The 62,290-nt window shown below is 42.0% G+C and overlaps 1 protein-coding gene and 1 long non-coding RNA gene across 2 annotated transcripts; both read left to right on the top strand.

Moving 5' to 3' along the window:
• Positions 1-9,863: 9,863 nt before the first annotated feature.
• Positions 9,864-20,072, top strand: lrrn3b (leucine rich repeat neuronal 3b). Its single transcript, XM_027015864.3, has 2 exons — positions 9,864-10,167; positions 16,501-20,072. Exon 2 carries the CDS (start codon positions 16,863-16,865, stop codon positions 18,981-18,983), a length of 2,121 nt encoding a protein of 706 aa, XP_026871665.2. The 5' UTR covers positions 9,864-10,167; positions 16,501-16,862; the 3' UTR covers positions 18,984-20,072.
• A 144-nt stretch (positions 20,073-20,216) lies between these two features.
• On the top strand, positions 20,217-36,962 carry LOC145659752 (uncharacterized). Its single transcript, XR_014125878.1, has 5 exons — positions 20,217-20,730; positions 21,121-21,237; positions 29,074-29,951; positions 34,972-35,294; positions 36,429-36,962. It is a non-coding gene; the product is annotated as an uncharacterized LOC145659752 (long non-coding RNA).
• The last annotated feature ends 25,328 nt before the right edge of the window (positions 36,963-62,290 follow it).

The raw sequence follows: 62,290 nt of genomic DNA, 5'->3' as shown, positions 1-62,290 counted from the left end.
TATCACACGTATTCAGTGTGTGGTCTGCAGATGTGTGCCTGGCATTAATTTGGGGTTAGGAATGGATGGTGGAAGAAATAAATCAAATGACTTCCTCCGACATAAAGTCCTCTGTATATCAGAAGTGCCTGTTTGGGCTCTAGGGCATGTTATCTCAAAATGACATTCATGTCTCAGAGCCATTAACTAAATCTGTTTGCAAGTGATGAGACGTGCTGGCTATAAAACAATATGCTTCTTCTGCTTTCATAAAGTCCTCACTAATGCTGGGGCTCTTTCTTGAACTGGAACTGAACGAATGTCTTCTTGTAATGACATTTCATTATCGGTGTAAAGGAGCACTGACATTTCAGACAGAACATGCTTCTGGGGGCTTACAGGGTTCCTGGGGGAGGACAGGAACATTATCTGGCACCATGCATTAATTTCAGGAGGGGAAACGGGACTCCCAGGTTATGGATGTTAATAAAAGCAAATCTCTAACTGCATGAATGTTCTACAAACTGCAAACCTTTTGGAACCACTATCTGGCACGGACCTCTTTTGACTTTTCCAAATGTGCAAATAATCCACCTATATAACTTTAATAGCCTAAACCTGAACTTCCTTGTAGTATTTGCTTTGTACGCACCATTCAGGCATGCAAACCTGTTTATGAGGCTACATCACACTTACAAAACCCAGATAGTAACTTACACAGGCATTTACACAGACTAACATAAACATATATTTATAAAGACTACTTTCCAACAACCGACAGGTGTTTTAAGAATGCTTAAACTCAAAGGCAAAACATAGAGATGACATGTCATTCTGTTCTAAAGTATGTATACAGTATGTTGGCCTTCATAACATTTTAGTTGTCCATGCATTCTCTTGGTGTCACGATCAGTCCCTCCCGGGTTCCATGTTCCGTGTTTTCCCAGTCTTGTGTTTTTTTGTTCCATGCCATGATATTGCATTTCTCGTGTGTCAGTAACATAATGTACTTGATGTGACATAGGTAAATTGACTGAATAAAAAAAAAGTTCTGTAGTATTTACTGTCTTAGAATGTGGTGGTAAAATTTATATAAAAAACATGTAGTTTTATGCAATAAAAAAAGTAACTCAAACTGTACACTTCAACTATAGTTATGTACACTTTAACTATGAGTGTAATGGTATTGGTTACCCATGCCAACTGCAACTCACTTTGTAAGAGCTCCACAGAAAATATGTAGAGCTCTGTCATTACAATGTCATTGGATTGTTATGTGTTCATAATGCTATCATAAATAAAATGAAACTCACTTTACTTTAGACACAGAGAAACATGTATAAATCTGTCATTTCATTGTAGTCACAGTCTGCATAATAAAATTCACTATATATCTGTAAAATACAGTAAGATGACAAGCACCGGAGATACTGCAGAACATTTCTGATGCTCACACTTGATCGGTTTTCTTATGATCCACTATCTTAAGAATTATGTCACTCTGCCAAAAATACAATGAGTCAGCTGTCATATGCATCATATGCATTGGGATTTCACCTGGGAACATAATCTTATGATGCTTAACATCAAAATTGCCAGAAGCACCTCTTTTATCAGAGGACACCTGTTGGAATCAGCCTTTAAAAGTGTTTGTTTAGTCTAATATCAGTTGCGGCAAAGGGTGTAAATGACCGATGGAACCTTGTGAAGAGCACCTTTAAGAAAAATGTTTGACAGAACATTCTTTTCTTTCCCTCTTTAGCCTGCTTGCATTTCAGCTCTGACTCACCACCCACACCGAGCATAAGCGCCACCTTCAAAGAACAGCAGCACCTCATAGTGCACATCAGGCCACCCTAATCCATGGGATTCCTCCATGTTGTGTGCTCATTAAAATGTGCTATAGTCTCACACTGTGCAAGCTAAACAGAGGCAGTAGACACGTCATGCCAGGCTCCTATCTCCAGAACAAAAAGAGCCCAACACACAGGATTTTGTAATAGGTGGTGGCTGATATATTTTTGTGTGCCTGCTCTCCTGCAGAAAACTTGATCCTTCAGACCATGTGTAGGCAGTCAGTCGGGGATCATAAGATGGCCCACGCTTACTAAACTATCAGTAATCAGAGCCTGTTTCCTCTTCGTGTGTGTATGTGTGTGTATGCAAGGGGCTTGCACCGAGCAGTATTTGGTACATGTAATCATTATATCTTATCATTACTGTGATTAAATGAGACTGATTGATTTCAAATGTGAACATAACCTTTGTGTGCCATGCCGCCCGACACCCAAACTACCCATCATGCAGTTAGTCTCCAGGAGAGCGACTCGTACAATCATCGACAGTTCACCAGATCCTCATATCCTGCATATTGAGTTCATCTGTTTTTTTTTAATGTATATAAGCCATCCTAAGACTGTTTGTCATTGCAAAGTATTGCCTCCAGTTCAACTGAGCATACAGAGTGGTCTGTTCACGTTTCTGATCTCCTGACTTTGCTTACAATGTTACATTGTGAAAGTCTTGAAATCTAGATAGTCTATTATTTTATAAAACCCAGTGCAGTGGACTTGTTTGGAAACGAATGGCCACACAGAGAAGTGCTGCTATGTTGTATTTTGCTACTGTGCTGAAGTAAAATAACATATGTAATCACTGTTAAGGTTAAATAGGATCATTTAAACATATTTTGCAAAGATGAATAATTAACATAGTGTTTTATAAGCCAATTTATTTGTCAAGAAATGAAATGTGATATCAGATTCACCTTTATATGTCAGACCAACAAGTGCATTCTCAGTGCCTTTGTTTCTGAGCTGTGAGGCAAGGGAGAATATTCCCAGGGAGAATAGCCCAGCACTTCCTGTATGACATGCCATGCCTCAACACAGCAAGCCTTCAGCAGGGGTGGTGGGATGCGTAGCCTAGCTCAGAACGTAGTGGAGAGCGCGTTTAACAAACCCGGCGCAGCCTCGTGACTGGACAAGGACACCGCCGCCTCACAGACGCTTATATGTGAATAAGAACGAGTTTAGGCACTGGCTCAGGCCATGAGATAACACAGGAAATGACACCAGCTAAAGTGACGTTTCCTGGGATGGTTTTTCTGTTGTCTTTCCTCTCTCCCCTTGTGGTTGTGTGGTTCCGAGTGTGTCTGGTGGGAGGATTGCGGAGGAGATGGCTGTGGGGGGAAGCAGGAGGATCTCCAGAGGGATTATAGTGTATTTTGGATTCTCAGCCAGCGTCCTCCATGGTTTTCTATGTGCCAGAACTCAATTCCACACCCTGAGTGCTGTTGATAAGCTTCGGGGTGGCGTCAGACCCCGGAGACGAGCGTATGTGGGACTGGCGCAAGGCAGAAAATCGAATTTCTCCGTAGACAATGAGGTCCATTTGTACAGTCAAGCGGGATGAAAGAGGAGCATTCTATGCTGCTACTTTCTCGCGTGCTCTGCCATTGTTCTCCATCAACAGAATAACATTTACAATGAAAACTGGGGAAATTGTTAGGCCCAGGTTAATCAAGTGGCACAACACAATGCACAACATTGTTCTGTATTCATCCATAGTATGCACCCCATTGTACATATTTCCCACTCCCTCTTCAAGTTCAAACTTTGCTTCCTGATACTGAAACTCACTAGCACCATGTACAAGACATCAGAATCAAGAATGGAGAATGTGAAATGCATTTAGGACTTACAAAAGCAAAGCCTGACTTTAAAAAAACACAGTTATGGATTGCAAAGCTCTCTATAAAGGAGGCTCTTGTGTCAGGGTTACATATATTAGCCCTGATTAGCATAGCACATTCAAGGGTGCTTGACCCAAATTGATGATTGAAAGAGTTTCTAAACCATTAGGCATGCTATTTACTCTCAAAAGGCAAATAAAACCCATTGCAAACAGCTCTCTTTGGAATGGCTTTTCATTTTAAATGGGGAAACATCCCAACACTGAAGATGTTATGGTCAAGTCCACTGTCACTAATGCAGCAAAGTGATTTCCTCTCAGTTACAACCAACATACTACAAGCACAAACAGAGGTCTTCAGCTCACACTCTGCTCTGCAAATGGTCGCTTTAACTTAGTACAAAACCATTTATATAATGCTTAATGATCTGGCTGGAACCAAACCAGCCATCCAATCCGACTGTCCATATCTGGACTGATGGATTAATGATAGATAAACATTTTGGGCAGTGTGGGAGACAATGTGAGATAATTGCTCAGTGACGTGCACCACTGTCAAAGTCAGCATTAAGTGTGAAAAGAGCCACTGCCAGCCACTCATTTGCTTGTCAGTGAGTGAAAAGGTTCCCCTCTGGGTCTGGCTCCCACTTGCACCAGCACGTGTGGTGCTAAATGGCTAGGTGAGGAGAAGAGAAAACTCTGTTTTAACTCTCCTGTGACCCCAGACTGATTCTCCCCTTTTCTCTATGTCTCTCTCCCTCTCCTTCATGCATTGCACATCTCCCACGAGACTGCTAAAGAATGGAAAAAAAACAAACCAAAAAACAGGCGATGCCCTGAGGCTTACTAAAAAAAACCCTTCTGAATGAAGGCTTTGTATTAGCTTGCTAATAACCACTATATATGTGAATTGGCCTTCCTCAGAGAGACAACAGAATCCTGTCAATAAACTCCTCAGAAGATAGAGTACATTTTAAAAATCTATGATCCTTAAATTAACAGAAATTTAGAGGAGTCAGTTCACATTCTAAACTTGCAGTATTGTGCTGTTTTATGTAAATGGAATATCATAATTCAGTTGATTTCCTTTTAGTGTTTGCAAAAGTCATACCCAAGACATGGTGCCAATAATGAACCACAAACTAATGTTATTGTCATTGATTTGAACATTGTGCTACAGATCTTGCACCCTAATTGCATTAGGAGAGGCTTGTAATTGCATTAAAAATTACAGTGCTAAGGAATATCAAATATCACAGGAAGGATCTGGTCAAAGGAGCCCTGGCCACCTGTCCATGTACTATGAAAGCTGATGACCACCCTGACAAATGTACTTTTATTTTTTTGGGGGACTTTTTTTTGGGGCTATGATTTATGTCACTGCACTCCAGGGTGTCAGGGTGTGAGCATGTCCTGACGCTTTACCACACAGCCCAATGCACCACCCATTGCACTTTCATTAAACTATAGTTCACACGGTCAAAAATGGGCCAGGTTACAGTAGCGGTCTTATTGAAGGAGATGAGTGTGGCGCTCATTGCTCCATGCCGGTCACAGTACAGGGCAGCAGAGGTTCTGTTTCAGTCCACATCTGCTCTCGCCGTTGACCCGCATTAGGCTGGCTTGGCGTGCAGTAACAGAAGGGGGGGTTGCGCACTCTCATCAGGCGGCCTACGTTAACTCGGTCACAGCACAGTCTCTTACTCTCTCTCCCCAAACCAGGCCACTAGTGCAGAACCTTTGCTCTGGCCCTGCGGAGAGTGGGTGCTTGAGTTCCTAAAGCAAGCAGCCACCCATCACCCATTCAACGGATAATGACTCGTATGGAAGATGTGACTGTCAACGTCTAGGCCAGTCAACTCTGGCTGAGTCACTAGCATGGGGTCCTAATGATGCTCCAGCAGCTTGGGTCCACTCCAGAGCACTTGCAGTGACACTCTCACTGGAGCAAAAAGAAAATATACTGAACGCCTGTTTTTTTTTTGTTTTTTTTGGTGTGTGTGTGTGTGTGTGTGTGTGGTGGTGTTGTTTTTTTGGAGAATGCTGAGAATAAAGGTACTTCCTGTTAAATGTTTGAAGAAGGAAAAGACAAAGATCAAACTGCTGAAAAACCTGGCTGGACCTGATGCATCTGGAGCTGCAGAACTGTATTGGGGGCGATTCTCTGTGCCGCACTTGCAGGGTCTCTATGGCAGCGAAAAAGAGAGCTTTTCCAAAACCCATCCTCAGCTGTGATAATTATCCGTGCTGCTCTCTACCACCTCATTTGCATAATCAGCACCAGTCATTCACAGTGGAGGCACAAAAGAATGTAATGAGAGAAAAAAGAAACAACGAGCATTTCAGATTGCGGGACAATGCAACTACATTTCTCAGCCCCAGTATGACACACATTTTCTCAACTCCCCAATGCTTTTAGCACACATCTTAAAACACAACACAACCATAAAGAAAATGTAGATAGAAGTGTGTGTATCTGTGTGTACAATTATTAATTTAACGATGTATGTGAATCATATGTTCGGGTGTACTGTAAATATAAACTATCCTAATAAAAAAGGATTTATGATGCAGCATAATAGTTCAATAGGATACCTGTTATGCTGTCTAGGGCCATATGTGTATGTATATATATATATATATATATATATATATATATATATATATATATATATATATATATATATATATATATATATATATATATATTTTTTTTTTTTTTTTTTTTTTTTTTTTTTTTCATGCAGAACAGGGTATTGTGAAATCACAAGGGTATTGTGAGTTCCTTGCATTTAGCCCTTCTGAAGTGTGTGAAGAAACTGACTAACAGGTAATGGCTGTGATAAACTGGCTGTAATTCCATCACTGCTTAACTGCTTGAGCTTGCCTGTGCCACAAGGCAGGGAGTGATCTGCAGCTGTTCTGCACCAAAGGTCCAGACTGCCCATCCTCTACAAAAACACCTCCCCTCTCATGTTCTCTCGCGCTCCTCCGAGATCTTTGTTGTCTCACATCACACCTGACCCCCCCCCTTCTTCCAACTTTCCTCCTCTTCTCTTTCTTAACCACCATGAGTTTCTCCTGCCACACTCCTTTAAATCACCTCTCCAGACCCGGCGCTCCCTGCTGCCTACTGCTCCTCCCCCAGGAACCGTGGCTTCAGGAGAGGGTGTGGAGAGAGTAAGAGTCCCAGAACTTTTAGTGGAAGCTCAGTTATGGCAGCCACAGTAGAGTGCTGGAAAGTGAGGGAGCTCCAGGGAGAGCTTTTCTTACATCCTACGGCTGTATACCTCTGCCTCGCTTGCTTCCCGGGTGGAGCTAAAAAGGAGCCTAGCCTTTTATCTCCTCAACTTGGGTTGCATTTGGTTGCTCTCAGAAAGCTGGTGTTACACAAGAGTAGTGAGGAATACGAATGATATTTGCCTTAAGCCGTGGGAGTTAGGTTTGCTATATGGATGCCGCTGCTTCTTAAGAGGTTTGCATGTGTGACAAGGGCGTTTAAAAGGTTGGTCCTCCAATTAGAGGTCGCAAAGGTACTGACACAAGCTCTGACTCCAGACTGCTTTTATTGCACTATAATCACTAACTAATAAATCTCTCCTTTTCTCTTTTCCTTTGCCTAGCCAATGCACTTTTTTAAAACGCAGTATAAATTCATCGTGAAACTCACCATATCATCAGGTTTTGTCAAAAACACCAAGAAGATGAAGAAGAAGAAGAAGAAGAAGAAGAAGAAGAAGAAGAAGAAGAAGAAGAAGAAGAAGAAATCATGTTATTAGTCTTGTCAGCAACAGGGTTATTGATTACATGATCGGTCTAGCACACTGTCCACAGTAACTGCTTGACAGATTCTGTGTGCTCAGTTAAATGATAACGGTTGATCTCCATTATGTCATCATAAATACGTTTTGTACACAAAGAACAGAGTTTTACAACACCTATTTTATAACACCTGCTGTACCCACACACACCCACACAAAGCAGCCTATTTCCTGATCCATCTATATATGAACTTAGACCCCTACCCTACAACTGTGATAAACAAAGGGGCACTGTAATTGTTATTATCTAACATGATCTACTGCTCAAATTGGCAATGATACATGGCGACACATTACAAACAACATTAAGTTATGGTCTCTTTAGCATAATTATGGAAAAGCAAGCATTCATCTGAATGAGTTCATGAAGGGGAATGGGTCTAATTTACTAATTCACTGGCTCCTGCCTCCTAGCAGGAAGGAGGATATAAAAAAGCTGCTCACTAGCTTGGCACAGGATGGCTGAGTATCATGGTAACCTAATGAGGGGGGTGCACTTGTGTATGTGTGTGTGTGAATGTGCATATGCATGTGTGTGTGTGTGTGTGTGTGTGTGTGTGTGTGTGTGTGTACTTGTGCACGCATGTGTGTGGGGATCAGGGCTGGCTGGTGGCAGGCACGTCAGAGTCTTAGCTAAACAAACCTCCACCTGGCATCGTGTTTTCTGCACAGCAGGATGACAGACAGCCCAAACTGCACAAACCACAAAGTTCGTGAAGCGCTCCCTCGATCCTCTTGCTCTCTTCCACTGGCACGATGGATCAGTGCCAGGCTTCTCTGAATTGTGGGCCTTTTCCCAGTGGAACTGGATTCCGAAGTGACAAGCCGGAAGAGCGACATGCCATGTCAATGAGAGTTTATCACCGGACAGAAATGTGCAAGAGTACCAATTAGGTCTAGCAAGCTTGCACTTAGGTTTCTAGCCCAAGTCTTTAGTCCTCTCCTGTCAGTAACACTAGGGATGCATGGGAACTACATATTTAGGAATACAGGTCATATGTGGAACTAGCCTGGTTAGGCCTGTTTACCAAGATGTCACTTGTGGTGTGGGTTTATGATGTTGAGGAAAAATAAGACTATGATGGATACCTCATATCAAAGGAACACCAGAAACAGACTGGAAGTCTTTAGAAGGTATGAAACGCCATGACACACACACACACAGGTGCGTGTGCACGTTATTTTATGCTTCCCATAAAAGCATTTGGAACTAAGGAATTCCTGAATTCCCGTCAGTAAATTGCACTGCCCTCCAAGGTCCTGTCTGATGGAAAACAGACTACCAAAGTATCACCACCTCATGGCCCTGGAACATTGTTAAAAATGTTCACAGTACAGCTATGTGAAAAGAAAAATCCCACCAACACACCCAGTACATGCTAATGTTATCCAAACAGCAGATTTACACTTCTTACATCCATACTCATTTTTTCACACCATTTTTCATGAAAAAATAGTACTGTAGCATGACCCTGTTGGGAGGGCTGTGAGTCATAGCTGGATTTTTATGGTGCGTGAAGGCGCGAAGGTCTCGGGGCATGGGCGGTAAAGCAACATGGGTCTGTCTGAGGATGGCACCTTCACGGCCTGTTCATTCAAGGCAAACAGGGTTAGCTCCCTCAGGCAAGGTGCTAAGCCTCAGAGTAAGACGGGCTCGCAAGGTCATCGGGCTACAGAGGCACTTGGTCATTGACTGAAATTTTTTTTCATTTGTCTTTCTTGTTCTTGAGTCATGCCCAACTGTATTGTGCACTGATGAATAATTTTACATGTATACGCTGCAATATTTTTTTCTGTGTTGTATATCCTAATATTGATTTAAAGTACATTTATTATTGCCTTCTGTGTAACTTCTGGAGCTCAAAATAAATTGGCTTCTTGGAAATTGACCAGTCTGAGTGGTTGCACTATGTTCTATTTTCTAGTAATTGTAGGTATATTCTGGTTCGAAGGCAGAGTATAATATTTACATGTGATTATACTCTACTCACGAAAAAAGATCAAAATATGACATTTAGTTTAGCTATTATTCACAGAAATGTTTCTAATGTACAATGGCTGTATATAAGGACAGGACAAAACGCACAGACCTGCAAAGATACCAGTTTGTAAAACAATCTCTTGATAATACTCCTGGGACTAAAAAGGTGAACAGCCACTAATAGGAACAGATATCCATTTTCTTGTGCACCCCCCTTTAGCCTCTCCTTATTGCATTGCTTGAAGACTTCAGTAACGGGTCTGCATGACGGACTGTTGCATATAGCCAACCAGATGCACGAGCCTGCGAGCGCTAGGTCCTGTGCTCCGCCGCTATTGGCTGTCCTCTAAAGATCCGGGGTTGTTTCGATATTAATGACTGCTGGGCAGACAGCAGCATGTCAGTGTGAAAACCGATCGAGAAGGAGGTGCACCTATAACAACCCGGGAAAAGGGTAGCGGGAGTTCAAGAAGCCAGCTACCAGTAGGCTGCAAGCGGACGTTTCCTTCCTCGCTTGAACAAACCCGACAGGCATCCGCGCGAGAAGTCTCGCTGTTCGGTCTCCAGTTGCGTAAAGGAAGACATCGCGTCCATCGGGTTGCGTGTTGTGCGCGCTCTTGCTCCCTGGACCACTGCACTCGATGGGGATAAACGGAATACATTTTGCTCCATCGGCCGGATTGACTTATACGGGTAAGTTAAAACGTTCTGTCAATATTCTCTTTATAGCCAAGGTTTGTCTAGGTATGCCGCGGCTTCGCCATCGGTTTACCGCATAGCTCTTCAGAAGTTAACAGAAAACAGGCGAATTCCAGCTGAACGCTTTCTTTTAAAAACATATAAAATTAATTAGCCCTTTGTTTTAATACTATGTATTGCACGCATCTGTTAAAATACGAGCTTTAGCTTTAGTATAACTAACTGCGAAGGTTGCATTTAGATGTACTAATCCTCAGACGTGGGAACGCATATTGACTGCGCGGTCCCGCATTATTAATTCCACGTATTGAACTGATTTTATTATTGTATCAAATAACTGTAGGCCGAGGTCTCTTAATGCACAGAAAAGTAGCCCTACGTGTGGTTGGAATATATGTGTACCGAACACAGTGGTCCTGTTGCTGGTGCAGTCAGAGGGCGCACACAAGGCACGTCCAAGAGGTTAGCCTATAGGCAGGCAGACACAGTTTGCAGCTCACTGTTTTTACTCTCCGTTAAATCACCCTGTTGCGGGCAGCGATGTCCTCGGCCACGCAGTACGATCGTATACAGTCACCATGAGCTTCGTCGATTAATATTCTAAAAATTCATGTATTACCGTGAATAGTGTCATTGTAATTCTGATCCATTCGCCACAGGGCTGTATAAGCGATTTGCATTCATTGCTTTGGCATAATTAATGCTGCCACGGGACAGCACCTCTTATGCATTTGACACTTTATCCAATTCGTAACCCACATAACAAGGAGCCTGTCCTCCCACACCTTTTTGTATTAGGTAAGAGACACGCAGCTGCTATTTGATATTTCACTCTCTCACATGCGTCTGTAGAGGCCTTATAGAATGCTGCATGATTCGCGTAGTGGCAGATGTGCAATTACTCAATGTTAAAGCCAAATATATCAGTCAATGTAGATATGTTGTTTCTATTAGTCAGTGCCTGCTGTCCTGTTTGTGACATAATCTACAAACACATCCCTTATTCTAATTCACTAAGATTTAATTTCACCATATAGTTTGTCTTACTACAGTTTACTGTTATTAAGTAACAAATACAGTTCCACACCTACCATCTCATTACCTAGCCAGCATGCACAAAAAAGCATCAGACAAAATTCAGCTCCTCCAGTAATACAAAAAAAAGACCTTGTATCTGATGGTCTCTTGTAGGAACCAGCCTCTGCAAACGTGTGTGGTTTAGGATACAGATACTCCAAGACAAAATCAATGAGCAAACATTAAGTCAAATGTGTGGTATTAAGGAGCCTGTGCACATGATAAGCCTTCAAGTGATTTCCATCTTCTGATTTTATGGTGAGCTTCTAAACAGCTTCTGTATCTTACAGTGGCCTCCTACCACACAGCATGCAGCACTCAGTGTGTGGGTGTGTGTATGAAGAGCAAATTTATAGAGTACCAGAGTGTCAGTGTGGAGAGAAACTGTGTGGGCTACCCAACATGACAGAATAACATGAGGAAACATCAATGAAGATCCTTGAAACTTGTTCATATTCATTAATCAAGCCCAACAAAAAGAAAATATGTATCAGAAGCGAAATGGAATCTTTCCGAAACACATTCAGACTGATACACAAACACATTCGCTGGAAAGGGTTTGCAGCGGATGTGTTACTACTCTCAGTACCCTATGAATTGCTTCATTTTGATAGCTGCTACTATTTCAACAGCTTATACTCTACCTTAAGAGATAAAATAATTGCTATGAACTGCTTCATTTTTTACAGTTGCAGTAGCTTTGGTCTATTTAAGGAATAAAAATATCTTAACAAAGGCATTATAGTGTAGTTGTTTTAGACAAGTTTAAATGTATTATTATAACAGTACAGGTCTCGAAAGGAAAGGGCTAACATAGAAGCGCATGTTGTCAGTACTTCGAGAAGTGACTAGAGCAAAACCATCAGCGTGCCACTGCTGTGCATTCCATCTGCTCCTGAATCAGACTGAGCCCTATGGTAGAGATGCACAGGGCTGGGTGCCTGTGCAGTACTCAACCAGCAGCTCATTACTTAAGGACAGGCTAAGCACAGAAGCCTACATCAAACCCAGCACTGGCTGATTGACGCTCCCACAAGAATCAATGCCTCGAGCCAGTTATTTCCATTTGCCTGGGACCATAGAGGGGTCTCTCGGTTTTGGGTTAACTGGTTGTACAGGATTTTGGAGGCGCTGTTTTGTTGCTTGTTCTTGGATATCATACCACAATTTCCACACGGAAGCATTCTGGGAATAACATCAGTGCAGTGTTTGACAGTAACTACCACATCTTCAAAACTGGGCAAGGCTGCTGGAAAACAAAGTTTTAAATATAAAGAGAAGACTTGTAAAATCAAAATAAACAAGCCGTTTGTGCAATAAAGCATTTCAGTGGCATGTAAAGTTTGATCCTCTACTGAAGGAGCAGGAGCATATCCCTGCTGGCCCATAGCCTGTTGACCAGTTATATATTATTCATATAAAGACAGCTTCATAACACATTTGTACCTGTAGATTCGATTTATCCCAGACTTCACACTGTCTTTCCATTTTGTCCATGCAGAGTGTTTCTAAAAGTGGATTTGCTTAACCAGGGATTGAGTTACAAATTCAATAGGGCACTTAAACTAGTTTCCTTTCTAACATGCGTTTAATGATGCCCAGGTATGTGTGTTGGGAACTGCGAGTGAATTCCACCATGTGTCTGCTTGGGTAGAAACTCAAGATGATGTCTAGTGAAGCTGCAAAGTGTGGGGTCCGTTGGTTAATTTGGAACATTGATTCCGCATTAACCGTTGACTTACTGCTGATTTGCACGGCACACAGGAGCAGGTGCAAAGGGAAGTGCTCCTCTCGCCTTGTGCGGGAAACTTCATTATGCACACACGTTGCATACTGGGACCTGTTTAATGGACTCTCCTCTTACCTTGGAAATAATGTAATGGTAAATCAATGACGTGAAGGGCAGGGGGAGGACCAGCTGGCCCGGAACACCACCCACCGAGAGGCCTATCCAGTGGGTGGGCCTATAGCTAGGCCTATAGCAGCACAGATAGCATTTGTAATGCTTAGTGCTGAGAGTGAGAGGGAGAGAAAATGAGGGAGGGAATAGGAGGGATACAGAGAGAGTGTTAATTACCACTTAATTAGAATTTCCTCTAGCCCATTGCAGTGATACACTGGCTGTTTCCCATGAAGCAGGAGACTATTCTGCTGCTGCCCTACTTTCTAGTTATGTGTGACCTTTTATGTGTGTGGAGCAAGCCTGAGCAGAAAAGGTGTAATGTCTTCCCCCGAGGACATACTGTATCCTCCTCTTCCCAAGCCAGTATCCTGCTGCTTGTGTTCACACCCAGCCAGGCTGCATTTCATGGTATTTAAACAAACCGTCCTCAGTTGTCTTAAGACTGAATCCGGAGTACTGGGGAGCCATCAGTTTGAACAATATATGTGTGTGTGTGTATATGTGTGTGTGTGTGTGTGTGTGTGTGTATATATATATATATATATATATATATATATATATATATATATATATATCACATCGATCTCCTATGTTGGCCCAAAGCAATAGGATTAGTACAGGTGAATAAGTGAACTTGTTTGAGCTCCCCTCAAGGGTCTGCAGACGGCTCCGAGAGGCCCTTCAGTGTTGAGATTATCCCTAGCCAGTCCCTTGGCCCAGGATTTACAACCCAAGATTGGCCAACCAAAAGCAAACATTGCTGCTTGGCCCCACTTGCTTTGGGAGGGTTAGCGGGGCCCTTGCTCGCTCCACTGTTGTATTCAAACAAGCTTTCATATCCTACAGTGTCTAATCAAGGCAGCATAAGCTCTGCATTATCAGCACAGGCACGGTAATAGCCCAGCCTAGTTCTCAAACTCCTCCAGTCCCTGGTTTTGTAGACTAATGCTGCAGTGCATCAGGAGCACGATTAGAGGCATCCATCTTGAAATTCCATTTGCTCCGGTATTAACCGAATTCCTCTCTGTCTGCAAAGCCATGAGCCCCTATGCAAGTTATTGCCACTTAAGACCTACAAGCAACAATGTTGTTCCAAGGCCTTCAGTCTATGTGTTCTTACCTAAGCCTAACTGGGTTTGGGATGATTTCCCTCATTTGTCTCTGACTGTGATATTGCCTCTTTTCATTCCAAAGCCTTGACTGGCTAAATTGCACTAAGATATATTTGAAACCAGAATAAACAGAGGTATAAACTTGTGTAAAAGCTGGAGCTTTAATTCTTGACATATAAAATGTACTCAAACCAGTACCACATTTTCTACATCACTGCAAATATTATAGAATCTATTATTTGTGATCTTTAATTGCTTTAATGGCTTATCCATAAGTGAAAATGTACAGAAAGTATTATCACAAGATATAATTTAGCAGATGTTAATATTTTTGCACAGGCAATTCAATTATCACAGACATTGATTGGTGTACTTAATGTACCTCAGCCAATGACATGCTCTGTTACATTTTTGCCTGCTCAAAATGCATTAGTTCAATAGGCTCTAGCATACAATGAGGTCTATGGATTTGCTAATGATGTGATAGTGTATGTGGACTCTACTTACAAAAAATGAAAAAGAAGGTGTTTTTCTTATGTGTTTATTCTGTCTGAACTTCTGAAGCATTTGAGATTTAGAACTGAGCATGAATCACAAGGACTGTTAGCTTTTGCTTTGAAATTCATTGGAGTGGGATTCTCTGAAATTATGTGGAAATAGAGGTGATGCAGATGACATTGTTGACTGAGCTCTGATGTAATTCAGTATTGGACCAAATTATTCATGCTTCAGCAAGCTGCATTCTTTTATAATGCATGCTATAAGTGGGGCAGTTTATTCACAATCTGAAACATGCATTGCCATTGTAAATCTTGGCCTTGATGAAAACAAATAAAAGACATGAAACAGGTAGCAGTCTAGAAACATCAAAAGGAATCACCAGAAACCTCAAGAGAATCCACTGACATTTGTGTAATAGACTGAATGAATTGAAAGAGTGTTCCATCTGCTGAATCACAGTGATATAGCAGTAGTTTCATTTGCTGCAAATTAGCACCATGCCGTCAAAAGGTCGTAAGCCTTCCCACATGCAACTCCTGTGACCTGAGCAAGAGTTCTCCCGAAGCAGCACGCTCCATTTAACATGGGGTGAAAATAGGCCATTCTTGTCAGTCACGAGAAATATGCACATCTTCTTTCCATTTTCACCATGGCTGATACACTGTGTTGTTAAGCTGTGCTGCCATCATTATGAAAAGATCCACCTTACTGGAGGTCATTAGACACACTCCTTGTTTACAAAATGAGCGTTGTACAGCAATTAGGACAATAGATAGGGAGTGTAAGTGAAGATGAAGACAAACTCCTCTGACAGAGGGCCTCTGTGAAGATGAAAGAACTACCCCCATTGTGATCACCAGGTACTGAATACTAAAATACAGGACACTGCAACAGATGGGCTAAGGTTAACGCTTTCAGGGGAAAGATTAGGGGAAATCTGAGTGTGAGAGTCTCTTAATGCACAGACAGAGAAAACCTATCAGAATGCTATTTGAGCTGCAATATGAAAGTGCTACAATACCTTTAAAAAAATCACACTCTATTCCTCTGTCTATCATTTGAAAGCAGTCTCAGGATGTCTGCACAGTAGCAGCTTGAGGCAGGAGCTCACTGCAGCAGCAAAAGGACTTTTTCATCTCTGTCTCTGGACAACACAGTGGAAAGAGATGATACTGAAGCAAAGGAATGCTCTTTGGGACTGTCCTCCATTTAGTAACCCTTGTGATGAAGGGAGGCACCTACCAGATTCATTCTCAGGGGGTGTTTTTAGCATGACAGAGAATTGCTTGGTAACAGTGACGCGATAAACACAGACACTGAGGAAAGCACAGTGAGTGCCTGATGATCTTCTTTAGAATATGATAAAATAGTTTAGAAACGTTTGAGGCCATGCTTCTCAGGTACCAGAAACATAAGTACAAGTCACCGACTACATGTTAAAATGGTATATTGAAATAAAATAATCCTCTGATGTGATAATGCCAACATTTAGGGAAGTTCTGGTACAAACTGCAAAAAAAAAAAAATTATATATGAGGTCAAGGAGAACCAAATCCGTATGTAAAAGGCTTAGCTGTTGAGGCACTGCAGAATAAAATGTCATCACACATCATCATGCTTTCATGTGGCTTTTGTAAATGTCAGTATGCCTTAGTGATGCCCCTGCATTTTCTTCCTCTGCTAATGCGCTCTTTCTCTCGTTCTCTCCCCATCTCTCTCTCCCATTCCCTTTAGGTGGAAGTGGACTGAAGCAATGATGGCAGCTCATAATCACCACAGAGACTGTCCTTGCACTGAAGTATTACAGAAAATTAACAGCCTCACTTATGCTTAACTGAAACCTCTCTGAGGCATATGCTGATCTTTGCACCTTCATTTATCTGACCTGTATGCCCTTCTCTATCACACTGAGACTAGAACACTTAGTGAAAGATCTCTCTGCACCAGTGGACAGTAGATCAACCAACCAAAGCCCGTGGGAGACGCTGTAGGATTAGATCTCAATTGCCCCAGCAACAAATGGTCCATTATTTTTGAAGATCTCTGGCCAGTTCATTTATAAGGACCAATTATTTACAGAGCGGAACTGGGCCAAAATGAAGGACATATCATTTGTGGATTATTTGCTATTAGGGCTTGTGATGGCTACTTTTGTTCTTGCTGTAGAGGAGAAAGGCAGTTGCCCTAAACTTTGTGTATGTGAGAATAGGCCCTGGTTTTCTCCCAGCTCCATGTATATGGAGGCCCCTACTGTTGACTGTAATGATTTGGGACTTTTTAACCTGCCCTCAGGGTTACCTGTTGATACACAAGTTGTTTTACTGCAGTCCAACAACATTGCCAAGATTGAGAAACCTTTGGATTACTTGCCCAATGTCACAGAGATTGATCTTTCACAAAACAACCTATCCACAGTAAGTGACATCAACCTGGGCCACCTCCCTAAACTCCTATCACTGCACATGGAAGAAAACTGGATATGCTCCCTACCAGATAATGCTCTTTCACAACTTATCAACCTTCAGGAACTGTACCTAAATCACAATCTCATCTCCCACATCTCACCCAAGGCCTTTAATGGCCTTCACAACTTACTCAGACTGCATCTCAACTCTAACAGACTCCAGAGAATAAGAAGTGAGTGGTTTAAACCCCTGCCTAATCTTGAGATTCTAATGATTGGTGAAAACCCTGTCACCTCTTTACAGGACATGAACTTCCAGCCCTTAAAAAACTTGCGCAGCCTTGTTCTTACCCGAATGAACTTATCACAGATTCCAGACAATGCACTGGCTGGCCTTGACAACCTGGAGAGCATTTCATTCTATGACAATACTTTCCCTGAGGTTCCCCACAGAGCCCTTAGACATCTTAAGAACCTCAAATTTCTGGACCTTAATAAGAACCCCATTGGTCGAATACAGAGGGGCGACTTTTTGGATATGCTTCATCTCAAAGAGCTGGGCATCAACAGTATGCCAGAGTTGGTATCCATTGACAGCTTTGCCCTCAACAATCTCCCAGAGCTGACTAAGATCGAGGCTACCAACAACCCAAAGCTATCCTATATTCATCCCAATGCCTTCCACAAGCTTCCCCGACTGGAAACCCTTATGTTAAATGGCAACGCCCTCAGCGCTCTACACAGAATCACCATAGAGTCTCTTCCCAATCTGCGGGAGGTCAGCATGCATTCCAACCCCATCCGTTGTGACTGCGTAGTACGTTGGATGAATATGAATAAAACCAACATCCGCTTCATGGAACCTGACTCTCTGTTCTGTGTGGAACCCCCTGAGTATGAGGGTCAGCATGTGCGGCAGATTCACTTCAGAGAGATGATGGAGATCTGCCTGCCTCTCATTTCCCCAGACAGCCTGCCCAATCAGGTTGCCGTGGACAATGGAAGCTCGTTGTCCCTGCACTGCCGGGCATTTGCTGAACCAGAGCCTGACATCTACTGGGTCACTCCCTCTGGGAACAAGGTCTTAGCCAATGCTGTGGCAGATAGGTTTTACATGCACCCTGAGGGCACACTGGACATTTATGACATCACAGAGAAAGAGGCTGGACTGTACACCTGTGTGGCGCACAACCTTGTTGGTGCCGACTTAAAGTCTGTCTCTGTTGACGTGAATGGACACTTCCCTAAACCTGCCAATGACTCCCTAGATGTCAGCATCCAGTCTGTACAGACCAGCTCTGTCGTGGTATCTTGGAAAGCCTCTCATGGCAGTCTGACACCAAACATTAAGTGGTACACCATGCCCAGCACCGAACATCCGACTGTAGCCTTTACTGCCAGGGTCCCATCTGACATGAGGATGTATAATCTCACACATCTCAGTCCTGCGTCACAGTATACAGTGTGTGTGGACATCCACAGTATCCACCATAAACACACTACTAAGTGTATCAACGTCACAACAAAGGGATTAGAGCAAGCGGATGAGGCCATTGAGAAGTGGGATGCAATTGTAGTGGCTGTCTTTGCTGTGCTACTCACCATCATCTCACTGGTTTGCCTGCTGATTTATGTGTCTCTGAGGAACCAGCATCTTTATGTAGAGTTAAGGAGATGCCCATCCAAAACAGCACTGACACCTGAGGCTGGAACACAGTCTCGATTTGCAAGGCTCTTGGTTTCTGGGAACGGCATGCCAACTGCTATGGAGGTGAAAGCTACAGTCATAAATGTGTTGGACAATGCCTTCTAAGCAGCCCACTCAAAGAACTGCAAAAACCTTAGCAAGGTGACAAGGCACGGGAGGAGAACATGCCATTTCAAATAAGTATCCTTTTGCCTTGACATACAACAAACTATTCAAATGGAGGAAGTGTCTTCACATTTAACCAGCGCTATATCCCCTATTATGACCCGTCTGAGGTGGCAGTGGTGATGGCAATGTGGCTTGTAGAAAGAAAGTCCAGACTCTTTGGTCAAATATGGATTGCGATAATTTGGGGTCGTGTACCGGGTACAGATGGTAAACCAGTAAAAGTATGGTGTTATTTCTTATAAATGACTGTTAATCATGTAAACAGTAGTGAAGCAGTCCTTGTGGTCCCAAGCAATACCGTCTGTGCTGTACAACATCCATAGACGTATTAGAGAGGCCAATTATTTGTAAAGGGGAACAACTAGTAGAATAGAAAATTATAGTGAGTATGGTGTAAATTTTTGATGAAATATATCTTTTTTCTATTTAATAGAGGATTTTGACTTTTCATGGCTACAATCGTTATATATTCTATCCAGAAATGAAACAGATACCTTCTGTGCAGTAGCCAGGATTTAACCCATTGTGGATTAGCTACAGAATGTAAGAAATAACTTGCAGAATGACACATTTGCTGAATAAAACACTGTACAACATAAATAATAGAGGTACATTAAGAGATACATAATCTTATCAGGATTGGATAGTGGCATTGACATGCCAGCAACAAAATTCCTGTCAGAAATTCCTGTCAAAGGTCATATAAGCCAGGGTAAGTGCCTACTCCAAGACATATGTAAACCAGGACAAGGTCAGAATGTTGCTCATAATTGTTTAGTCAATTGAGTGAAGGACAGAAGTAATGACTGCAGCCTGACAAGCCGATCTCAAACTTTTATTGAAAATACTATCTCAGTACTTTTAGCATTCATATGGTTCAAAAGCATTGCGTTCTTGCTTTGGGTGTTTAAAGTTAAAAAGCCATTTTTATAATGACTGTGCTGTCTGTGATATCCAAGCGCACTAGTCAGTGAGACTCTGTGCGAAGAAAATACAGAATAAATGTCAACATCTTTTTGCAATCAGGATGTTTTCTAGTTTGCTTTATTATGAAGTGTGTGTGTGTGTGTGTGTGTGTTTGTGTATATGTATGTATGTATATATATATATATATATATATATATAGAGAGAGAGAGAGAGAGAGAGAGAGAGAGAGAGAGAGAGAGAGATTGAGGAGCATATATAAATCTTTCAGAACACTGGGTGAAGTGAAATGACCTTGCACGTTATCAGGGACATAGCCGTAGCTGCTTGTTTTCTGTGGGGCTAGGCATTACATTTGACCTATCATCGTGTTGATAGTTTACTGAATGGTAGTTGCCCAGCTTTCATTTTCATAAGCATTGCTGAATGAATAACAAATCTTTAAAAAACATTATCTAGAGCATTTAAATACATGTCTAAGATATGAAACATTATAATTAAGCTACACAAACCTGTAACAGCATTACAAGCTAAAGTCATTTTCTTATATTCGTTCAAATGTTTTGTAGGCCTAACATTGATACCCTCACCTACATGAGCCATTAACCAGTGGCACTTTGTGAAACGTTAGCATAACCTACTAATATGAAAGTCTTCATCATGGTCTATGTTTCCTGCCAGTGGAAACTAAATGGCAATGTCGGCCAGTGCAAGTGCTGAGGATACATTGAGCTCCGCTCTCACTCTACCATAGCGGACAGTAAGTAGAGGATTAGCTATTAGTCCAAACTGAATTAAGCATGTACTCGACAATGCATGATAAATCATTGGGCATGAAATTACCACGATGCTAGAACGAATTCTGTTCAGATTTGTAGTTTCTTTTGAGTCGCGAACTAACGTTTGGTTAGCTAACGCTAACTAACTAGATCAAAATTGTATTGAAAACAAGGTAACTCGGCTAACCCCTATCTTGGTAACGTCACTCAACTAAACTAACTAGCATATTTATCTAACTAGTAACATAATCCTACCAATTAGTTAGATAGCTAAATGTTAATCTGTTAGATAATGTGTTTTATTTTACGTTGATAAAGTGTCGTTATCGAGTGGTGATTCACAGATTCTTTTTTTTTTTATTATTCGTTAGAAAATGGCTTGTTCGATGTTCCCACGCAAGCGCAGCAGATTCGGAGTACTTTTTTTCGAAGTTGAGTGAGCCCAGTTATCACCGTTCACTGAACAGCCTGTAACATTGAGTTGAATGGTAAGAATTACACATTGATTGACAAATTACAATTGTATGTTTGGGGCGATTATTTACATATCGTATGTTGTGCCAGCATATCTTCATTCCCGTATCTTCATATCTTCTTCATATTCATTCCCACAGCATTTCTGAACAAAACTTTGTAAGAGTGAGGATAAACTGTTGGTGTCAAAAATACTAAAACATGTTACACTGCAGTATTTCATTCTAAATATCTGTATATTCACCAAATAACTGTATTACTTGTCATAGTTGTTATGTAAATTTGACATAAAAGTTGATAAAAGCAGCTTTAATGACAGCCAAGGCTTGTTGAATAAGCCTTTGTAAATGTTTATGCATATTTAGGTCAGTTGTCATGAAAAGCTTATGTAGGTGTCATGTAGCCTTCTAAACAGTGCCCTTGAGTAAAGTGTTACCTTATTGAAAATAGTGGTATCTGCAAGGTTGCGATGACTGGCACAGAATTCAGTAGAATTCAGCCTTTACAGTGTATGATTGTCAGTTCTGCCTGACCCTTACAACTTCCCAGATAGCCCATTCCTCAAATAAGCACTGGCTGTGTGATACTATATCACGGATAATTTAAGACTCTCAATGCCTAAAGACAAAAAAGAAGCCTGAAGCAGTTAAAGAAGCAACTGCCTCAGAAAGACATTCTATTTGGTTTATTAAGAACCCAAAATGCCTATTCCAAATGCAGAAATCACAATAAAGATGAATGGTTGTCAGAGATAGACGGGCACAAAGGATTTATCAGATGACCATGCCCGTACATCACCAAGGCTTTCAGCACAGCAGATAAGGCTTTTATAGGATGGCTATCCATCAAAGACAAAGGGAGCTAAAATATGACCCAAGCCATCCTCAGCTACTGTCCAGACAGGAACCTTACCATGTCTAAACTCCCTTCACACTATAGCAGACTCTAGCACACCTCTGCCAAAATACCCACACAAACGAGTGCGTGCGTACACACACACACACACACACACACACACACACACACACACACACACACACACACACACACACACACAGAGAAACACCCAAAAAACCCTCTTAAATTCAACAAAAAATATCAACTCACAAGCATAATTCTTCTTGCACCAAGGACAGCTCCACGGTTTTGATCTGCTACAGAATGACAAGCATACATACATGAACCTATAGATATAGAAATAGGAGAAAAAAAATCAGTTAATTTCAATTGTGTTGGCAAAATCTAAATGGATTTTTTTCCTACACATTTGCTTTTGGCTGCCATCTTTTCCAGCTTCTTGCTTCTCCTCGCTTCCTGCTTAATCATTACTTTGCCGTCTTTCTTTTTTATTATTTGTGTTCAGTTTGCTGTTAGACTGTAGCTGTCTGCTTTTCCATCTGTTTTCAGAACCACCAATTTTATATTAAAATTAAATCTAATTAAATTAAAACACACATGAAAAAATCTAGTGAAAAGTCAAAATTTAATCTGTTGATATGGAGAAATATTAAGAGAGATCTGTGATAAATGTTAAAATATATTCCAAACAACCATGCATAGCTAAAATAAAAATCAATGCCAACCACTTTGATATTCCAACATTTTTCTTTGCATATTAAGCCACTTCTAGACTAACAGTTCAATTTAAGTACAGAAGGAGGCTCACCACAAAAATGACAGTGTTATGTGCCTGAAATTTCATAGTTGCATTGTTGGTAGATGACAAGCAACATTTTACTTAGCACAGAATTGCTCCTGAAGTGTCAGAATTCTCAAAGACAGCACCCAGATCCACACTATGACACTTTTTCACTATGCCGGCATGCCATATGGTTGGTGGCAGCATGAATATATTTAACCATGAATTAAGGCTAGTGCAAGAGCAATGACTTACAATAAAGCAAAACATTCAGACAAACAACGCCTGAAACTATCATTAATAGCACAGTGCTTCCATATGGAACAGCCAGTTCACTGCATGTAGCCCCTGAGAGAAAATAAAAAGCTGTGTACCCTGGATGTTTATGAACTGCACCCCACTGTACGTATGAGTTATTACCCTATTAAAATATCCAGACTTGTGCTTAGGCATTTTCTGCTACAGGCCACCATTCCAATGAAAAGCAAAATGACAACAATCATTTATAACTCTTCTACTAAAACCCCAGGGTTTTATGTAATTATGGTCCCTATAAGCTTCAAGAATCTATCCTAATATCAACTAGAACACTCTTGTTGCTCTGTATGTGCTGTCTGAAAATATCTTATAGAACATTTGGTTGTTGATCTGCTGTGCTGTAGAACTATTTAGATTCACCCCGTCATGCTGAATTACATTCAGCTTTGTTAGCTGTATCTGTTTGGAATGTATAGCATCTTACAAGTCCTGTAAAGGCAATCTGTTATTGGAGATAACCTGGACAAAATAATGTTCTGCATCAACACACACAACAACACACAGACAAACACACACTTATACCGACAACTAGGTTGCTCTAAATATTTGGTAAAAACATATAAAAGATACAACTGCAGTCAGTTTCTCTCTGGATAGTTCATATAAGCCCTTCCAACTCCTACCAACTCCAAAGCTCAAATATTAGCTTAATCTATATTCATGTCTGACTGGTGACCACAACGTGTGTGCTTCCTGAAAAGAAAGAAAAGATGTCAAGACAGAAATGCCTGTGCCTGTCAGGGAAAGAGGAAAAAAAAAAAAAAAGCATTTGGCCATATTCCTCAGTTCTGCCTGCCTTCTCACCTTCACAATATCCATCTCTATAACCATCATCCTTCTCTTATTCTCCCCTTGAGAGAGACAGAGTGAGAAGCAGAGAGGACAAGTGTCTGGAGTGTCTGCAGATTATCTACACTAGCGCAACACTGGTTTTCTCTCCAGCAAATTAACAGTCTCAACTCTGAAGTATAAAAAAAAGGTAGAATATGACTGCTCAGGGAGCTTTTTGGCTAATTGGTCTATGGATTCCTCAATGGATCATTGCTTTCCTGATCAGTGATTGATTGCTGGATTCTTTGTATTTGAATCCAGGGCTCTGAAAGCTGAGCTCCATCAGAAAACCTAATCAATGGAAGGGCTAATGAGGTATCCACATGTGTGCTTGCACTCTGAAAAGGGCAATGGGATGGTGGGTGGAGGGGCAGGTTGAAGAAATGTTTTCTTCCATAGCTTACAAAAAATCCATTATTATCTTATGGTTATGTCATACTTTCATTATGCAGAAAACATTTCTGGTCTTCTGCACCTTTAACAAGCAATAACCTACAATAGCCATAAGCAGTAATTGCAAATTTAAAAACAATCCAAACTGTCTGTTTAATGATTTTTGTAAACAGTGTATAGTCACAGTTTCCTGCAGTGACACTAAAAGTTACTGGGATATGGTGTTCTTATATTGACATAAGGATGAATGAGATATTGAAAACTGTGAATTGGTAAATATCTTTAAAAATGATGTTGATGAAAGGAGAATTTAGCAGCTAACTGCTGAAAAGGTGTGACTGTATTGCCAATTTTAATGTATTATCAATCTTAATGTATAATCAGATAGAAATGTTGTACCAACTAAGGAATGCATCATCTGCTAATGAGGGAGTGAACATAAGGTTTGCAACTACTGGGGCAGAGGCAGAGTATACTTGTAGTCACCACCATCTAAACTGATTCCATATCTTCAGAGATGTTTTGACTCTGACATTTCTGGTGCAATCAAACAGGGTGCTTTTAACACTGAAATTCACCAATGCAATAAGAGATGCCAGCCTGCAAGATGGAACCTCCATGTCAAGACAAGCGGGGGGATACCGAATAGGGGTAGAACTGCAACCTCTACTGTGTAGTTGTATAGCTGACCTATAAAAGAAAATCTAAAATTGGGAGAAGACACTCATTGTTTTTTAATCTAATTTAAGTTCATCTGTGTTATTGAAGATAAAGCTGCAAGACTCACATAGGATGAAGATGATGTAAAACAGACTAAATCTGGTTTTACAGATAATCTCTTAAAAAATGTAAAAATATCCTGCTGTGACTGACACATTGACTGCTCAAATAAGGCTACATATTTGTGATCCATGAAGACACCCATTGCCATATAATGGCATATAATCTATATGAATCATGCCCACCATAATTGCTATATGACACACTTACTGCTGTAAACATATATGTTAGTGTAAGGACATAGTTACATATTGTGGCAGTGACCTTTTTGCTTCAGTGTTTTGGCTAATTAGTAAAACTGTCATGTCCAGGTCATGAAATGTAAGGCAGTAACAGTCCTTAATGCAAATTAGAAGTTGTACTGCTATAAATGAAACCTTATTTTGGTTATAATGTCTATACTTAATAGTAAAATCTTAGCGTTTCATACAGTTGGCTTCTTATGAGAAAAATGACCAGCATAACCTAAATATAGCCTTTACATCTAGACTGTACAGATTCTGTGCTATAGCATTGCATGTGGCACACAGAGAGATTGGATATGCCATATTCCTTCACTTCATTACACGCTTCCTTGCAGACGACATTAACAATTGCTTTGGAAGCAGAAAAAAGTGTTTGATGTTCATTATCCTTTCCGTTGATTTCTTCCTCCTTTTCTTCCCCTCCCCTTAGTCTGTCTGCTTTCCCAGCTGCTTCCTCTCATGCTATATAAGACAAATCCCCCAAATTAGAAAAGATCACTGCAAAAAATGAGCTGCAATTTCATATTGATGATAATTGCATTTAACATTAATTATCTATTTAGATTATTTTGCAATTCAGATGAGGGAATTGGGCAGTTAGCGTTCCTAACGGGCGACAAGACACGGCAATCTGCCCTGTTCGCTAATCTGTGGCCGCAAAGCAATACCTTCAATCAGTATTTGGAAGTTAAAACTGAGACAAAGTGAAAATGAAGCGTGACCAATTGTAACTTTCATGCATGTGAATGCTGAGGGAACAATCACCAAGCAAAAGAAGCATTCGTTTTGAAAACTACTTGTTCCAGTTAGACTGTTAATGTAGATAACAAATTGCAAAATAGCTAAATTCTCACTTCTTCTGAAGGAATATCCTGTGGGATGGAACTTGCTGGCGTTTGGTGTCTCAGTTACATTGAAGGGGTGCCCTGTTGTCCTTGTGTCTGGAGGAACATCAGTGATAATGAGAGCTGTCCAGCTTGCTCTCCCAGGCCACTAGCGGGAATCTGAGTAGGCTCAGACGGGCAGACACAGATCCCCTTGCTTCATCCAGCGTCGTCATTAAAAGAAGACTACGGCTGACACCTTTAGAGTCTCTTAGCCTTTGAATGAGTGCAGCAGTGTATGCCGTCTCACACCTAGCCTTCAAAATGTTAGACTTGAACTTTCATCATGGGTTACCAGGATGACAGCCACGTGGTGGGCAGGGAGGTTGCTGGGGCTCGTCGGTGTGTGGTCATGCAGATCATGAGGTGAATCAGTCAGTAACATGTTCACCACTCAAGCCAAAGACACTCTACTGCCCATTGCATTGGCTGCAATAACTGATTTAGGATGCTCTAACTTAGACTGACAACTAAGAAGAAAGAAAGTACATGCAGTGAGTATGGGACATGTTTCATACAAACCATGTGGTGCACATAATGTTATATAATACCCCCTATTGTTAGTCCATCTAATATTGATCTTTTTTTATTCTAAGTATAAAAAAATGTATGTCAAACATTTAATTCTATTTTGAAATATGACACATTTCCAAATCTTTAAAATACCATATAACCGACCTCCTAATTGATGCACAGTCATGCACCACAAAGGCAGGTTCAGGTCATGAAATGCATTTTGTTAGAAAGCACTAAAAGCACCAAGCTGCGAGAGCAATGCCTGCAGCCTCAGAAATATTGACCAGCCCGTGCAGGATTGAGCCTGCCTGTTATAACAGAATGCTGCCACCACAAGCATCTCCAATCCTAAGCCTTTACCCGCCAGCACAGGAACATCAAGGTGCAGAAATATGACTGCACAAGCAGGAAAGCTAAACAAATTGTTATAAGTCAAGTCTGAAGGAAAGCACATCCGTCTTGTGCCTTGGTGGGTGATGATTGAATTGTGCACAAACTCTGAATGCACTTGCAAGCGGTGCAGATTTCAGTGCAGTATGTACTTTTTGAAGAACATCACCATGCCAACACCGCATCGTCATTTCAACAAGACTCAAAGCGCACCTTTAAAATGGTGCCCCTCTTCTTCAGGCTTGCCCTTTGTTTCTTGCCAAGCAGCCACCATGAAGAATGAAAGGCCATAAACCAAATGTTTGCCAGGTAATGGATGGAACCAGTGATATATGTTCCGCGGTTGATTCAGAGCCCATGAACAACTGAGATGAAAAAGAAAAGCGGTAAATTGCTTAAAAAAGAAGGGAAAAAACGGACAACAAAGGCTGATCAGCCAAAGGCATAAGAATCATTTGCGATATTCACTAATTCCCAACCAGGGCTGACATTTCCCTTTGTGCACTTCAGTTGACCAAACAAAGCAGCCGTGCTCGGTCTCTTCCCTGTGCTGCGTACTCACTCTGCCCACTGCTATCTCTATTGCTGCCACCTCCCACCCCTGAAAGTGAGCCATGACTGCCCGGGAACCACACATGGGCTGCTTTCTCTGCCAACCAGCCACGGTGCTGCAAATAGTGATGGCTACCCCCCACCCTTGCTCTCGTTCTCGCTCTCTCCCACACATGCAAATACCATCCTGCTGTGCTTTTTCTCCAGGGGTCACTCTGCTAAACAGCTCTCCAGAAGGCCAGCCTGCTTCTTTTTACCCCTCCTGTGTTTCTCTGTTCCTTGGCTGTGAGTTCAGCCTGAATGGCTAGCAGTTCTGCTGTCTTACCAGTTTACTTCCCAGCTGTGCTAGGAACCCCCTTGCTTTTAACATGCAGCCCATGACATTTTAGTCTCAGCAACTTCACACTTCTATGCCTTGGGAGTGCAGAGGGTGTGTGTGTGTGTGTGTGTGTGTGTGTGTGTGTGTGTGTGTGTGTGGTGGGGGGGGGGGTCAAATAAGCTCTTGAGAGGAGTACTAGATGTGGATAAATTACACAAATTGAGCAGGACAGTAGATGATGGGGACGGCATCACAGCACACTGTTTCACACTCCAGTAACCTTGCTTACTTAATGATATCTCCCATGAGCCCCAAGGAGCCAAGCATAAAGCTATTACTGAGTCAGCCTCAGCCCCTCCACCACTCCGTGACCATATGAGGCTCCTGCACACGCAGAACATGCAGCTTTTTAAAACAATATTAACCCTCTGCTGCTACAATGACATTTAATCAATTGAAATCTTATTTTGGACAAGCAGTGAGGAAGTGTGTTCCCCCCTAAAGGGATTAGGAAGGCTACATTTTCGCAAACTGTGCAGTATCCTGGTACACTATAGACAAATGGTATCAACGCTGATCAAAATTAACTGAGACATATTTCCTGAGGCAGTCATGCTAAATTAGCACTCTAATCAATAGCTACACATGATAATTACTGCAGGCATCCCTGCATGAATCATGTTTTAACTAGAGATCTACTACTATATCTAGATCAAATTAAATGCAAATGTCGCTTCTTTTACCTTTGATGTATTTCTGTACACATTGTAGATTCTTAAACAATATGTTAACATCTACTCTATAACAAAGTCCTTTTATTGTGCCACCATCCTGTGCGACAGCCCTTACAACACCTTGATAGGCATCTCAGTGGGCCAATCAGACAGTGCAAGGAAGAAGCCTGAGCTGCCAGATGGGCAGCTGAATGGTCAGGTGGCTTCTGTAGGCTGTCTGTCTGATGATGATGATTCTGTGTTTGGCAGGTCACTTGCGCAGATGGTGAGTTCCTTGCGATCCTACAGCTTTCCCAGTCAGCGGTGTTATTTCATTCGACGCCTGACATCAGCATCATGTCTTCGCAAATTGCCAGCTCAAGCGCAAGGAGTGGTCAGAGAAGATTAGGAAACCAATGGGCACAAGCACCTGCTTTTCCCATATACATGCCTCAGCAGTTGTACAGGATGGGGAAAGTGACAGCAATCACAAAATGATATACATGGCACATGCCTGGCCATCTTTTTAGAGGTCATATCTTATGTTGTGCAGTAGAAGCAGTAACCGCATAGCTTACAGTATCATCATTGCACTGATAACAATAAAAAAGTCTTCCCATTATTTATGTGCTGAATAACAGCAAAGACAACAAGCTCTCATACCCACAAATAGGCTCTGTATTCCCCTAAGCATGGAGCAGATGACTAAATGACATTAACTTCTGCTGAATAGCAACACCAGCTCACTCCGACAGTGATGCAGAGTAGTGGCCATTTAATGTGCCTTTGGTATTCATCAGATACAGTTTGGAGAGAATGGAGCTGTTTATGAATGGAATAGCAATGACCTTTGTTCTATCGGCATGGACTGCATGGCTTTATCAGGCTTGCAAAGAAGATATTGTTAAGGGCATGGATGAAGCTAATAGCCATAAACTAAACACTAAAAGGTCACTGATATTGACTTGTCAGTAAGCATTTTAATCTGTTTTGAGTATGTGATTGGAGGTGTCAAATGAAGGTTTGACTCCTAAGCACCTCTGAAAGAGACAGCAGAGTTTGGCAGTGCTTGTTCTGGAGCAGAGGGGAACAGAATTTGACTGGCTATGGACAAACCCATGGGCAACTCACAACAGCAGATATTTCCAGTGAGTAAAGCTGTAGTTGTTGTCGCCTTTCTAAAAAAACATATTGTTTGATAGAATATTTTTGCTTCTTTTTTCAAAGTCTGCTTTGCTGTCATATCCATCGAACATTTGTGCACTGCAAAATGCAAATGAGCTTTACATGGGTTAGATGACACACAGACAATAATTAAACAATGAGAAATTATATGGAGGGGTAACAAGCAATAGATAGACAATACCGAGGAAAATACTGGGACAAACATCAAACATACTGAGGGTCATACTCACATTAAACATTAAGCAAAAAGGAGTGTTTTTTTTCTTTTTTAAAGAAATGGTTAGGATTTCTTATGTTCACTATAGCTGCAAAGTCATAATCACACTAAATACTCCCAAGTTGTGCAGTCTGAGGTACTCTGAGGTGTATCAGCCACTGACGTGGGCAGTATACCTAGTGATTTCCCATCAGATCAAATCATCCTACAGAGCTGTTGTGTTTTTGTCTTGTATCTTGATTTTCTTTTGCAGTTTTTAAAAATCGTGTTACCGAGCAAATCTATTTTAAAGCTACTTGGCACACACTGTATTCTGACTTGTGTGGCATTATGACTAATGCTCAAGACGTAATTAATATAATGTGTTGCTAATGTATTCCCCAGCAGCCCCAAAGCCCACATGACACTTTACACCACTTTCAAAGCACTAAGCAATCCCTTAAGATTCCCATGAGATACTGTGGAGTTCTGAGCTAATGAGAAACCTGCAGTACACAGGTGACCTTCACTTCCCAAAGCACAGCCTAACCCTGAGGCCACCTCACAGCAAATCCTCATTTGCTGACACAAGATCACAGAAGCCCAGCACCTAATTAAACCCTCCTGCTTTAGGGGTGATGCTCTGAAGAGCTGGTTTGTTTTTACTAGCATCTTCACTGGTCTTTATATAGCTTCATTGAGCACCTTCACTCACTGACCAATAGCTGTGTTGGAATAACGCTTAGAAGACATGATTTCACCATATTGCAGCCAGTGAGACAAACTGGATAATTAATGTGTTGTTTGTCCAACTCTGAGAAGAAACTTTGATTAAAAAGTTATTTAATTTCAAAAGTCTTTGATATGTTTTGGGGCATATTATACCAGCTACAGATCCTACCACTGTCTAAACAAGCCTCGAGGAATATCGTATTGATTCACAGACAAGTGAAACACAAGCTTGAATTTTAAAACATTGCTTCAAGTAACAGTTTCAAAGCCTGTGATTCTGTCTCCTGCAAATTCGATATGTTTCATCACCTTTATATAAGTTCAGCCTCAAAAAATCAATGAGGTTTGGGATACTGTGTATCCTACTGTTGGTTAAACACTTCAGGAATCAATAGCCCAATAACTGATCTGGAAGGTGTCCAGAATGACTTTCGAATGCTTGGATTAGATGTAAGCACAGTTTCCTCTGACAACAGGTCACACACTATAACATCCGTCTCTCTGTTCTAATAATGTTGGTGGAGTGAATGCCTATTAATTGGATCTCACCCTTTACATTTATTTACTGAGAAGAAAAAAGCAATTTAGACAACTATATACATGTGTACAGTAATAAACATACAAATATTATGTTGGTGCGCATTGCTGAGATAAGTGGGAGACATGTCAGTCCTTTGGGTGACCATTTATTTAAACAGAGACCTGAAATATCCTGACACAAAACAGAATTATTTAACATTGACTGTTCAGTACAGAACGGCTTGTATGCATTAATTATATGCAATCCATAAATTAAAGATTTGGGCCTTTGTCTTTGTCAGTTTGACTCTAAGCAGAGACCCAGAATCATAAGGAAGAGAACATGAGGTTGTGTACACAGAAACATGGCTTGAGTGTAAACATGTTACGAGGCAGCTGAGACAAGCATTGTGAAAAGGTTTAATGTCAAAATACAAAGTTCACTGACAATAGTCCAGCACTGACGATCCCTATGAGATTTTCTTCATTTTACTCACTGTACTTACATTTAGTGTAAAACCAATAAAAATAATTTTATCTAAAAATATAAAAATGTATCTGCAGTGCTGATAGTGTGTGTGTGTGTGAATGTATTTATTTTTTGTCAAGGTCACTAGGGAAGGCCCATATTCTCTCCATGTTGGTGCATAATCTTCTCAGCTGCTGTACAATCTAGCAGCCACGACGCAGCGAACTGTATTGATTTCGCTGACTCTCTCGCTGTCTCTCACTCTGCCTAGCCTTCAAAAGAGCGTACAGTGCTATGTGCTGCGCTAATGAATGTCACCGCACCTGCACATGACCGTGGCCCTCGCTCTCCCCCCTGAATCCCTCCCACCCCCCGCCCTGCGCTTCTTGTGGGCTCCATCAGGCAGAACGTGTATGTGTCTTGCGCTTATCTTCCCCATGCACTTGCCGTCACGTTGCGCCAAAGCTTTCATCAATCTTCTCACCACGCTCTGCTTCTCTGGCAACGTCGGCACGTGTCAGTGAGCAGGACCTTGAGCAGCTGACTGAATCGGTGCAATAGCCACACAAGAGTTTTCTGTCCTTAACAAACATCTTGTTTTTTTTATTTATTTTTTTATTGGAGCACTCAAGAGTTACTGACAGAAGGGGTACTGACAGAAGAGACCTTGAGTCATAAAAAACTTGAATGAAGTAAGGAAGGTAGCTTCATTTCTACTGACCGCCAGAGGTAGTGGAGACTCACTGTGGCTCACATAACCAGATTCTGTGTCAACAGTCATGCAGTGACATGATATGTGAAGCATTCAGTAATATAAGTATCTGTTCACATGGAAAATGTCCTTCTATCACATCTCACATGGCATAGTTTGATTTGTGTGCACAGAAGCCCTGTGAATTCAAGTTTTTTTGTGTCCTTGACTCTGTGAAAACAGAGTTTCTGGCTTGTCTGCTAGTGAGTATGACAGCTATTGTTCATGCTTATTGTGCTGCTGCTGTTAAGCTGCTGTGTTCTCACTGTTAAGCTCAGGCTGCATTTTAGCTGGAATGTTTTGTTACTCGCAGAGCTAACTGCTCTGTTTTACAGTGCATTAGCCTCTTGCTATGTCCCATGGGGCTTCGGCTCTTCATCACTACAATTTCCTGTGCAGAAACTAACCACTGCTTCTGTAGCTGTGATGTTGAGCTACTTCTGGTGTCCCAGCACTTGGCTGATATTCCTGCAAATCTGTGTGTAATAGCTGTATTCTACACAATGTACACACAATGCATATATGGCTCATTTTATACTAGGCCAGACACATTTAGAGCCTTATGAACAACTATATCTACAAGCTCTGCTCTTCCTGTCTTGATCTGGATGATCTGAAAGACACTTTAACTGACCCAAACTCAGCCCATTGTCCAAGCTATTCATGGCCATGAAAAAAGTCCCACATCCTGCTTGTTGTCATTGAGAGACGCAGGAGGCTACTGAGTGTGCAAGAGCCTTTCGCTGGAAACCATTTTCTTATTGATCTGCAGTTGATTGATATCAGCCATGCCATGTTCAATTCCTGTGGCTCTGTGTTTCCTGCACATCCAATAAAGGTTGCTCTCTATCCAGATATGGAGTAGATAGCTGCTATTTCTGCTTTTCATGAGCAAGCAGGTGTGTTCACCCTTCTGTGCATATAATCTGATTGGTGGCGTCCTTAAGGGCATGTGGCACCTCAAACCCACACACTGTGGGAGCTGTCCTTGGTGCTGAAGTTTTGTTGCAGCTTACCCTTTGAGCTCCCACACAAGCAGACTTTTAAGTGGATTTCATCAGAAACAGCATCTCTGCTGATGGGTAATTCCACTAAGCACGCTAAACAGGAGGGTAAGCTACACTGTGTTTGAAGTAGTCACTGACTACTGGTGGCCTAAATTGGCATTTTTCCCAAAGAATTTATGTCTTCAATATGGGAATCTTTGCTGGCTAGAAATACAGTCAGAATTCATTGTTGTGTCCAGTCAGTGCCTTGGTATATTAAGTGAACTGCTGAATGTGAAAATGGACCAGTTATTTCAAATACAGGTGTTCCTCTGTTGGCCTATAAGGCCATTCAGTAGAGCAAAACAATTACAAATGGTATCAAGGTGTGCTTTCTAATGTGTTCTAATGGTTTATGGATCTCATGAGTGGGATGCAATGGGGTTGGGGAACTACCTCTCCTCACACACCTGCCTGTAGAAACATGTCTGGTTTACTTGCCTTGACCAACTAATAAGGTTTTATCCAGCATTGCTTGGTGCTTTTCCTGCTCACATTCCTGTGACTGAACTTGTGAGTTAATGGTCAGATTTAGTAGGTCCATTTGAGCAGGGAACTAGGGAACTCACCAGACCATGCTGGACTTAGTTCTCCAGGACCAAGTCAGTTGTAGCAAAGACATCACCAAACTGTGCTGGACTTAGACATCCAGCACCAGGCCAGGTAGAGCAAGGAACTCACCAGACTGTGCTTGACTCTGCTCTCCAGGATGAGGTGACTTGGAAAATCACCAGACTTGAGTAAACCTTTGAGGAGCAGAAACCCCTCTGATTTTGTGTTGAATAAAAATTCAACACAGTATCAAATGTACATTTACTCGGTTGATTTAGACATTTAATTTCAAGCATCTGTGGTGCCAGTCAGGATTTAATTAATGTTTAAGCCATATTTAAAAGAACTGAAGAGATTATGATAAATAGATTTACTTTTGCAAATATTCTACTGAAGTATGGTACAAATATATTACCATTGTTTCAGGACCAACAAACCACACAATTATTAACTTTGATGCTCTCATATTCTAATGGCAGTGGTAGCTCAGTGGTTAGGGTTGCCAATTCAAGCCCCACCACTGCCAGGTTGCCACTGTTGGGCCCCTGAACAAGGCCCATAACCTTCAGTTGCTCAAATTCTATTCAGTCATAATATTTAATTGTAAGTCACTTTGGATAAAAGTATCAGCTAAATGCCGTAGATGTAAAATCTAAATGTTCTAATCATGTGCTAAACTCTCTTTCTTGATCACATATGCGTGCACACACACACACAGATGCAGATCATCAGCCAAGACATAAACAAATAAGGAAAGCTTTCTACAAGCTCATTTCCTCCTGACTCTCGGCATGTACAGACCTTGGCAGCTGACAATGGATTCACGGTGAGATGAAGACATGTTGAAGTCAGGCCAAAACCAACAAGCAGCAAAAAAAAACCCAAAAACAAAAACCCAATAGTGATATTCAAAATGTGTGAATTCATAAAAAAGAACAGTGAAGAAGATGTGAGGTTGGCTTCGGCTGAAAAAGAGCCAATCACAGAGGGACGAGACACGCACATTGTGCCAGTCCTCAGAAGCTGCTGTTTGCAGTTCAGGTAGGACAACAGAACTGCATGCAGTCATCAAGACAACACATTTAAAATAGCTGCATGACATAATACACACAAACTCACATACACACTAATAAAGGGTCATTAAAATCTGATGCCCATTATGATTTAACAGTGTAATTTGGCCATGCTAAATATACTGTATGTAGAAATGTCTTTCAGTGAAAAAGGTTTGTTGTTTATTAAAAGAGCATGTTTTTTTTTCATCCTACTGGAGTTGAGCAGATGATAACCGTTTACTCAGAGGAAACAGTGGGTGCCTATAAAGGATTTGTTGTAATGGAGAGGCACAAAGATCAAAGAGAAGAGAAGAGTGAGTGAGAAAGAGGGAGAAAGAGAGGGAGAGAGTGAATGTAGCTGTCCTTCATGATGTCCCACCCGACAGAACACACTGAACTGGTTATATATATGAGGGTGCGTGGGTATGAGACCCAGTTATTCAGTGTATCAAAGAAGAATGTTCCTGAGGGTAGCATTTGTGTGTTCCGGTATGCATTTAGACTCCTCATCCAGGCTGCAACAACCGGAAATAAATTATTTAGGGGGATACACTGTGTGTGTGGTAGTAATTTTTAGCTTAACAGTCTAATTACTCATAAAGAATGCTTACAGGTCACATTAAGCTTATGCCTGTGAGAAAGACACCTCTGCATGGCTCATACCTCTGCATTCCAAATGACCACATTATACTAGTTTATGCTTCATAATCAAGGCCTGAGGGACTTTTTTCTAAAGCATGTTTTTTTTCCCTCTCGCCTCTCACGTTGTCTGTTGCTCACAGTTTTGCTGTCGAGATGGCTGATATTGGTGCTGCAGTGCTCTGTAAATTGCTGCTGTCCACTCTAGGCTGTTGATTGCTGTGTGATTTTTTGATTATTATTAGATATGGAGCCTTTCTCCTCGAAGGAAGACTGATTCCTCAGGAAATAATTCCACAGCCATCTCATAAATGAAAGGAATCTTTCTTATAGAACATATATTCCTTCAAATATTCCCATGACTATAAATTAAGTTTTTACATTCTGCTCTAAAATTAAGTATTTATTAGCTCCAGCTTGGGTTGGTTATTATTTATATCACACATCCAAAAGAGTAAGTTGGATATCTGTTATACTTCAGATATACATACAGAGGGATCAAGCACACTGAAAAATAAGACAGAAAAATTCCATCATCATCATCATCACCGTCATCATCGTCATCATCTTCAGTAGTATCATCATCATCATCATCATTATCATCATCATCATCACCATCATCATCGTCATCATCGTCATCATCTTCAGTAGTATCATCATCATCATCATTATCATCATCATCACCGTCATCATCGTCAGTATCATCAGCATCATCATCAACATTTACCAAAATTTCTGATTTATGACTGAAATAAAATTTGGCCCTCAGTCTTATAGCTTGGAACCTCCTATCTAAAGTATATTGGGTTATAAATGCATTTATCTTTTTCCCAAATAGATCACACAGCTCAATAGACAAAACATCACCAGTGCAACATCCCTTTACTTTATTCATTGCCCCTTCCACAAAGCCAGCTGCACTGCCAGAATAATGCTCAAACAGACAAGGCACTTGCATTGTGTCACCCTGAATTACGATCATTAGAGTTGTTTTCTTCAAATGTATAGTGTGAAATATATTAGTGGAGAAACAGCCCTGTAGGGTGTGGCGTTTGCTTCTGTTTGTGATTTATGTGACAAAGTGTTGATCTCGGGACAGCGGCAGCTGGCTTTGCATTTTGCCACCAACCGGAGCATCTCCCCGTTGCTCGGGGGCCTGTGAAACGCCGGTGAAATCACCTAATGAGGCGTGAAGGCAGGGCGGGCACCCGCCGAGCAATTACCCGTCCCCAGGTAGCAGCAGCTGCGGGCTGCCTTAATGGACTAGGTGATCTACAGCCTGGATAGTGATGACAGAGTGATTACAAGTGCTCACGCCATGCCGTGCCGCTCTTCAACTGGCCTCGGATGGCCAATTGAGACAGAGAAGGGAAATGGGGTGGGGGGGTGGGGGGGCACGCAAGGGATCCACTCCCATGGTTTTTACTTAGGACACTGGAGATGGATTAAACGTCTCCCCATGACGCTCTGACCAGCCTCCCAGACAACGCATAGCAAACGTGGCTTTAATTGCGGTTGAGGGGGAAGGATGGAAATGCTGGGGTCCAGCCGCACCTGCTGAGTCACTCTGCTGCGAACGCTCCACAGAGCCGAACGCTTGTGTATCCATCTTGACCTTTTGCAACGGCACTGGTTTAACTGCAGTGCCTGATTCATAAGGGGATCAAATCACCGTTGAGAGGCAATCCCAGCTACATTGGATGGGGGCAGCTCAAATTCCTGTTCTTAATGACCACCTTCCAGGCTTTCATCGTTCACACTGTTCACACATCCGCTGGTGTGTACACAGACCTCTGAAGGAGAAATCAATAGTGGGCGTGCCGCCTGCTCCCATTCTCAGAGACACAGCGCAGCTCCAGTGCTCACAGGGTTGAAGGTCTACTTAAACGAGCTAAGAAAATTATATGCGCTTATACTGAAAGAACCTGACAAAAATGAAATAGCACCAAAATAGACCTGGGAAATTCCAAAGCATTTTCACACGTTTGTGATCTACAAAAAAAGATTCTGGATAAAGAAATACCAGCTGAGGGACAGCTGGGTCAGTGTGTTTTTATTTTTGAGGATTGCAGAGTCACTAGGAACCTTGTCTCATAAACCAGATTATCACAGTCTAGGAACAATGTTTTTTTTACACAAGTTCAGCAGCTGCCTATTTTGACCCCAGGAGGCTTTTTGAATGACATTCAAAAAGAACAACCACAGATTGCTGCTTTCACGATGTTTAGGGACGTTCAATTTTGAATGGGGGATTAAATGAAAGCAAAATATGATTAGCAACAAACCAACAAAGTAGGATGAGTTGGGAAGCCTGTTATGTATTGGCAGCAGGTGGCCTGTTTGAAAATCCCATTTCCTATTTCATTCCTGGTGGACTGATAATAATTAATGTGCCTGTGTCATATGGAATTGAAATCACACTTCTTTGAACACAAATACTAGAAAAGGGTATAAGCCAGCCCCTCTTCTGAGTTCCTATTCATCTAAAATGGTTACATTGAAGTTGCACATATTAACCAACTCATGAAATAAAATAAGGCGCATAAGGTGCATAAGGTGCAATGAATCTACCATCACTGATAATTATTTTATCACTTCTTCCTGATGTTACAAGCAGTTATGACTCACCCACCTGCGGCGTCACACCCATTAAGATGTGTCTACTTGCAGTTTCTTAACACAGCATGTTTTTCTAACTTTGTATCATGGCATTGCTTTTACTGATACCCAACTGAGCATTTTAGTGCTAGCATCTGCTAAGAGGATTGTACTTACAGACCACCGCCTACAATATTCTCAGCTTGGATACTGTCAGCTAGGCAGCTAGGCATCTGAACAATATCTTTACCAGCTGCCCCCAGAATCCCGCATGCTCCAGTTCTATCACTCTACCTTATATAATCTACTGTGTCCTGCCCAGCCACAACAGGCCATCTCCACCCCTCTTCCCCAGAGTCTACCTTGACCTGTAGACTGCATGCACCGGAAATGAATGCAAATATAGTTGTGCTCTTTGATTGGAAAAGCTTTCAAACAAAGTTCCAAGTGAACATAAGTGAATGCGATCCTCACGCAGCCAACACAATCAGTGTACACCTGTTTTCAGTGTCTCTTCTAATGATGAGATTGCTCGGACCCTTGCTGACAACAGCCTGCATGTCACACCCTGTTTCAATTACAGAAGACAATGATTTGCTTTCCACAAAGAGGAAAACGGAGTGCATGAAATCCGGCATCTCCAGCACACACACGCTCCGCCGAAAAAAGCAAAAAATCTCTGTGCATCTCCAGATTTGTATATTCTCTTAGCTTGCTACCATTTTTGAAAAGATTAGATACTAATCCCCATGTTATTCCCACAAATGGTCCTTTGAGCTGAATCCTTAATGTGAATAAATTGTCGTGTGCTCACCTCCTACCCCTTTGCCTTTAAATCAGGCTTTTAACGTGCGAGGGGCTGGGCATGCAAGCAGGAGTTAATTACAGCCTTAATATAGAGAGCAGCGGCAAAGGGAGGACAGGAGGAGGAGGCGATAACTCTGGCTGTAAAGCCGTCACAGAGACTGTAAATGCTGACCGCGTGTCCTTGGTTCCGGCAGTGATGTGTGCGCATGTGTTTGTGTCTCTGTGCTTGTGAGTGTGTGTAGGTGTGCTAAGGCAGAAGCCTATGCCATTGGGGATAAAAGGGCAGAAAGCCCCTAAGATCACCAGGCTAAAAGGGAGCCAGGCAGCCAGGAATGGAGGTTAAATAGATTTATGAGAGAAAATTACATCGGGCTTCACATCTGGGATCCCAGTCATATTGCAGGAATAAGAGAGGTCATATATCTGCAGAACGATCCACGTGTAAATACTGCAAATGGGTTCACAAACACATCCATACACCCTTCAACCAAATGACTATGCGTACACACACACACACACACACACACACACGTGCACACAGACAATGAATATCCTATATAAAAAGGAAACATATTTCCAGCACTTTTTTTCAGCCTTTTGTGAAGACTGTATTTAAAACAGGGGTCTCGGGAAAATGGGTTTCCCTAATCCTCCTTGGGAGGGTGAGGGCTGTATGCCGCAGATTGCATTCTCGGGCACAGTCGACAAGAGCACCATCTTCAGGTCCAGGCAACACAGAAAATAGCCTTCAGAAACATCTGATAGTAACTATTAATCCAGCCAATCAGGGCATCACATTGCTGTGGCTGATGGCAGCAGCCCCTCCCCCAGCACATGCCAGTGACAGCGTAAGACACATCACAGGGTGCTTTAGAAAATGCTTCCAAAAAAGGACCTGTCAAACAAACTGGAAAAAATTAATATCTGCTGGATTCAAAATTCAAGGACACTTGCACCTGCAAAGAGGGTTGAAAACTATTTGAAACTGAACCATTTACCTTTTATTTTATTTTGCCCTTATACTACCAAGGAAATGTCTTGGGACATCATATTTGTTTGAGCCTGCCCCATTTGTGGGTATAAAACAATTGAATTTACACCTGCCATTATGAATACACTATGAATACATTTAAAATATATATAGAGGGCACTTATACCTTTCTTTACTTTCAAACCCATTGTCCTAAAGTACAAATCCAGCATCACTGTACAGTTACTTACAGACTGCACTTTTCATAATGCCTGAGGTTTTTATGGAACATACTGCAGGTTGGAGTGATTCGGTAACAAAACCTGTTTCCATAACTGAATCACAATGGACTCATGTGATAACGGTAACCTGATTTGTGAAATATGTTAACATATTAGCATATTAACGCTCACAGGAAGACAGCAGCAGTGGGCCGGGGTTGCTTGAGCTGGACTCAGAGCAGGCGCAACTGAGGCTTGTGTGTTGTCATCTCCTTCACAACAGCCATGGTGCAGCAGAGCCCCAGCGCCTCGTACCTCATTAGCGTAACTAGAGTGTCATTTCCAAGAAGAGCCTTAGCACTGAGATCATCGTAAACAGTTGAGAATCCAGTGAAAATGTTACTTGCATTACTACTCTACAGTGTTTTTTTTTTTTCGGTGACGGATGTGGTAAACCAATCTTGCAGCTGTAGGAAGATCTCTGTGGAATCCTGCAACCCACCTGGGATGCCACAGGCAATTTACAACTTGTTCTTGTTCTGACAGGATCTTGGAGAGTAGGACACCATGTTGAAGGAAGGAGTGAAGTTAGGGGGTATGGAAACAAAGTGTGTCACACATCATCAAAAGGCGTCAGGGTGCCTGGGATATCAAATGGAAAGAGCCTCTCTAGAGCTGTGCTAGTTTTTGGTTTCCTCTGTATCTTTCCAGCACTGAGCCTCTTAATCAGTTAAGATCTTCATTCAAACAGGTCGCAGAGCAGAGGAGGGACCCCCCAGTCATACAATCCCAACCCCACCCCTTCCCTCTTTCCACTAACATCTACAACATGTAAAAAGGTTGTGAAAGTCATGTAAGGACAGCAGCTTGTAGATCCAAAAGAATTTGGAGAAAATTCAAATGTAAAACAGGCTTGTTTCTACCAGGTAAGTCCCACAAGCCAGGAGTGTTGTCTCTTATGGACAAAAGTGGACCATTGTTATTTTTTATTGGCTTTCAAAGCTAACGTTATTCTTGTTACTCATGTGATTCATGTCAGGGTTCATTTGCGATGGCTTTTCAGTGAGCTGGGTTGCCAGTCATTTCAGTTCAAGGTTCCATTGTCTTCTGAAGAGAGCACGAGTGGCTCTTTGCTGCTTTTGTATAATTGTGAAACAAGAAGTTCAGCACCAGACCTTATCGCAACTGGTCTGACTATGTATAATTAACAGTTGAAAACAAGTACCATTTAAATCATTTAATTAGCCTTTGAGACAGTTGAGTGTTTATTGCTGTGTACTTTAAAGCCATTGGCTAAATTTGGGAGATTAATTAGACTGCCCTAATAAAATCAATCTGGCATCACAGGATCTTAAAAAGCATGTTGCCTCTGAAAGCATATAAATGGATTCAACATTAGACCTCCAGAGTCTCTTCTTAAAAGTCTCTTCTAGCATCTTTTGGGAAGTTATTTCTTGTGTCTGTTTGCTCTTATAGACCATGTTTGCTCTAAGGACCCACCACTTACCAAATTGCAGTGACAAGCAAAATAGGAGAGTAAACAATCTTTTAATATTTTGGCCCAATGGAATCTAGAATGCTACTGTAGGTGAAGCCAGGCATGGTACTCCACTTATGGGCTCAGCGTATATGACTGGGATGTTGATGCATATGTTTGGTATTTCTGAATGCTCGGCCTTTGGTTGCTCAGCCCTGCAGTCAGCAGGAGCTATCAGAATCAATTTAGCACTAGCTGGTGCCTCTGTGTGCCTGGCATGCTCCATGGTCAATAAAAGAGAAAAATGCATTAGTAAGGGGAGTAGGAGGACTGGAATATGGGATATGTGACTGGCCTTTGAGAAAATAATGAACTCAAATGCTGTTGGATCTGTTGACGTTTCAGAATAAAACCATGTCCACCTGTATACAAACAAGTGCTCAGATGGGGCCTCGGCGGTCATCCATTTGCAGCCGAGTTTCTGCAGCTTGGTCATCTCTGCCATTTTCTCTCGCCACCACCGCACAATCATCGTCTATTCATTATTTGTATCAGGCTCTTTTAGAACATCAATATTGCAATCAACAGTGAAGCGTACAGCCTTATGATTGCACGATTTCTATTCAACACTGACATCTATCAGCGGCGAGGCGAACAGAATGCCGTGGGACAGGAGAGAGAAGCCGCGCGGCCCTTAGGCTGCCAAGAACCACGGGCTGATGGAGTGTGCTACACTTCAGCACCGAAACATACCCTGGATAAATATAACCGTAATGTTGGAGCAAATTGACGCCACTCTTGCTTCCGTCCTGAACAGCCTAACAGTGTGATGCAAATAGGAGGAGGTAATGTGATGAGAGATGAGGGATGCCGAGCACTCCGTTCTAGGAGGAGGGTGAATGTGCTCATTTAGGGATTCATTTAGCAGGCTCTCCGCTGCACTCCATTCACAATAGATTTCCTGCGCCAAATGTATGGGGCTGTTGCCTGGCTAGGTGTTTGCCACCTCTCTTATTGTCCTTCTTGGACCTTTTTGAACCTCCCCTGCCCCATCCAACAGCAACGGTTTTAACAGAATAGAATCGCAAATCAAATAATTATGTAGTCACATATTTGCTCGCATTTGGATAAGCAGACTTAAATGTCACTCTCCCAGGGCCTTATGGTGCCAGCTATGGAGCCGGAGTGCATGGGGTCGGCCCTGTGAATAAAGCAGTCTCATTAGAGAACACCTATGATTACAGCCGGGAGAAGCAAATGCTCAGCCGGTTCGCACTTTGAAAAGAATTCAGCAAAATTAATTCAGGACGCATTTCTAAATAAAAAAAAGCCCACCACACAGTTGCTGCAGCTCCTGATGGCCCTGCTTGGCAAGCAGCTTTACCTGCAGCACCAGAGCAAGCAGACAAGCCTGAGCACCTCTGAACCCGAATAACGCTTAGTGTGGTTGAACTTTTGTAATTTGGCTCTGAAAGACACTCGAGACCAGAGGTGTTCAACTCTGGACCTTAAATCAAATTTCTGGTCCTGGATTTTGTAATGACTAGTAGTTATATAACTGATTGCCTGCTTTGTTGTCACACTTGACTCCTAGATTGGATGGCGAAAAACTCTTGGCCTTGAAGGCTGTGATTTGAATACCTATGTTCTACAGCATAAATCAACAAACAGTGATTTCAAAGTTATTATCAGTGTTTCTCATGTTGGAGATTGAGACCTTTGCGCCACACCTTCACCCAATGATTCTGATATGAGTGTCTCAATGTAAAACATATATCTTTATTGCACTTATGGTGGTCCACGTAAGTGACCTTTACATCACCGTTCCCTTTGACAGGTCCCAGCAGAAGGTCAGCGGACCTGTAGCAACTTTCCAGCCATGAACTCACTCATCTTGGTAATGGGGAGTAGCGCAGGAAGAGCCCTGGAGGGCTGCGTTCGCCTCAGCCCTGCGTGGAGGAGTGCGCATGCAAATTCATGAGCACATGTGATTGATGGTTGCAGGCAGCCCATGCTGTGCAAGCACATGCCACTGATGCTGCTTCATGAAGCATAGACAAGATGCAGCCCAGGCTGTTGCCAAGCACAAACGCAGTCTGTTCACATGGGGCAGGCTAATGTATCTCAGAGCAGGCCACGTCCTTCCAACCCACATGCCACTGCCATTTGTTCTGTCTGTGTTTTGAGTGCACCTTATTGTATGCTTAAGAGAAAAGGGAAGTTTTAGATGGAAAGTTTTATAACAAAAGAGCAAGTTTGAGCCATACTAAAAAGGGTGAAAGGCATAACTGGCATAATATGCAAGAAAAAGAAAGAGTTCTTTGGGCTTAGTACAAGGTTACAGTGAAATAGGTATTAATTGCTTTCTGCCTCAAAGCCTCATTTCACTGACTGATGCATGTTGGCATGTTGGAGCGATAGAGCCAGTTAGCCTTTGGGATGTTCAATTAGACCGAAAGTTTAACACAGCAAGGATCACAAGAGACCCGGACGACAGGTTACAGCCTGATGCACATAAATTTTAGCAATGAGTGAACACTTACAGCAGAGCTCCAGGGAGCCCTCAGGCCTCATGCATCCGCTTCACATTCTGAGAATAGCCTGGTTCTCTCTGCACTTAGAAGAGATTGTGAGCTACTCTTTCAGGGAAGCAAAAACGTGTTCACACTGAAACGAAAATTCATGCAGACGTCACTAACACATACACACAAACACACTGACAAAATTCCCCTACAGTACCAGAGATACCGGTCCCACCCACTGACAAACACACACACACACACACACACACACACACAGCAGACAGCAGCGCATCCAGATGACAGGTGAGGTGTGCGGCAGCCAAGCGCCACTTTGTTCTGCTATGATAATGAAATAGAGGATTGGTGCTCGCTGAACTTGGCCTGTCACACTGTTTCATGCCTACGACAGTTCCACTGCCCGTCAATAGGCATAGGGAGCTGGGGAGCTCGAGCTGGGCCCGCACCTCTCTCAGCCGGGCATATTTCTCCCTCCCCCTGGGACCAAGCCCAGACCATTTGCCTAGGGCAATCAGATGAGGTAAAATGCAAATGGAAAGTGGTCAGCTGGGGAATGCTTTCGAAGCTGACTTGCTCAGAAAAAAAAGATAGCTAACATCGGAAGCAAAAATCTGGAAGTAATTTTGACTCCTTCACAAATAAGATGATGGTGATGCTGTCAGTCAGGAATTTATTAAAGAACTTTTTTTTTTCCACAACTGACTGGATTTGAATATTTCATAGGAAAGGTTTTGGAATACCAGACTTCTGATTTTAGAAAGAAAGAACAGGATGGGTCTCATAGACGTATCTCATACACATACACTCGCTAATTGTCAGGCAGCCAACACACAAACAACTCACTACACGACAAAGCTAGCAGCCATATTAGATGTGTGTATACATGCGTGCATGTGTGCGTGCGTGTGTGTGTGTCTATGTGTGTGTGTTTGTAACATTAAAGCAGATGGTGGAAGTAAGAGCTGATAGAATCTCACAGAGTCTTTGATTCCATGTGGGAGGGGAGGAGAGGCATTTGATCAGAGCCTAAGACTAAGTGATGTCCCTGTCTGAAGTCGACAGCCTGCACTTGCACTTCGCTCACATCCGGAGAAGGATGCATTATTTACACTCACCACACCTTTCATGCGAAAAAGTGTCTGAAAAGAGATCCTCTGTGTAACGGTCCTGAGTGCTGCCATTTACCCTGGAGATTAGCTGGGATCCAACATATGGATACCAGTGCTCAAGATTTATATTGGGCCTTTCATCATGGGAAGTCTTCTTAAAGAGCACTCTCCATATCTGATCAAATCCTGGTCTATTGAGGTGCACACATATATGGTTGTACACAGTGAGCCTGGCCTTAAACCGCGAGGTTGCCCTGGTAACGGTAATCCTGGAGCCTAATGTAGTAGTGAATCAGAGGCCTTGGTATGGGCAACTATTCGACTTCTCCTGTAAGTCAACATGGTGGAGCAGCTTCCACGTCTTGAAAGGTGCAGCTACTATGCGCGGAGTTACTCTAGGCAGACTTGTTTGCTTCTTCTCCAGATTTGACACATATTTGAACAAATGTGTTGATTACAGCAGCACAATGCGAGCTTGCGCAAATGTGGCAGAAAAAGGTGTAGGGAGTAAAAAGCTCGCGACAGTCACGCTGAATGAGAATGAGGCTCAAGGTGTTGCTAAATAATCAGGTAGAATCTGCTGTGGGGAAGGGGGAAGGAAAAGAGAGAAACAAGACATTGAAAAAATGGTGCAGGTTAATTTAGGACCATCACGTCCGCTAATTTGTTTTAAATGAAATCCTTCCTCACCAGTATGCTCGTCCAATTAGTGTGCTGTAACTTCAGGATGGAGCACTTCCTGACACATTTGCCAGAGCTGACAGCTGAGTATTATTCATGATCTGTCAATTAACTGGCTCGCTTCGCACAATTTTTTTTTGTCCCTTTCTTTATATCGGCTCGTTCTAAAATGAACTACCTCTAGGCATCTTGCTGAGTGTAATAATATTTCATATATGAGGCAATAGAACAGATTATGCTTCTGACAGACACCTAAGTCAATAACAGCAGGGCACATTATTAAACGTATCTAATTGTTTAAAACAATGATGCGGCAAGAAAGACTTTGGAGGTGGGAAAATATGTAACTGACAACGCAACTGTTGCTCATTGCATGAAATACACATTGTGCAGAATCTGCTGTGGACAAACCACTAGATGGTATTTGACTGCAGTTGTTAGGACGCCTTACGGGTTTGAGTCAAAGGACTGTGTGATACACTGATATTTACAAGGCAGCCAGCCAATGTATATAACTACACAATACTGTACTTCACATCTCCCCCTTTTTTTTGTTTTGTTTTGCTTTTGTTTGTTTTTTTTGCCTACAGAGAACAAACTTTTTACTTTGACTAATTTGCCATCTATCGTGGGGTGAACGTAAAAGGGTGGGATTGGAGAGGAACGAAAAGAGGAGGCTGTCAGCTAAAGAATGTAAGAGGAGGGCAGTATGAGAACAGGTGTGTTCTGACGGGAAAATGATGAATCCTACAGAAACAAACCAGGACAAAATAATTGTTTCATCTCTGGCTGTAAAGGCGGCCTAGTTGATTATGCAGGATCGGATTCCAAGAGCTGGGAAAGTGCGATTGTAAAAAAGCTTATGTTTCAGCACAGACTGAGAGGCCTGCGTCGCTTCAAGTAGAACCGAATTAATCAGACCGCTGGCATTGTCTTGCAACTACTGGATCGCTGAAATCTGCTTAATCTCATGCTCCAAAACACAGTAAATAAATTAAATTTCCACCAAAGAGCACAACTGTGAATCAGAAGGATTATAGTGACTTTTGGTTTATAAAATTAATGATTAACAGACAAGTTGTTATGATTTGACCCCGAATCAATGCTTGAGCAACTGATTTATTGAAAATATCCATTCAGTCACTTTCAATGTCTTTATGCAAATTAATTGCAGCACCTTGGGTCAGCACCTACCACAAATCCTAGATATTCAGTTTCTTACTGAGTGGTGAATGCATTTGAATTTAATGAACTAGCCTACTTAAAGGTGGCTAGCGCGGTCACATTATATTGGCGCTCTATTGGCCTGTAATGGAAAATAAGGAAATTTCGAGGGATTAATTCCATCAAAACAATTATAATTAACATAATATCTTTGCCTTTCTATCTTTGTAACTACCTCAGTTGTGACCATCACTCTTAACCAACCACAATTATGTTCAAGCCTCATTTATCTTTAGTATTTATGCCAAATGCACTGCAGCAGCTAAAATTAAATACTTTCTTCAAAATAATAAAATGGATAGTGTCCTTTTACGCATAATCTTAATAACACCATATTACCGTGTCCTGCTCATGATCCGCAGTCATGGACAAATGTCCCTGGTACAATGTACTGTGACACTTCATAAGCTGCAAAGCTTCATTTTGCTGACTCAGCTCTGCGTCGCTAATGGTGACGTTGATTAATGGATAAAAGCGCAAACCACCTGTGAGTAACACAAAGGCTGCCGTTTGTTAGAGCCAGGCCCAAAGAGCCCTGCTTATGGAGCGTTAAGGGGTATCAAAGCATGTAGCTAATTTGTTCATACAGATCCCAACTATTACTGTCGCAAGTGCTGTGACTTTTTAATCATCGACAGTCAGCGGAAAACGGTTGCGCGTTAGGGAGGGAAGGAGGAGAGGCAAGATGCAAATTTGTTTTGTCGAGAAAGTGCAGACATCGGCAGTGCTCAGGAGTGGCGCATGTAATTCATCACAGAAGCGTTAATTATGCTGCGTGTTCTCTCTAGATACAGACAGTAATGAAGCGGCTACTGACGAGGGGCCCCTGTGTACACCCCGACACCACTTAACGCAGTGGAAAGCCCACAGATTATTCTTTTAGTAGCTCTCCACACACATGCCTTCTAAGGCTACATTTTCTCCCACACCCCATTTTCTCCCTCCCCCAAGTCCCTGTGGTAACTAACTGGAGACACTATCACTAAATTAAAATAAATGTTTATTTACCACTTAATGACAAGTTCTATATTAATCTACAATATAAAGGAGGAGCTGGTTGACTCTAGCAGATTTACCATCAGCAAGCATCTCGGCTGGATGTTTCTTGGTCTATGATGAAAGCACTGCCCAATGCTTTGATGTAGAAGGAGGAATGAGCAACCTCTTGTGTGGGCTGGGCAGGGTTCCGATGTGACCATCTGTTTCTTATGGCTAATTACTCTTGACTTCTGCACCACCTCCTCTATTCTCTGGAACTCCGTCTATACACTCACTTGCTGTGAAACGCATTGCTCACAAGACAACAGATATAGCCAGTTTATCTCCAACCTCCACTTTTCAGAGAACCAAAGCTCTCTGTCAGCCTTCATTGGGAGTACTACAGAGGGGAAAAAACATAGCTATAGTCAAGAGGTGGATGCTATCAGATGCGTTCACTAGAAGACCTCTAGTAGCAAGAGGAATGAACCAAGCTGCCAACCTGCTTTAATGTGGTTTCTGTTCTTCCCATATGAGTGTACTTAGAGAAAATATGAGCACTGAAGTATGTGTGTGTGCAGTCTTTAGCCAGGGGAATTGAATGTCAGCAATTCATCTGTGCCTGAACAGAATTCCATCTGCCTTAGAAGTTAGAAGCAACAACTAGTCAGGAGAAACAAGAGGGCTTCTCTCTTGAGCAAAGATTTTCTTTATGGATTACACTTTTTAAGTGAGTCAGCAATTGTGAACAAAGTGCTTTTTATAGCATAAAAAGCTGTGCAGAAAACAAGAAAGCTCTTGGGTGCTCCAGTGTAAGAGGTGCTACCTCATTCAGTCACATAGTTAAACTACAAGTAGTGACATAACATGTGAAGGAGAATCATTTGTTAACACCTGAGTCAATCAAGGTATGTTTATTTCAATAATTGGCCATTAATAGACAATAATTATACATAATTGTGTGTCACAACATGTGCTGCGTTCAGTAATTATGGTACTGGACTAGCAATCAGAAGGTTGCTGGTCAAGCCACACCGTAGCCAAGTTACAACTCTTGGGCCCCTGAGCAAGGCCCTTAATTGTAAGCTACTTTACCTAAGTGTCTGCTAAATTATGTGAAATAATTTTTTCTCACTTTATATGCTATTACTGGTTCATTCAAAAATGTTATGTTGACCAGGATAAAGTCATCAGGTGTGCTCTTTTGGTCCTTAGTCTTACAACCCATCTTTTAATATAGTTTAGGGAATATACTAATGTTGTTGGATTACTGTACACTCTTGCATTCTTATGTTTGTATAACTTATTTCCTTTGGCTGACAGCCATGCTGTAACTTTGCAGGAGCTTCACTTAATTGAAACACTTGCCAATATTCACATCGATTATTTAAACCAATCACACTACAGAATCATTTATACAGAATCATTTATAAACATATCATTCTTTCAGCTGCCAAGCGATTTTATATATATCCTTCTGTTGCTCCATGCTTTGAGCATCCCCTTGCGCATATATATATATATATATATATATATATATATGCACGCAAGAGGATGCTCAAAGCATGGAGCAACAGCAGCATTTCTCCCTGTGGGAATTAGATGAAGGTCCATTACAGCCCTAAATTGCTGAGTGAATAAACAACTTGAAGAGTGCATAGCTAGAATAATGCTGTTATAAAAAGCCCACCATGAAAAATGAGCATTGGTACCTGGGAATAAACATCCTTCCTGTAAGAGGGAAGTTTTACAGTAGTTTCATATTCCATAATACACCATGAAATATGACTTGAGCAATATGGATCCGTTCATTTAAAAAAAGCATTGAGTGAAATTAGTATTATGTAAATTATGGTGGGGCCCATGAGCATTGGCATTTCATTAATTTTAGCACTTTGACATAATTGCAAGCTCTAAATGTATGATCGGTCTACAAACGCAGACCCGTGGGCAGTCTGACATTTTTATTGAGTTTCACCTTTATGGGGTGGGAAAGTGAGAAAGAGACTGGAGGGCAGGGCGCTGGAAATGGTGCAGGAAATGATTGAATGGAACAGTCACATCGCAAGGCTTCAGCACCTGAACGGCAGGAAAAGACTGAAAGGTGTAATTAGAATTCGGCTACTGATGAAGTGGGAGAATGGAGCTTCTCATGTGATGCATCAGGAGATTCATTTTACCACACACTTTAGGTTTATTCAGAGTGGGTGAAAACTATATGGCCGAAGAGCTCTGGTTGTTCTTGAAGCCCTTGGCATGTGAGGTGATTGTGTGTCTCTCTTTTCTTTCTCCTTCTTTCTCTCATAGTGTGAAGTCCCTTTTGTAGTGACACCAATACAAGAATGTCCTCTATTACAATTCTTATTCAGGTGTAATAAAGGTGTTATGTAGGAACACGGATTTTTCAACAGATGAGAGGATCAGTCAAGTTGGTGACAGCAGGCCCATTTCCTATGTGGACTTCAGTGTCTGAATTTCCAGGTATGGAGACACCTGGCTGTTTTTTGAACACGCTGAGAGACTTAGACATTCCTACAAGCTCCCAGACGAGATCCAGTTCATGCAAAAAAGCTCAGGATCCCTTGGCATTATCTCCCTGCAAGTTCGAGATAAGAATTAAGACATCCACAGGTCCATTTCTGCAGCCTTCTGCTCAGCGTACTTGGACCTGCAGTGCCACCTCAAGGGCGGGGAGCTGAGCTCCCTGGTGTTTGCACCTGCTGCCCCCTCTCTGGCTATGATAACAGTCATTAGCGGCAGCACAAGGAGCCCTGGCACCCCTGGGGAGGAGGACAGCCAGCCCATACTGGCTAAAGGTCACACGGAGGCGGGGGCAGGGTATCTATGTGCGTGCCGCACAGTTACAAAAGGCACAGGCCACGTGCACACACGTGCAGCTGGAGTGCTCAGCTTGGCCTGGGGGCATGACATCTTTTCTGTACACGTTTGCATTAAAATTAGCATATTGCATAGTCAAATATTTTTAAAAAATGATGGCAGAACCCTCAACAATCACCACAACAGCAATAATATTAATAAATACTTAACTAAATCACTTTATCAAGACATTACTGCAAGTCATGGTTAATGTCTGAAACAAAAACACTTAAATGTTTGTATTGTGGAAGTTATATTTAGAGTGCATAAGGACTGAGCTGCTTGCTGGGATTCTAATGGAAGTCTTTCATTGAGGAAGACTGGGGCTTTACAGATAGAGTAAGCCTTAATAAACAATAAACATCCACTACTTTCACTCAGCTTTTAGCAGAACAGAACATCTGCACACTGCTAATTGACTCACAAAGGATTACTCATGCAGCTGAAATGCTAGAGGCAAACTGCAACAAATAATAATAATAGCTTTATTTGTATGGCAATGTTTGCACATTATAGAAAACCTCATTTAATTTAGACAAACCTAAACATAAAAAGGCACAAGTCATAAAATTGTTACAAATATAGCTCATATGTAATATTCTAAAAGAAAAAAACATTTATGCTAGATCACATGCAAATTATCATAAAATAAGCATTTTTTAAAGCAACACTTGATAGAATATGCAGTTCAATTTTGTCATAGTCCTATATCATCTTAATTTAAAAGCTTAAAAGAGTATGTGAAGTAAACAGCATAGACCATTTACATTGGTCAAGTGGAATGTGCTTGATGTGTGTGATGTCATCTGTCATTCATCACTTATGTACATTTGCACCGGAGGAGCAGAATTAGCAACTGTGTAACTTCATGCTGTTCTCTCCTGTTGTTCTCACTTCCTGGTGATGCTGGTGAGAGGGGCGAATATCTGCTCTTACCCACATGGTGCTCAGAGTAAACCCTGACAGGTTTAGCTATCGGTTTTAGCTGCTTTGCCCTTCTGTGGCTCTCTGCGCCAGCCTCCGCCTCGGTCACCAGGCAGGTCTTCAAGGTGGCGGGATCCCAGGGCAGCTAGCGATGGAAGGAGAGCTGGAGTTATCTTTACCACATGGAGCTCAGTGGGAGGCCCAGGGCTCCACGCAAGCACTGAGAGGAAATAGAAGCCTCTTTCTGTGGATCAGTGAGTTCCTTCAAGTGCCTCTGTCTGCAGACATCAAACCAGCATCCTACAGAGCTGCGCTCGTGAGTCTTCTAATGGTGACTGCTCAAGGCTGAAAGGAGGGTGGAATGCTCCATACCGCATATGCATACTGTATATGAAAATAATGCATTCGACTTTGTCTCTCACAAATAGTCCATCAAGGGCTTCATCAAGAGCTTTAATTTCAGGGTGACATTTTAAATATGCCTGCTTATGCAAAATAATTTTTTACAAAAGCAGCAACAAAATAATCATCACAGCATGTAAACATTTGTTACTTGAACTAGTAAAGCACTTAACACCAATAAACGACCTCGGCAAATGAAATTACATGTAATGGGAAAGTCACTCCGCTGAAATGTTTAGGTCACGCTGTGTCCATCAGATAACAGCTAGCTGAAAAAAAAAAAAAACATATAAAAAGCAGTTTTACACACTGATAAATTAACTTTTTCACAGAGGCAATAAATAAGAGGCAGAGAATGTAGTGAAATTAAATGTGCAATTTATAATAAGACTAATAAATGCGGACGATAATGCTTCAGAGGGTTTTAGACATAGCCCCAAATGAGCCATTGCAGGTTCCCCTTAGACTTTGAGCAGGTGTGCGCTAAGGTTCTTTTACCTATAATGGCATGTCAAATGAGCAGGTGCTTTGTATAATTCATCTTGATTCCATATTTAATGTGGAGTGGGACCCCATTTCGCAGTTGAAGGCATTTTTCGGAAAGCAGTGAGGCTTTCCTCCTGTAGTGGCTCCCTAAACAGGATTAACTGAGCTTCGCGGGAGGAAGCCATGCTCCTGCGGAACACTTGCACAGCAGGAAACAACTGCAGCTCCTCTGTTCTCCTCTCCTCTTTAAGTTCGTTCATTTCAAACCTGATGAGGATGGAACGGTAGAATAACAGATTAGCACACCTGACACTATTTACATTCCTCTGTGCGCTATGCTACCCCAGATAACACACTAAAAACTGTTATAATGAGACAGTGTTGTTGGAGAAATCAAGTTAAGTGTAAGACTAATGACAGTAGAATGAAACGCTGATGGAAGTCCAAGTCCAGTGCTTCATTCTCCTCAAATCACCTTCAGAGACACTCTACTTTTGCTCTCAACAAGCATCTGAACACTCTGCATTCATCAAGCTAGCTATGGGAATAAAACCGAACAGATACACAAACAATAATTAAAAGCTTGTTTACATTTGCTCCTCATAATTACCATGGAGATTTCATGCAGCCTGCTAATTCTAGTCACAAGAGTAAATCATCACAGAGGGGGATTTGTGATTGGATATTAGCCACGTTTGTTCCTGATGCTCTTTATTAAGCAAGGGAGTAAAAAGTGCCGCCAATCACCCTTAAGATTATAATGGATGGTTGCAATGCAGTAATGAGTGTTGTCGTCTATTGTCAATAAACACCAGTCCCTGTTCCTTGTCTAATTCTGTCACTTATTATGGTCCATGGTCCTGTTTCGTTATTTTTGGGAACTTTTTGTGTGTCTGAACGGTTTCAGAACAAATATAAGTGGCTTCATTTCCATGCATGTTTGTTGTAGAATTGGAGCCAATGAAAATACACTGGCTGGCGAAAAAAAAAGGTCACCACCTAGATTTAACTAAGCAAATAGGTAAGAGCCTCCCATTGGATAATTACTGCATGGGTGATTATGTTTCAGTTGGCAACAAATTATTTAACCCTAACTGATGCAGTGAGTAGCATCTCATTTGTTAAACAACCATGTCGAAATACACATTCTGTGGTCGTGGAAAAGATGTTAATCTGTTTCAGAAGGATCAAATTACTGGCATGCATCAAGCAGAGAAAACATCTAAGGAGATTGCTGAAACTACTAAAATTGGGTTAAGAACTGTCCAGCGCATTATTAAAAAGTGGAAGGACAGTGGGGAGACATCATCTTCGAGGAAGGAATGTGGTCGGAAAAAAATCTTGAATGATCGTGATCGGCAATCACTTAAACGTGTGGTGAAATCAAATCGTAGAAAAACAACAGTAGACCTCAGGGATATGTTTAATAGTGAAAGTAAGAGCATTTCCACACGCACAATGCAAAGGGAACTCAGGGGATTGGGACTAAACAGCTGTGTAGCCTTAAGAAAACCACTTGTTAGTGAGGTTAACCAGCAAAAACAGCTTCAATTTGCTAAGGGTGCATAAAGATTGGAATCTGGAGCAATGGAAGAAGGTCATGTGGTCTGATGAGTCCAGATTTACCCTGTTCCAGAGTGATGGGTGCATCAGGGTAAGAAGAGAGGTGGCTGAAGTGATGCACCCATCATGCCTAGTGCCTACCGTACAAGCCTGTGGGGGCAGTGCTATGATCTGGGGTTGCTGCAGTTGGTCAGGTCTAGGTTCAGCAACGTTATGTGCCCAAACAATGAGGTCAGCTGACTACCTGAATATACTGAATGACCAGGTTATTCCATCAATGGATTTTTTCTTCCCTGATGGCATGGGCATATTCCAAGATGACAATGCCAGGATTCATTGGGTTTAAATTGTGAAAGAGTGGTTCAGGGAGCATGTGACATCATTTTCACACATGGATTGGCCACCACAGAATCCAGACCTGAACCTCATTGAGAATCTTTGGGATGTGCTGGAGAAGACTTTGCGCAGTGGTCCAAATCTCCCATCATCAATACAAGATCTTTGGGGAAAATTAATGCAACTCTGGACAGAAATAAATGTTGTGACATTGCAGAAACTTGTGGTAACGATGCCACAGCAAATGCATGCTGTAATCAAAGCTAAAGGCGGTCCAATGAAATATTAGAGTGTGTGACCTTTTTTTTTGGCCAGGCAGATATATATATATATATATATATATATATATATATATATATATATATATATATATATATATATATATATATATATATAGTCACCAGTCCTGGTCTGTTTGTCATTATGGCGGACCACTTTGGTTGTAAAAAGTCTTTGTGTGCTCTGTGGTTTGTTATTTCCTGGAGTGACCCAGCACTCTGCCATTAGAGTCACAGCCCTAATGACATGACCTAGAATGCAGAGTGACCACTATTAGAGCTAAACTTCATTAGCCACTCTATTTACCCAGCCTCCCCTTGCCACATAATGATCTCATTTAAACCACAGATCATCATTAAGCTCCATCTTTTTCACACTTTCTCTGGTTCAGGCACATATCATCTCTTTTCTTTCAAATGTAACATTTAAGCCACTGCAAATTTGGAGCGGTATGCTGAGACAGTGAGAAACTGAGGTCACTATAGCCTTGGACTCAATTGCCAAGGCCTAAATAATTCCAATTTGTGTGGTCTGACTAGTTTCAAATATGTTTATGGCTACTATGAGTGTAAATAGTGTTGAAGTAATTAAAAAGACTCTCTGATCACCAGTCAAGCCAAAAGCCAAAAAGTGTTTTCCTTTAGTGAGCACCAGGCCTCCACTGGAAATGTCAGCATGATGGATTTAAGTCAAGGTCAAATAATTAAAGTGCTGTTAAAAAAGGCTCCACACAGTTCTGAATTATAGTACGAAAGGAAAAGCACTTCACTTAGGACATTCCAGAGACCTAGAAAATACAGACTGGGCAGCATTCTACAGCGCTCCAAGGAATGGGCCCGAGACCTGTTCAGAAATTTGGACTTGCTCAACTTGTGTGTATTTTCACAGAGCAAACACCCATATGGTGGATGTCTCCCTGATATGCCTGTTAAATTCTTTATGAGAAAAATTTCTTTAAAGGAGACACAGTAAACAAGATCGCATCTCCCTAACCTATCCCCGCATATGCAATGATTCATTTTTCCAGGTGAGCAATTATAAAATGTGAACTGGCTGTCATTATATTTCCCTGCTAATAGAGAACTGCTTGATGTGGCATCATATTCTGTAAGTGTCCCACCCAATTTGAATAAACACTCTTGTTGCCACACCCACTCTCACTTGGTGGTCATTTCATTATTTCACTTCTCTAAATACTGCAGTGCTCTCCACCACTGAGCAATGTCCACTGCGACCCCACTGAGGCGGTCAGTGAGAGCAGTAGTCATTAGCATACAAAATCAATGCCCAGAAAATGACCTTTTCTTCATGGTGGAGAAAATTACAGGGTAGAACACATTGTACAAAAGTTAAATTAGGGAGGGTTTTTTGGTGCTCTTTGCCAGTGCCTTCCAAAGAGCACAGTCATGTGTGTTAAAAAAAAAGAAGAAAAAAGAGTAAAACATGTCTTCATTTAAAGGTTGCAGGTTGTGATGAAGCCCTAGGTCAGATGTGCCTGAAAGTCAGTCCTGCAAAATGTAATATTATTCTTCATATGGGTTGATGCATGTAACAATATGATTCAGCTATTAGCTATGAAATGTTCATGACTTGACTAAGGTACATCAGAGGAGAGAATTCTAAACTAATTCTAAAAATGAAGCATAGTATTTTTATAATTAAGTTTTAATACAGTACTGTCTGCAACCCCACCTCCAATCAATTTAGCCTCACACTCTAGGCTCATTAGTTAAATGACAGGAAATGTAATCTTTTATTCCAAATTAATTGCTTTTTTTATTATAACAACAAAACCAGCAATAGAAAATGACTAAACTAGTGGGGAAAACAGTGGGAAAATCTACAATAAGCAACAGATTTAACATTAAATTACTGAAATAATAAAGATGAGTGGAGAGCCACACAGCATCCTGGGGATTCTTGTGGCTCTCTGCCATGTTTCTCTCTGCCATCCTATAGGTCCACAGCCCACTTAATACTTAGCACCCCCTTAAGGGTCAGCTGTCCCTCAGCTGTCCCAAATCCCTAAGGTGTGCACGCTCTCACCGTGGCCTCTCATAGGCTGAAGCCCTGCGCTGGACACTGTCAAGGCCAGTTTCAATCTGCAGCAGTGGGCACCCCCAGCCCTCTCTCAGGGCTATGCTCCTAGTGCAGCACTGCCACCTGGTTCAAGGAGGTCTCCCTTTCATGGAACTGGTATGAGGTTAGCTTGACCCTGTGGACCGCAACAGCGCCCCAACTCGGCCTTGTCATTCATGCATTCCCTCAAGATACAGGTGCCCTCCCACATCATAGCCTGGGGCAGCATTCCTTTCATGTGGTGTGGGTAGACAACCACACTCGCATCGCAGCGGCTCTCTCTGGCAGCGTGAGTCATAGGCCTATTTATGATGACGGCTGGCATCATCCAGGTGCTCTTTGGTGAGCTGGTGCATGGCATGGAGGGTGTAATGGAGTTCCTTGGAGTCCCACAGTGTTGGCGTGCTGTCCATCTCTGACCCTGCCAAATGACCATACACAAGCTCTGTGGGTAATGGTATTGCATCAGTAGCAATGATTTTCAAACAAATTCCACAAACTCACAGTGAAAATTGACCATACGGTGACAGGTAAAAGAGAACAGCAACACTGACAATAACGTACAGAATGTGCAGTATATGTGTCAGGACTGGGCACAAGGCTGATTTCATAGCAGTTACATTAAAGTGACAGTGTAGATTAGGGAATGTCCTACATCTGCTTCAGTTGCCTGACAGCCTCTAGGTAAAAACTATTCAGGACTGGACTGTATGCTGTGGTACAGCCTACCAGATGGCAGCCTGGTAAACAGACCGTGTGCGGGGTGGCTGCAGTCTGTTGTGATTTTGTGAGCCTTCCTCAGGCATTGTGACTAAGGCCAGGAGTTTGTTACCTATGATGAGCTCAGCTGCTCTCAGTACTCTCTGAAGGGGATTATAGTCGCAGACGAGGCAGCTTCTGCACAATACAGCTAGTCAGGAAGCTCTCTATGGTACATCTGTCCAGGCTGGTGAGGGCATTTGCGGCCAGTCTATACTTCTCAAGCTTCTGCAGGAAGTAGAGACTGACAGGTAGTTCTTACGGTGGACAGACCAAGAGAGGTCATGAGTGAGGTGCACACTGAGGAACAATACTGACTCTTTCCATCTACATCTACTGATGTGGAAGGGAGTGTGTCCTCCCCTGTAGCTTCCTGTAGGCCACAATCATCTCCTTTGTTTTGCTGATGTTGGGGCAGAAGTTGCGACCATTACACCATTCTTACAGTCTCATCTCTGTCTGTGATGAGGCCCAGGATGGTTGTGTCATCAGCTTGAAGATGATGTGGTTAGAGTTGTGCTTGGTAACGCAGTCATGTGTGAACAGCAAGTAAAGGAGAGAGATACACCACTGAAATCACAAATCATCCAGTAGGTGCAATGCCCATATTAGGAAGTCTAAATTTCTATATGGAAAAAAATGAATTGCATTTTTAAAATTTGCCTCTAATGCACCCTGTGATAAAAATGTTTAAAACCTGTATGATTTATCTTTCATATTTTCTACTCCCAAAAGATCTTCTGGATCACAATATTGTTAAGTAGACAGAACATGAATACTGCGATGTACAAGCTAAAGCTATTGCACATTAAAACAATGTTAATAAGTTATTTGAGGTGGACTATATTGGTCATAGCTTTTTTAGCTTTTAGGTCTAAGTTATTTGTTATTTTGTCTATGTATATAGCTATACTTAATGTACGGAGGATAAGCCGATATCGGGAGGTCAAATTTATTGACTAAGTAACAAATGGCTGATTTTAATTTCTTACATGGGACTCATTCAGTTGCATCTGAGTTTTGGAGGGTGTAGTGGGGTGATGATTTGTTTCTCAGTTTGAGGAGCAGGCTTCCTGGGGATGTACTGTATACTGAGTGTGACCCAGCTGGTAACCTTTAGTGGCATCTGAAAAAGGTCAGTTAAAGTATAGTGCTTATAATTAATATCTATAAGTACAATTAGAAACCTGAAAATGAAAGTTGAACGCAATAGAATGTATTCTCCACTGATTATCACAATTTTGCAGCTGGTTTATACTGATAGTAGGATACTTTAATTTGGTGCTGGATAGTGCAGAATGTCTAATAGCCAAAGTAGAAGCCTAAAAAATTTGACAGATCATTTTAGGTTATTAGACATATAGAGTGGAGTTTCCTAGGGTCAATTTATAGACATTTTTGGTTAGTATCAAATAGCTTAAGCATCAGTGACATCTCTTTTCAACATTTCCCACACATTCACGTCCATGAAGCATCTTCTATATTAATTCTTTTTCCTGTTCACCTACAATTGAGTATAAAAACAAAGTGACACCATGAAAATAGACATACAAAATGTGATATGGTTTTATTAAAATAAGGCATTTACAGAAAAAGAATACAGTACTAATTGAGAATTGTTTAAATATAAAGGTAGTCTGATTGCCAAACTAAAAACTTAAATGAGGGGATATTATTTTGAGGATTACTTCTTTATTCTCAAGATCCCATGTAAGTCTTAACTGATAAGGAGAAGGCTGAGCTTACAGCCCTGCAGTATGAGCTTGATAGGTTACACAAAACTAAAGCCGAAGGTACATTTATTAGATCCAGGTGAACTGAAGAGAGGGAACAAAACCAATTCTGTTTATTTCTTTAGTGAAGTTATGTTTTTGAAATAGTTCAATTCATCAACTAAACATTGATGGGGTTATTACTGATGACATATCAATATCAAACCCCCCTTTTATTACAGAAATTCTAGAGAAAGTGGTTTCAATACAACTCTGCTCCTACCTTCAAAATAATAACATCTTTAAGCTAAGGTTTTTCAGTCTGGATTTAGACCCTATCACAGTACTGAAAGAGTACTAGTCCTCAGTGAGCTACCTTTGTCATTTGATAGAGGCTGCACCACTGTCCAAGTGCTCCTAGACTTTAGTGCAGCATTTGATACTATAGACCACAGGATCCTGTTTGACAGGCTTGAAAATATTTTAAGAGTTAAAAGGACATGCTCTCTCCTGGTTTATATCCTATCTGACTGATCACTCCCTATTTGTTTACGTGAAGAACAAATCTCCCGATTTAAAAAAAGTACAATTCTGATCTTAAAAAGTAAATTATGTTGTCCCAGAAGGGTCAGTGTAACGTGAGGAGGCAGAGCAGGATGCGGGGATGAGCTGTGTGAAACACAAGGATACGTTTATTTCAGCACACAACAAAGATGGCGTAGCTTGCAGGCTATCGTATGGTTAAACACCAACAACATCCACGACTAGACAAAAGACTTACATATGCTCACGATAATGACACAGAACAAGGATCAGGTGAGATACATGAGGGGGCATGGCCATGCAAACACACACAGGGAGACGTTTGCTAGGAGGGGCCGTACTGTGACGGAGCCCCTCCCCAACGGTGCGACTCCTGGCACGCCAGCATATCAGGCCACGGCCCCGAAAACAACGCCAAATAGAGAGACCGGAGGACAGAGCAACCTGACACGGGCCAGCACGAGCAGGACAGAGGGGAGGAAGACAGGGACCAGGATGACAACAGACACAGGGACAGACACAAAGGGGGACAAAGCGACAGGGATAGGTACGGGGATCGGGACAGGTATGCGCACAGCACAACAGTCCGGGGAAGTTAGCAGGAGACCCAGCCAGTCCTCGGATCGTTGGCTGGGTTGGAGTTTGCCCAGGCAGGGCAGGATCTTCCCGCGACGGCTTGGGTTGAAGCGGCTGCTTGGGCTTTGGCACATGTGTGTCCGGAAGCGTGCCAGCTGATTTGTCCGTCTCGGGAACGGGCACCGGTGACGCTGCCTACTTGCCTTTACGAGGCTTAGGCGGAGGCGCTTGAGCTCTGGGGCTGCGAGCCTTCGCGGATGAAGTGTCCTCATCGGACGATGATGCCTCCCTGCAAGCCTCACTGGGCAGCCTGCTTGTTCCGGTGCGGCGCCTCCTGGGCGGAGCTTTGGGTGGTACCTTGGGTGCCGGAGGCTCTTCGCTCACGGAATCCGCTGACGCAGTGTCCACAACCCAGGGAGAATCCATATGGATTCCATATTTTCCAGGAACACTCTCCCCTGTTGTATCAGTACCCAGAGTGCCCAAGAGTATGGGGGTTTCGCCGTAAGGGCTCGGGAGAAACGGTTATGCGCTTTCTTCCCCTTCTTCTTCCTTTTACTCTTCTTTCCAGGCATCCTTCGGTGGTCGGTGTTTCTGTAACGTGAGGAGGCAGAGCAGGATGTGGGGACGAGTTGTGTGAAACACAATGACGCGTTTATTCCAACACAGCTGACATAGCTCGCAGACTAGTGTAGGGCTAAACACCAATAACATCCACGACTAGACAGGAGACTTATATACGCTCATGATAATGACACAGAACAAGGATCAGGTGAGATACATGAGGGGGCATGGCCATGCAAACACACACACACACACACACACCCACACACACACACACACACACACACACAGGGAGATGGGGGGAGGGGCTGTACCGTGACAGTCAGTGCTTGGTCCATTGCTTTTCTCCCTCTGCATGCTACTGCTTGATGGTATACGTATGGTGTTAGTTTTCATTCCTACACTAATGACACCCACCTTTATGCGTCAGCTAAACCAAATGATCCTTCTAATCTCAGTAAAATAGGAGAATGTATTAAAATTTTAAATACTGGATGGCAGGCAACCTTTTTTTAACTTAATCCAAACAAAAATGAGATTCTGTTACTTGGACATAAGGTGGAGAAAAATCATATTACTCTCTATATCTGGATGGTCTCTCACTGTTCCATCCACAAATACAAAAAACCTAAGTGTCA

Source organism: Electrophorus electricus, chromosome 11 (genome assembly GCF_041902795.1).
Source record: "Electrophorus electricus isolate QZ-2024a chromosome 11, ASM4190279v1, whole genome shotgun sequence".
Lineage (NCBI taxonomy): Eukaryota > Metazoa > Chordata > Actinopteri > Gymnotiformes > Gymnotidae > Electrophorus > Electrophorus electricus.
Note: the sequence above shows the minus strand (reverse complement) of the source record. Positions and strands in the feature narration are given on the sequence as shown.

Coding starts and splice junctions, on each gene's coding strand:
- lrrn3b (XM_027015864.3), top strand. CDS start 16,863: ATGAAGGACATATCATTTGTGGATTATTTGCTATTAGGGCTTGTGATG.